Raw genomic sequence first — 72,089 nt, 5'->3', positions numbered from 1 at the left:
ACTGGGCTACGGCAGCTGTTAAAACCAATAACAAAAGGTATACAACAGTTAATATCAACCTTGACCAGAGTAATACTGGGCTACGGCAGCTGTTAAAACCAATAACAAAAGGTATACAACAGTTAATATCAACCTTGACCAGAGTAATACTGGACTACGGCAGCTGTTAAAACCAATAACAATAGGTATACAACAGTTAATATCAACCTTGACCAGAGTAATACTGGGCTACGGCAGCTGTTAAAACCAATAACAAAAGGTATACAACAGTTAATATCAACCTTGACCAGAGTAATACTGGGCTACGGCAGCTGTTAAAACCAATAACAATAGGTATACAACAGTTAATATCAACCTTGACCAGAGTAATACTGGGCTACGGCAGCTGTTAAAACCAATAACAATAGGTATACAACAGTTAATATCAACCTTGACCAGAGTAATACTGGGCTACGGCAGCTGTTAAAACCAATAACAAAAGGTATACAACAGTTAATATCAACCTTGACCAGAGTAATACTGGGCTACGGCAGCTGTTAAAACCAATAACAAAAGGTATACAACAGTTAATAACATTACAAACCTTGACCAGAGTAATACTGGGCTACGGCAGCTGTTAAAACCAATAACAATAGGTATACAACAGTTAATAACATTACAAACCTTGACCAGAGTAATACTGGGCTACGGCAGCTGTTAAAACCAATAACAAAAGGTATACAACAGTTATTATCTTCATTGCCTGAAACAAGATTACCTTAAGTTAAAAACGTGTCGTTCAATGTTACTTAAAGATTAATTGTACTTAGTAAAGAGTGAATTATAAGACATCCTAGAGAGGAATTTTTCATTTTAAATAAGGTTTTGTTCTAGACAGAGATGGTCTTCACCGAATGTTTGGAAGATAATGTTAGTCTAATCTTTTACACATCTGTTCTGCATTTTCAGCTATATTCAACAATCACAAAAAAACAAAAACGAAATAAATGGACACCAACTAAAAACAAAACACGTATACTTTTCCCGATGTTACATATGAAAGATAACCCGAAGTACAACCGCTGATATTATAACGTATATAACGAGATGTTCCACGGGAGCTGTTGAAGATTTGCAATATAATGTTTTTTTCATTACTGCATTTTGATATCATTTACATCGGTAATATAAAGTTGAGTGCTCTTTTCATACAGATCCCTCTTAATGTACCGTTTGATGTTACACTGATGGACCGTTAATGGTGTTTGTTTGAGATATCATAATCGAGTTCGAAGATATTTTCAACAAAATTCTGACGATTTATACCTTTTGAATATTCGAAATATACGTAAATAGTATCGAAATGCATTCATCTCAATATAATAGTACGATAAATAACACCAGTTATCAATTGCTCCTTTCTGATCATAAAACATGGTATGGAGTTTATTGCAAACGTTCAAATGTAATTGTTTCAGTAATGAATTTATGAAACTTTTTTGTTTACATTTATTAACTGTAAATTTAATCCCCTTTAAATTAAGGACTGTTGATATAGCCCCTTCATTTACAATCATTTAACTTAATGCGACAGAAGACATTTCATCTTACCTTGTAAAATGTTACCATCGAAACAAAAATAAATGAATATTGTGATTTTTTTCCTATTTATATATTGTAAACATCTTACACAAGACGATGGTTTAAACTTCGAACTTCCCCCAAAAGACAAAAATGTGTTCGGTATTTGTAAACATCTTTAATTGATGCCTAATCATTTGTTTATTCCTATGTTTGATGGTAGAATTGATTAATATGTGGCTTTCATGGTTAAGGTACACTCTACACTCTGTAATTCATTTTATTTCATGATAATAAACAATAACATTGACAGGTTATTTGGGTTAAAAGTTTGTAAAGGTGCATATTTCAAAAACATATAACACCCAAAAGTTATATATAAGTTCTCTCGAACTTTAAATGCAAAATACTAGTATATGGAAGTCATGATTGAACTGCAAATTTAGAAATTGATGCTCTTCAACTTCATATTCTGTTTGACATTCCAAATGTTTTAAATTAAACGCCACTGGGGACTTTTGTAAACACACATCAGGCGTTCAAAATTATAGTCCGCATATTTTTGATGCGGTTATTTCAATACATTGTTTTATTTTGCGGGTCAATATTTAAAAAACGGAGAAGCTTAAGAAAGGAAAAAAACACTACGTGAATCACACCACATTCAAACAGATAAAAGGCTACAGTAGTTTACCGATGTTCAAATTTCATAAATTAAGTGATACTATAAAAATTCAAGGTAACAAAAACTGAGGGAACTTTACGAAATTAGAAAACAACACGACCGGGAGCAGCGTCGACAGGCTAATGAGCCTTTTCCAAGTCGAACATTTTGTAATTGGCAAAACTTTTCGGAACTTTTGACCCTCAATGCTCTTCAACTTCGTACTTTATTTGGCCTTTTATAACATTTTTGATTCGAGCGTCACTGATGTGTCTTTTGTAGACAAAACGCGCGTCTGGCGTATATATATTAAATTTTATTCCTGATATCCATGATGAGTTTATTTTTAAGTTGTGTCTATGCGTTTTCATTTAAATAAATTGTTCTAATATGAAACAAAAAAATATGGTGTCACACTTAGTAATTATATTAATATGTGTTGTAAACTAGCAGATCTGGGATACTATGTATCAATGTTAAATTAAGAACATACAAATCAAGGTGACAAACAAAATATATGTGTATAGCAAGCAAACCAAAAGGAGCGAAACTGGGGGAGGGGGTCGAAAAAATACGCGTTTCCTGTTATACATAAATTACTATGATACTTGTACACTCATTCAAATTATGACATAATCAGAAAAGATCTTATACAGCGAAAACATAGATTGAATCATAGAAACATTGTATCGGTCAACCAATTTGCGATGGAGACATAAACACCGAACTCCTAAGTAAATAAAAAAAAGTCGGAAGTGCATATAAGATGAAGTTCATAAATTTCCAAATGCTCGACTATATCAACGAACAGTATGTTCAAAGTTATAGAATTTAACAGATGACACATTTTCAATAAATGAATGAGAAATCATTGACAGATACAAATAACACAGACAATGAAGACATGAAATATCGAAAAACTTAAACAAAATCGTAGGATACAATCTCACTGCACTTATACTGTCATCTGATGAATTCATTATGAATAGTCAAACCAACCAAAAATTTATCTACAATAGTTAACCGATGTTCAAATCTCGTAATGGGATAGTGGATAGTTAAATAGGCAGACATATGGTTATTTGTGATACAAAATTTCCGAAACAATCAACACATTATCCTGGTTTTAAACAAAATCTGTCGAATAATAACTTTAATTCTTTTTCATTTGCTCCATATACTTTCGTTTTGAACTTATCTGGTAAATAATTTGCCACACATACGTGTCTTGCGAACAGAAATATACTTTTGTTACAAATTAAGGATACAACGCTTTAAAAGACATAAACTGTTTCCTGAAAAGAGAAAGAAAATGTCCTTTTTTTATACATTTGTAAAAGAGGGACGAAAGATACCAGAGGGACATTCAAACTCAAAGATCGAAAATAGATTAACAGTTTGAGCATTCAGTCAAAGTGTGGTATTTGTGGTATGATTTACATTGTATTCATAATTATTGACTATTAGTCTTAAATATTCACTACTTGGGTTTCGTCATATACTAGTAATATGTAAATATTTCCACAACAATGTCATATCACATTTTTTTTATTAATTTCGATGTGTGACCATGAATATAGGGTCGCTTTATTGTCAACCACCTTTATAGGTAATCAGTGCATATTTGTTTGTATGATGACTTAAATGAACTAAGGTTGAGAAGAATGACTGACAGTATACATATACACTTTATACTGAGGACATCGTGTAAAAACACACAACGGATAGGTTATATAGGAGATTGTTACCCCTCATAACACATAGTAAACTAAGGTTACTATGTGTTATTCAATTTAGTAAACTACATTGTCTGTTATTATTGTCTTTTAAATTATCAATTGAAAGTTATAAACTATGACGTCATTTACATACCACCAAGCTGTATTCAATAAAGCGCATACATTATAAAAGGTGTCCGTGATGGGTAATAGAATATAATCTATGGGATTAACTAGAATTTCTCTCTTGTTTTAATCAATGATAATCTGAAATTTTTAAAACATCAAGTATAAGGAAATAAGCTGATTGATTATTACATTGAAACATTCGACTTCCTTCCCTGAACATATGTAGTCCTCATTGCAAACTAAAAGACAACATAAAGAGAGAAGTCCTGCTTTGTCATAAAAAGCATGTGCAACGTATCTACAAGCATATTGTCCTACGAAGGGATAAAAAAAAACACACACTGATAAAAAAAAAATCTCTGAGTTTGACATTATCAAGAAGCTTGATTTCCTGAATGACAATATATTCGTTACGTTTGGAGGACGTGTTTCTCGTCACGCAATCGTAATTCGCATGGAACGATATTTTCTTCTTTCTGCATGTTTTTTTTTTCTTAAAAAGGGAAACTCAAACAGGAGCCTCTTACGAAGAATGAAAAGAACCCAGAATTATCCTTTAACTTTGCATTCCGCTGTAAAGATGATGCCCGCTCACGAAATAATTCAAAGTTTGGCGACTATGCTTAATGAATCGATTGCTTTGGTCTCTAAATGACAGATACAACCAAAAGTGTTTAAGTCTGTCTTGTATCTTATATCTGGAAATAGATAATAAGATTCAGAACCAAATTTACAGGAACAAAGGATGATTTCAAATTCTCCATGTTGAATTTTCATTTCTATGTAGCAAAATTTCAGCAGCATATGTATATGGATTATGTGTAATCCAGTTGATAAGATAGCCAGAAACCTGCATTTAGTATCATAATTTTCTTGATAGAGGAAAGTTATTTCACAAAAAATACTGAACTACAAGGAAAATTCAAAACGGAAAGTCCATTTCCAAAAGGTTGCTGCTTACAAGGAAACTATTAAACTAAAAGTTGCAAGTAGTGAAGGTTAAATCATCACTTGACTTAGACAGTGGTTGTTGTCGGTTTTGTTGTTTGTCAGTTATAAGTACTTTGTATACTAAGTAGTGAAGGTTAAATCATCACTTGACTTAGACAGTGGTTGTTGTCGGTTTATCGATTGTTGTTTGTCAGTTATAAGTACTTTGTATACTAAGTAGTGAAGGTTAAATCATCACTTGAATTAGACAGTGGTTGTTGTCGGTTTATCGATTGTTGTTTGTCAGTTATAAGTACTTTGTATACTAAGTAGTGAAGGTTAAATGATCACTTGACTTAGACAGTGGTTGTTGTCGGTTTATCGATTGTTGTTTGTAGGTTAAATCATCACTTGACTTAGACAGTGGTTGTTGTCGGTTTATCGATTGTTGTTTTTCAGTTATAAGTACTTTGTATACTAGTATTGTTTTGATTTATTTCGTTTATTTAATTTTTCCAATTTTCATGTTGGCCCATTTCATAGCTGCATATGCAAGATGGAAAGCGTTAATTGAAATCCTGTTGATAGTTGTCTAATTGGTAATCATTTCTGTATACGTTTATAAATTTTATATTTGAATACATGCTATGTTCCCATATAGAATCATATCATTGCAAATCATTAAGACATTTGAACAACTTCAAAATCCTCAAAAGTATATTTTTTGTTTTAACTCACCATTTAGAGTCTCCATTTATTTTATGTTCAAAATTTACATATTGGACAATTGCTTTAATTCGAAGCATCTTTGTGTTTGAATAATTTAGATATTGAAATGGAATTTTGAAAAAAAAAATTACCGTAGACAACACAGTACATTTTCGTTTAATGTTTCACAGACATTAATGTCCTTTTTTTTTTTAATATATAACCTAGTAATAAACATATGCTATTTTTACATTTTATATATTTCTATAGGTTGTTTACTAATCAAAAGTTTGCAAACATAAGGAAGTCGATAGTTCTTTCTTGGTCTTTTTTCAATAGAGAAATAATTATGATAATAATGAAATTTATTACCCTAACAATAAGGTGTACAATCGATTTCCGTATCGGAAGATAAAAGAACGTAAATTCATGAGTTGAAACACGGAAACATCGCATCTAATAACCGATACGTAAAACGTAGTGTTAAATTCAGTGTAGTACATATTTTGCAAAACCAGAAGAGAACAAAAATGAAGGGTTCTAAGGGAAATTCCTCATACTTATTGTTTTCAATACAAGACATATTTCAATTTCGTATGGAATTTCTGTTTCAAAGATCACAACAGATATATTCCAACTGTAATGCTTCACATAACAATACCGTCCTATATTCCTCGGTTTTACCGAATGAGTTGTACCTGCCATGAAAAGAAGATATTGCTTCGCATATTTAGTTCGACTAACAGGTTCTCAAAGCGAAAATCCTGAAAAATTAAAGTTCTGATTTCCCGTTGAAATTACATCCAAAGGGCAAGAACTTGATTTCGTCTACTATACTGGATACCTAATATGATTAGACTGCCAAATTATCCACGAAACCTTTATCCAAATAATAAACATAGCAATCAAATTCAGCTTAAGTGTTTCTGTAAAACTGTTCACCCTAAAGTGTTGTGATTCAGATGCAGATACTTATACTTTTATATATATGTTAAAATATAAACAAACTTGGAAGCTTTCGTTGTACAATAGTACAACATTTGACTTATACAAACATTTAACTTTTCTGCATGCTTTATATGTTAGTAATCCTTACTGAAATACAGATTGAAAGAAATAGTATAATTTTGTGTCATAAAACTTGGACAACTGTAATACTAATATTTTTCAAAGAAGAAAAATTCATACTTTGTTCAAAAACACATACTCTATAAACAGTAAAACAGAAATTTTCTGAAATTTATATCAGCAAGTGTTTGATATTTCTATTGATAAAATCTTTGATACGTTATGAGGACGTGTTTATTCAAAAGACAATCCATATTACTATTCAAACAAACTGTGTTCTCTTCTGCCTACTTATTTTATTATTCATATGCGGCAAACTTTAGCTTTCCTTTCTGATTAATATATGACGTCCTGTCACTAGATAGTAAAGTGTTATAACTTTGAAACAGCTTTCCCATTAAACTTGCAAGAACGAATACCAAAGATCCAATCAAATCTGCCTAATATCCTGACTAATTTCGTGACTATTCGGTCGGTTAAGAATTAAATATAACAACAACAAAAAAACATGATTTCAGCTTTCCTATTGGGAAATTTCCATCTTCAAATGCACCAGTCCAGCAACGCTTACATACAGAGTATATAACTCATAGTTAATACAATATTCTACAGCTTGCGTTTCCTATCATGATTTCATGTTTGTTTTTTCGAATTCGTTGTTTTCAGATTATTAAATGTATAAGTGAGCGAGTTTTTTTGACTCATGATTATTTATTGTACTGGGGTTTTTTTTTGCTCTTCTGTCAAACATTTTGTACATGTTGCTGAATCATTGTCGCGTATATTTGTATATCTAAAGTATCAAAATAAAATTGAGAAACCAAAACATCTGTTATGAAATCATTTTAACAGTACATATATTATTCAGTAGAGGTTATAGTGTTTTAAGTTAACAAACGAATGCCATCATTTTTTTTATGTTTGTTTGACATTTAGTTTACTGGTAGTTTTAACCATGCAGCGAACAGATGATGACTAAATGTGTCTTTTCTATTTTGAAATGTATGAATATTATTCCTTAACTGATATATCTTTCAATGTTTTTCACTTTTTGAAAATTTTCAAAATTTGAAAACAAATTTTTCTCCCTTTTATCTTAATCCAGATCAAATGAAAATTCCTGCGATCACGGACTATATTCTTTAATAATACAGTTTGGCCTAAAACTTGTAAAGTAAGTACAGTATAATGTAAATCTTTTGTATAAAAACAATTTAATTATTTTTAAATCCTTGAGTCGTCAAGTAACCTATCGAAACGGGAGTAATTCAAGGGTTTAATTTTAGTTCAATTCAGATATAATGATTATCGATCATCGATATATCTAACTTTGTGAAAAATTGCTATATTTTTTCGCATTTGCTTTAAAAACATGGACAAAACGATATTCAACCATACTATATTTGAAATTGTTGGAGGAACGCATAACCTTAGATGTCGTCAACCCTTGGATTATTAGACTAGAATTCTAATCTACCTCCCCTTTGTATTATTAATTCACTTGCGAGTAGTGAGCACGATCCCATGCAACTGATATATCAGGTTCATGACTTAAAACCTATATATAACGATATAAAAATATAAACTTTTTAATGTCACCAGTTTGAAAAATAAGTAATGGCAAAGTTCAGTTTTACTAGTAATTAACCAATCCATGACCTCTTAATCATTACATAACAGATCGTAACTGTTTGATGTAAAACATTATTGTGTAGTAGCCATCCATCATTAGTTTTATTGATTCACAGATAGATATGATAACATTCCTTTCATTTGTTTTACCCCTTTTTAGTAGATATAAATATAAGGCGATGAACTCTATTTACATTTCCTAGAATGAATATAAAAGAAACCCAAATTATAATTTTAACGTATCACAATTTTATATCATATTTTATGCCAAAATTATCAGGATTATGTAATTCGTCTAAATTTTATGAATGACTAAATTAGCAGTAAACAAAGCCATTAAAATGTTTATATTGGCATTACCTTTACGTTACGCTAACGTAAAAAAAACCAGGAAAATTGATCGTCTAAATAACTAGTGTTAAACGTTTTGATGGTGACATAATTACCGAATGACATACGAACCAAATAAATTAAAACATTCGACATCAAGGTCTAGAAGCTTAAAATTTCTGATTTCAGGATATCTTGTGGTAAGTGTTTGAATATCTAATATTTTAGTTTAGTTTTAGTTTAGTTTAAACATATTCATTAATAGTGGATTGGGAACAAGTTTTGCAACTTATATTTTTCCTTTTCCTCTTTGCGGATGCAAGTGCTGCCTTGTAGCGGCATTAGCCTTGCTCTTTTTTCGAAGTTTTTAAGGGTGTCGTTTACGTGCAAGATATATGGCTCTCTCTCAAGACGGGTCAGCCACTTATCGCCCCCTTCCGACGGACAAACATCGTTTCCTCAAGACCATACTCGCAAATGGTGTCAGGAGAGAGCCGAAAATTTTTATGATCACTGAAGAAACATTCAACGATTTGACATATAATTTGAAATTTTTTTAGCTAAGGTGAAAGATTGAAAGTATTAATTACAAATTATATTTTATATTGGGTTTCATATAACATAGAAGAATACGTTTTGAAATATTATCAACAGGTGATAGCGGATATGTTCCAAATGTTGTAACTACAATCCCGTCCCCTTTTCCCCAAATATGACCGACCGAATAAGACGTATTACTGAGTTTGTTCTATTATTACGAGTAACACGACGAGTATCATATATGGAGCAGGATCTCCCTACCCTTCAGGAGTACATGAGAGCATCCAAGTTTTTGATTGAATCGTATAGCTCAGTCTTTAGATTTCCATGGTGTGTTTTGTGTACAATTGTTTGTCTGTTGAACTTTTTTTTATTTTAGACATGGGAATATTAGTTTATTTTCGACTTATGAGTTTGAATGTCCCTTTGGTACCTTTCGCCCATCTTTAATCAACTGCCATCAGATACCTTGCGCTTGAGTATTGTGTCAGATTATGCCAGCAATGGAAAAAAAACCGGATTCGTTTCAATTTAGTTTTTTAGAAGTACTCATTTTTAGTTGTTAATTCATTCCGTGCATGGGAGTTAAAAGCCCCATCAAGATCTAATTCATTAGGTTTTATAAATAATATTACGAAAGGGAAAATTTGTTTAGCAGGTGCAACAGTTAGTAACAATCAGACAACGAAACATGGATTTTTTATTGAGTTTGGAATGACAGAAAACAAAACCAAATATCTTGCATACTGTTCAGTTATGCATATTTGATCAGATGATAAATTAAACACAAAAAGAAATTAAGAAATGTTTTCATGTTGACTTCAAAAGAAATCAATTTGTCAATGAAGCGACCGTTCCTCCATATACATTACAGTACACAGTTATGATATAATCAATGAAATCGGGAACTTAAAAAGCAAATATATATCTACAATAAAATCCAAATATTTTTACAGAATGACGATTCATTTCAAAGTTAACATTTGTATGTTATTTACTTATGTGAACTAAAATGAATTATTCAAAACGGAACATGTTATTTTACCAGGTCAGGAATATGGCAGTTGTTATCATAGTTCGTTTCTTAGTATATTAAAGTTTGTTTTTGTAGCACTTCAATGTTTCTGTTGTGCCATTGTTTTCCTCTTATAGTTGATGTGCTTCTTTAGATTTTTTCAAAGTTTTCTCTTATCGATTTATGCCATTTTGATCAGTGGTATTCTACTGATGCCTTTGTTGATTAAAAAACAGACCCTGAATTAATCAATCCATCGGAAGGTACCTTGTTTAAAAATATTCCGTATCTACTTCACAAATAATACACGATGGTCTTTAAGTATTGATTCTGGGTACTGTTGTTGTTTATCATCTTAATAACGTGTTATAGACTTTTTTATTTGTCTTTGTGGATACAGCTTTTGCTGTTTGGTCTGTTTTTTGCATTTCCATTTCACATGGCTTTGTGCTTGTACATTCCATCATTGTGTTATTGTTTTATGATTTTGTTTGTATTTTTGTCTTTCATTTTTAATGGTGTGCTTTGTCTGTGTGCCTTTTTGTGTTTCTTTAATACACATGACGTGGCTCTGTAATAACACAACCCGTCCTTGTGTTATTGTTTCTATGATAACTTTTGTATTGTCTTTCATTTTTGCTTATGTGCTTTGCCAATATGCCTTTTTGTGTTTCTTTGATACATCTGACGTGGCTCTGTACTTGCAACCTGCCATTGTGCTGTTGTGCTATTGTAATTTTTTGTAATCTTGTCTTTCAGTTTTGCTAATGTGGTTTGTCTATTTGCATATATCAAAGGTACCAGGATTATAATTAAGTACGCCAGACGCGCGTTTCGTCTACATAAGACTCATCAGTGACGCTCATATCAAAATATTTATAAAGCCAAACAAGTACAAAGTTGAAGAGCATTGTGGATCTGAAATTCCCAAAAATTGTGCCAAATACGACTAAGGTAATCTATGCCTGGGATAAGAAAATCCTTAGTTTTTCGAAAAATTCAAAGTTTTGTAAACAGGAAATTTATAAAAATGACCACATTATTGATATTCATGCCAACACCGAAGTGTTGACTACTGAGCTTTGTGCTTCTTTGTTACATATTTGTTTTATATAGGGATGGAGATCATAACGCAATGTTGACTGCTGTTCCTTTATTTTTTACATTTTTACCTATTATGTCTGTTTGTTTTGTTCACACATTGTTGTCAAAATAATAGAATTTGATGCGAATGTTATACAAGTAAGAGGTTCAGCGCTATAAAACCAGGTTCAATCCACCATTTTGTACTTTATAAAATGCCTGTACCAAGTCAGGAATATGACAGTTGTTGTCCATTCGTTTGATGTGTTTTGTGTTTTTGATTTGTCATTTGATAAGGGACTTTCCGTTTTGAATTTTCCTAGGAGTTTAGTATTTTTGAGATTTAACTTTTTACCTATTCAAATATCTAAAATAATAAATTATTATGATCAAAGAGTACTGAGTATAATTTTGTAAAGCCATTTGATAAGTTTTCCATAGTTGTGTTTCTTTGGTTTAAATAAAGTGTACCGAAACAATAAGGTTGATAGCAGTTCAGAAACAAACATGACTTAAGAGGAAACAGTTATAACTTCCCTTTGCATTACCTACACTTGACGGAATATTGTGCCTAAAAAAAGAGCAAAGGTATCACCAAGCAAAACAACGACGGCTTAACTATTTATATTTATTCCTTATTCTATCAGTGAAGTTCTTTCTGTTCTTATGATTAAACATGTATTAATTATCACCTGTTACATCAACTCTTAGTTGCCCAAAGAAGCAAATAAGAAGCCCCGACTTTTACATTGGTCGGTGAGAACAAATGTAGAAATATCACACCATAAACAATGATTTGAATAAAGTATTCTCTTTTTTTATTTTATGTAAAAGAAAATGTGATGCTTATTCTTTTTTTTTCATTTGCAGTTCACCATGAAGTTCCTACTAGTTATAGCTTTGATCATTGTGATATTTCAAAGTTGTGTGAGGAGTTTCCAAAGTGCTAACTACTTCTACCGCCAAAGTAAGTCACTTTAATTTATTTCCATTGAATTATTGGTTAGCATATTATATTCATGGTTTCTTTTCTTGTATCATTTGTTATTCACATGCAAACTTAAATTACGCTTTTACAGGTTTCGGTCATGGAAAGGCTGTGACGTATTTTGTTTATAAAAAAAAACCAATGTATTTGCCAAACACATCCAAGGTGAATTCAATAAACGGGAACACCATAAAATCAGACCAAATCAAAAGGAACACCATTAAACCAGACCAAATCAAAAGGAACACCATTAAACCAGACCAAATCAAAAGGAACACCATTAAACTAGACCAGATCAAAAGGAACCCCATTAAACCAGACCAAATCAAAAGGAACACTATTAAACCAGACCAAATCAAAAGGAACACCATTAAACTAGACCAAATCAAAAGCTCGACTATATCAACCAACGGAATGAATGAAAAACAACTCTTATTACTGAGTTGGTGTAAGAACATTAAGTGTATATCATTCCTTTAAACCAATTGTCCCTTCATCTACTTCGTATGATAATGACACAATATCTGTTTCGGTTGGGTTGAAATACAAATGACCATTGGCGGATTTGTTAAGATCATTCACCAGATACCAGGCTTAACGTTTTGTACGCAAGACGTGCGTGTCGACTTCAGATGACTCACCAGTGATGATCGAACTAAAACAGTTGGAATGTCAAAATAAATACGATGTTGAAGATCAATTAAAATACCGAACTCCAACGAAACTTCAGAACGGAACAATTTCAAAAGCTCAAATACATCAAAAGAATGGAAAACATATTCGTGACATTTGTTTGCATTTCATTGTGTAAAATATTGTTAATTTAATCTGGTTTTATAGCTAGCTAAACCTCTCTCGTGTATGACTTTTTTCTAAAAATATGATGGGCTACGGCAATCTTATAGTAACATACATAAGGATTACTTGTTAACTCAAAAAGAAGATATCGGTTTATTTCTTGTTTCAGGAAATATGATGGGCGGATTGACAAACTTTGGCTTTGCTAATCGGGGAGGTGGACAGAACAGCATGATGAGACATTACTACCGGGGATGATCACTAAGCAGTAGAAGGAATGTATGCTTCGTTTATCCGGAATAAAAAAATAAGTGAATGAAACATTTTTGTCTAATGATTGTTTTAATTAACATTAAAAAAAAACTTGTATGAAGTATCATTCAAGTATTTATGGTTATAAACAGGAAGACTGTAAAATAAATATTGTCAAATCAAGATTACTTCAATGCAGTTATTCTTGCAAGAAATTATTTGTTGGTGTTCCTTTTCTTGTAATAATGCTTGTAAATAATCTTGAAAGTTTATGTGGGAGAAATATAAGATTTATATGTTTGTAGAAAAATATGACAGAGAAAATGAGTGATATTGTATAATAAAACAACAAAAGAAAATGCTTGTATTAGTCACTCAATCTACAAAATAAACAAGAAAAATACGTTATGAATATTTCAGAAAAGTTTCGATCAATTTCTGTCGTACAAATAGCAGTGAAAAGAGCTTCAGATCCTTTTCCTGCAGTTATACTATGAGTCCCATATAATACCATCTATCTATTTACACAGTTCAATTTTAACGATTCATGTGTCTGGCTTATTAGGTATATCCACTAATATAAAATCTTTTTTGTTTTACCTTCCAAACATTTGTCGTTTTGTTTATCCGTTGGTCATTAGTTTTAACACATTTGCTTAGGCAATAGTAGCAGTCACGAACCTAGTCAATGGTATTAGTTTATTGAAGATATTCTTTTTTGCACTGTAAAGAATTCATCGCTTGAATCCGTTAGGATTCTTAGATGAATGGTAGGAAGTTTGTACTTGGTGTATGTTGATGAAAATCCTATATTGACATAAATATTCATTATTTCTCTTGTCTGTCCTTTATACGAGAAGCAGAATAATGTTGATGTTAGTTGCTGTATAATTGACATGTATCCACAAAATATCTTATTCATATAGATAAAGTATAGAATATTTTATCTGGATGATATTCATGAGAATAAATTCCCGATACATATATATTACACTGAATGTGTGCCTGCTTTCTTATTGTTCTAACTTCTGGGAACGGTATATCTATTGTCAATATAATCATCCCTGGTAATTCAAACCAATATATTTATAAAAAATTGTCATTTTATTATCTAGGGAACCAATGTTACAAAATAACACGAATCAATATAGGATTAAACTAGTCTGAGATTAAACATGAGGCAAATTCACGAAAAATATATAATTAGTATCGAGGTTAATTAATACAAAGAGAGTTATTGTTTACACCAATGCAAGTATGGCGTAAAATACAACCAATAACGTCTCAATATTATAATTTCGTAAGTTTTTTAAAAATTTTTAAAATATCGTTATTGCAACGATGTGCATATCGAACCGGTTACAAAGTTTGGTAGTTTTTCGGAAATATAGTAACGACAACACAACAAATATATGTAGAGAATAAGTTTTTCCATAATATATAGGCCGAAAGGTGGCGACATATAGGGCAACATTCTTTATGAGAATATGATGTATATATTTGTTGACAAAACGTAACACAAACATTAATTACTTCTCATTCGTCATTTTTTATTGATGAGTTGAACAAAGCAGAGGTAAGATCATTATTTAACCTTACAGTACAACTCTACTTTTAAAGCGTCACACTTTAAAGGGGCACTAGCTGTCAAATTCATTGTAACCAATTTGACTCAAATTCTCATATTTGGTTTATAACAATGTAAAACATTTATCCAAACTATCAAAAGTATAAAATAAACAGTTTACAGAGCATGGGGTAGATAATATATAGGTTCGTTTCGTGTGTATCTTAGTCCAGACGCCATCTAATTAACTATCGATTTGACCTCAGATGACCATATAAGCGATGTAAACAAAAATAAAGATACGAATAGATTAAACCAACACGTGCAATTGCATTTTTATAGGTCTGTTTGATTTTATTTTATAGATTAAAAATAGATGTTTCTCATTGTTTTTAACCATATAAGAATGATTTTATGTGCATCGAATTAGTAATCAAATGATTTACCGTAGTTTCACTTTCATTGTTGACATTCTTTTTCTTTAAATAACCAGTACACGTACAATGCATGCGTTGTCAATCTCTAGCTAGGGGTTAACTTGAAGTTCACATGAATACCGGTTAGAATGATGATGACGTTTTCACTTGCAAGTGAATCAGTCAAAAATTATGTTTAATCGCTTATTTCAACAAAATTAAAGGAAATTGATTGCTAAAAGCAAATTATTATTTCATTATTCCAATTTGATTAAAGATTGATCTAAAAAAAAATCATACTTTATTTTTTTATATATATCGTAGCTAGTGCCCCTTTAAGAATTTGTCAAACCATTTCTAAAAATATGTATTTTTGTATGTTATTATGTATATATTAGTATAAATTTGGCCTTGTTTTTAAAGATTTATAACTCAGTTCTACTTATAAACATTTCTGCTTAATAGGACGTATGTCTTATTTATGTCACAAATGAACCTTTGAACAAAATAGTATTCATATTAGTTGTGGTAACAAATAGGTAAAACATTAACTGAAATCAGAAGAAAATAAATACATTTTCCTTTTTTTCCTTTTATATCAATTTAAAATCATGTGGTTATTTAGTCAAAAAAGGAGGAATGGGAAAACAAACGAACTATAATCCCAAATTAAAGAAATTCTAACAACATGATGGCAATCAATCAAAAACGACGAAAACACATTATACAAATTAAACCCACAAACAAACGTTGGTGGTCTCAGGTGCTTAGTTAAGCAGGTCCTTCTCTACACGTGACATACTTAATGGTGCCAATGTCAAGACAATTCGGTGATTAATCTCATTTAGTTATGTTACAATAAAAAAAAATAGGCAACCACAATTGGAAAATATTCGTTTTCATCTGTGTTGACACAGATATTCCATAACGGTCAAACAGATTCTGATTACTTATATATGACTGGCTATTTTGTTATGTACTTTTTGGTCATAAAGTACCTTTTTTTACTTTTTTTGGCTTTGACATATTTCTGTGCGTTCCTGCTTAAAGCATATCTAGAAAAACGCATCGGATGCACGAAATTAACAAAGTGGTAATTTTATTGGCACTAAATTTATTTACTGTATGTCTAAATAAACCGCAGTACTAGACACCTTATTGTACATATATTTGCTAACGAATCTTACTAGACACCTTATTGTACATATATTTGCTAACGAATCTTACTAGACACCTTATTGTACATATATTTGCTAACGAATCTTACTAGACACCTTATTGTACATATATTTGCTAACGAATCTTACTAGACACCTTATTGTACATATATTTGCTAACGAATCTTACTAGACACCTTATTGTACATATATTTGCTAACGAATCTTCGGATTACTAGACACCTTATTGTACATATATTTGCTAACGAATCTTCGGATTACTAGACACCTTATTGTACATATATTTGCTAACGAATCTTCGAATTACTAGACACCTTATTGTACATATATTTGGTAACGTATCTTCGGATTACTAGACACCTTATTGTACATATATTTGCTAACGAATCTTACTAGACACCTTATTGTACATATATTTGCTAACGAATCTTACTAGACACCTTATTGTACATATATTTGCTAACGAATCTTACTAGACACCTTATTGTACATATATTTGCTAACGAATCTTACTAGACACCTTATTGTACATATATTTGCTAACGAATCTTACTAGACACCTTATTGTACATATATTTGCTGACGAATCTTCGGATTACTAGACACCTTATTGTACATATATTTGCTAACGAATCTTCGGATTACTAGACACCTTATTGTACATAGATTTGCTAACGAATCTTCGGATTACTAGACACCTTATTGTACATATATTTGGTAACGTATCTTCGGATTACTAGACACCTTATTGTACATATATTTGCTAACGAATCTTCGGATTACTAGACACCTTATTGTACATATATTTGGTACCGTATCTTCGGATTACTAGACACCTTATTGTACATATATTTGCTAACGAATCTTACTAGACACCTTATTGTACATATATTTGCTAACGAATCTTCCTAGACACCTTATTGTACATATATTTGCTAACGAATCTTACTAGACACCTTATTGTACATATATTTGCTAACGAATCTTACTAGACACCTTATTGTACATATATTTGCTAACGAATCTTACTAGACACCTTATTGTACATATATTTGCTAACTAATCTTACTAGACACCTTATTGTACATATATTTGCTAACGAATCTTACTAGACACCTTATTGTACATATATTTGCTAACGAATCTTCGGATTACTAGACACCTTATTGTACATATATTTGCTAACGAATCTTCGGATTACTAGACACCTTATTGTACATAAATTTGCTAACGAATCTTCGGATTACTAGACACCTTATTGTACATATATTTGCTAACGAATCTTCGAATTACTAGACACCTTATTGTACATATATTTGGTAACGTATCTTCGGATTACTAGACACCTTATTGTACATATATTTGCTAACGAATCTTACTAGACACCTTATTGTACATATATTTGCTAACGAATCTTACTAGACACCTTATTGTACATATATTTGCTAACGAATCTTACTAGACACCTTATTGTACATATATTTGCTAACGAATCTTACTAGACACCTTATTGTACATATATTTGCTAACGAATCTTCGGATTACTAGACACCTTATTGTACATATATTTGCTAACGAATCTTCGGATTACTAGACACCTTATTGTACATAGATTTGCTAACGAATCTTCGGATTACTAGACACCTTATTGTACATATATTTGGTAACGTATCTTCGGATTACTAGACACCTTATTGTACATATATTTGCTAACGAATCTTACTAGACACCTTATTGTACATATATTTGCTAACGAATCTTCCTAGACACCTTATTGTACATATATTTGCTAACGAATCTTACTAGACACCTTATTGTACATATATTTGCTAACGAATCTTACTAGACACCTTATTGTACATATATTTGCTAACTAATCTTACTAGACACCTTATTGTACATATATTTGCTAACGAATCTTACTAGACACCTTATTGTACATATATTTGCTAACGAATCTTCGGATTACTAGACACCTTATTGTACATATATTTGCTAACGAATCTTCGGATTACTAGACACCTTATTGTACATATATTTGCTAACGAATCTTCGGATAACTAGACACCTTATTGTACATATATTTGCTAACGAATCTTCGGATTACTAGACACCTTATTGTACATATATTTGGTAACGTATCTTCGGATTACTAGACACCTTATTGTACATATATTTGCTAACGAATCTTCGGATTACTAGACACCTTATTGTACATATATTTGCTAACGTATCTTCGGATTACTAGACACCTTATTGTACATATATTTGCTAACGAATCTTCGGATTACTAGACACCTCATTGTACATATATTTGCTAACGAGTCCTCGGATTAAAGTATCAATTGCGCATATCCCACGTTTCATTTTATCTTCACGGTCACGAGTAAAAATTATTTTAAAATTGACCTGGTTTTGAAGTCTTTTAAACATCCATCACAAAAATACTGAACTCCGAGGAAAATTCAAAACGAAAAGTTCCTAATCAAATGGAAAAATGAAAAGCTCAAACACATCAAAAAGATGGATAACAACAGTCATATTCCTGAATAGGTGCAGACATTTTCTTATGTTTAAAATGCTGGATTTAACCTGGTTTTACAGCTAGCTAAACCTTTCAATCGACTCCAGGTTGGTAAACCAAGTAAGATGACGGTTCGGTTGTTTGAGAAATAGAGGACAAACAGATTTTAAAAAATAATGATTGAACATCGAAAAAACTGGAAAGAAGCAACTATTCTTTGTAGGTATAAAAAGGTCACTATTTTTGAAAAATTAGAAAGATTATTATGTAACATTATTTCATGAATATTGATGAATTTTGTCTAAAGTAAATGTTTAAATTGTACACATTAGCGAGTGCAGTAAAGTATTTATTCTACGAGAAATAAAATTCACCAGTACTTATGACATAACCATTTTATTGCACCGCAGAGATGAGCGTTTCTATCTTCCAGTGGTTTTTTTTCAAATCATAATCTATAAATAGAAACGTGTTGATGTTTTTTTCTCTTTATAGGACTATGAAAGCTATTTTGGTAATAACGTTATTACTGATTTGTCCTGTTTTCGTGGAAATGTACTCATTTGACCCTAATGGCTATATGGTCAGCGTAAGTATATCTTAATATGTTTCATGTATATAGATATAAAAGACCATTCTTATCATTTTAATCTAAATGCATAATAGTAATAATTAAAAAGCAATAAAAACAAACAATTAAAAAAATTTTAAATAAAATAAAGTATTTCTTTTCTAAATTATTTAAAATTATTCATGGAATGGTAGCTAAGTATGAGAACATTTTATCGATTTATTTTTGCCTTATAGTATGATGAAAATGGTTCAGAAAATAAAATGTACTCTTGTTTTTTTAGGGAACTTAAGGGGGCATTTCCGAAACCAACCATATTACCACTCAGTACATTCACCTGTTCGTGTATGGACAAAGACAGGAAAGTCTATGATGAAAAAATATTATCAAGGTTAATCTTCATCATATTGTTTACATACAATATTTTCCATTACAAAAATGGATATAATTGTCAAATAATTTATATTTCGTCATAGCAGATTGATGTCTTTTTTTAAGATAATTGCCGCATAGTACCATACAGATGTTTAATCCCGAAAATGTTGGTTGTTGTGAAGCTATTTAATTGATTTAGTCAACAAATTATTTAACAACTATAAACAATAAACTCATCATAGATACCAGGATTGAATTTTAATATTCATGCCAGACGCGCGTTTCGTCTACTCATCCGTGACGCTGGAATAAAAAAATGTTAAAAAGGTCAATTAAAGTACGAAATTAAAGAGCATTGAGGACCACAAATTCTTAAAAGTTTTTTACCAAATACAGCTAATCTGCTTACCCTTCCGGAGCACCTGACATCACCTCCAGTTTTTGGTGGGGTTCGTGTTGCTTAATCTTTAGTTTTCTATGTTGTGTCATGTGTACTATTATTTGTCTGTTTTTTTCTTTTTCAATTTTAGCCATGGCATTGTCAGTTGATTTTCAATCTATGAGTTTGACAGTACCTCTGGTATCTTTCGCCCCCTTTTTTTTAATGTAATCTATTCCTGAGGTAGAAAAGCCTTAGTATTTCAAAAATTCTAAATTTTTCTTAACAGTTAATTTATAATTATGAACATATCAATGATAACTCAAGTCAACACAAAAGTGAGTACAGGATCACTGCTTGTTTTCTTCTAACCATGACATCAATAAACAAAACCGCATTTCTAGTTTTTGGATAATATAAAAAAAAAAAGATGTCGTAGATTGCCGATGAGACAATTCTCCACACGAGACAAAAATGACACAGAAATCAACAACTATAGGTCACCGTACGGCCTTCAACAATGAGCAAAGCCCATACCGCATAGTCAGCTATAAAAGGCCCCGACATGACAATGGAAAACAATTCAAACGAGAAAACTAACGGCCTTATTTATGAGAGTCTCCTACCATACAAGCGAAAGACTTTTCTCAATTATAAACAATCATTAATTGATGCGAATTATAGACTATAGAAAAAGATGATCTGATATGATTGGCCTTGAGAAATAATTCACCCAAAGCACAAAGGACTACGTACGGTCCAAAACAAACTTCTAGTGACCAAACAGCTTTGAACAAAAAAAGCAAAATACGTATAGTATATATGCTAAGCAATACAAAGTGATCAATGACTATATATAACCCTTGGTCGATCGTTGGAACAATTTTTTCAAATTCTCGTTGTAATTGTCAGTTCATTTATCATGTTATCTTAAACTACGATTACAACTCCCTCAGACGAAGTTGTCCTGAAATGGGCATTATGATGCTCCGCTAAGGCCCTTTCGTTACTGATGTTGTTTCATGAATTGCCAAAAACTATTTGCTAACAAATGGACCCAATGAAAATTGATTTAATAATATGTGTTATTTGCACTGTTATATTATCTTTATAAATGTTCAACAGAAAAACAACAGTTTATTACTTACTTGTTACATAAATAGATTTGATTTATAGTTAGATGTTCATACAAAAAAAACTCATCAAATATACTACATAATGCCGATCAGAGGTGAACTCTGTCTACATAAACTCGTCATGCAAACGTGTTAAAAACAGTTTTGAAAGCCAAATCAAATATTTTCCGTAATAAAAACAAAACTCCTTTATTAAAACTAGATAGTTACACAGTTAGCTATATAACTTATCTTTCCTAATGCTTCCATTGTAGAAAAAGTAGGGAAAAAATTAAATCACATACATGGCATACATTAGTATAAAATTCAAGTACAAATAAAATGTATAATGATAATCTTCGGTACAACTGCATAAAATGTTATGACAAAATAAATAAATAAGAGGAAATACTAATAATTAATCTGCAATTTTTCTTTCAACCGGTGGATTTCTATAAATGATCTGCTATTTTATATTTGAAAGAATTAACATTTGTAATATTCCGTATTGGCAAATTTTTCCACAATAATGGTCAGGAATACATAAAAGATTTATTGAAAAAAATATTTTTGGTTGAGGGCCCATGAGGTTTCATGGAACATAAAAGAGGGACGAAAGATACCAGAGGGACAGTCAAATCCGATAAATAGTCTTATTCGGCAGGTCACATTCATGAATTTAGGGGTATAGATTTTTGTCTGAAAAATTAATAAAACTTGCTAAGATATCATGGGGCATAATTTTTGATGCGCTTAAATTTTATCACAAACTTGTGATATTTTATTCAAACTTTATTTCGTTCAACTGTCATCCAGTATAAGTGCTGAATAAGAGCTCAGAATGAGTGAAAGGGTCTGTTTCTAGTATTATTCCAGCAGCTCTCTTTAGTAATTTTAATATTCGATTTAAACCCTCACTGCTTCAACTGCTCATATTTAGTTTGTTTACATTTCTGAAATGTTTAAGTCATTAAATGACTTCAAAAGTGATCCTTCTTTGATTTTGAACTCCTTGAATAATTTGACATTATTTTTATTCTTAAAGGGTTAAATAATGGCAAAAGTGCTTTAACCTATCGTCAAAAATAGTGCAACCAAAGTCACATGTGCTTTATTGTAATATTCTATCAAAATGTTTGAATATGTATGATGTAATCGACCACATATAAAACAATAAGTAAATTTATCAATATCAACTTTTACTGCACCAGATGAACATTTCGAAAATAAATGTCATTGATGCAAGATACCGAAGTATTTGGAAAAGGGGAAAAAAGGAAAAGGTTGAAGAGCTATTGAAACCAAAACGTACTTTATGTGTATCTAAATTTGGTCAAGGAATCAGAAAATTGCACGAGGGAGATAAATTTTATCTAGAATGAGCTCAAAATTTTCATAACAGCCAATGTTTATCAAGTTATATCTGCTACTGGGGTAATATGCAGATTCAGATTACTGTCGCAAATCAGTTCCGATGCGAGAAAGAATGATAATACTCATTATAAATATGGAGCAAAAACGGCAAGTTTCAAAACTTCTCTGATGATACTCGAGGAAAATACAATAGTTTCCGAAGTTGGATTTAGATTGACCTATAAAAAGATAAATTTTACAGACAAAAATGTACCTAGAAACATATGTCAAACTATTTTTTGCAAACTGCAATAAGTCTCAAAATTGAGAGACACTAACAATTTGGAATCCAACAGTATTCATATTTTACATTTGGATCCGTTGTGTAACACCATGGTACACTGTAACTATCCCCGGGATTGCGACAGTAATTGGTATTCTGGTCCGTTGGGTCATCCGGTACAGTTGTATGTACATGAGGTGTTTGACTATTCCAGTTCTGACAGGTCCTTCCGGTCACGGTACACGTCATCATCCCTATGTAGGCAGAACCTGGATCGTGACAATCAACATCTAAAAAGTAAAATCACAAAAATACTGAACTCAGAGGACAATTCAAAAAGGAATGTCCCTAATTAATGCCCGCGTCACACTGTCCCGATTTTTACGCCGATGGCAACATGATAATGGAAATTTTCTAAATCGGTACTGATCGTATCCAGATCGGGCTATTCTTAGTGCCATCTTTAACCATCGTAGATCCATCGGCCACTTTTTCTAGCCTTCGGGGAAAACTTCGGGAAGGGTTCTAAATTTTTTAACATGTTAAAAAATCCCCGAAGGTGCGTCCGATGTTGAGGGTTCGTATTGAGTTCGTATCACGATCCTGACAATCGTAATGTCATCGGGAATGCATCTTTTCACATCGTATTGCATTCGTATTTCCATCGTTTCCATCGGGCAGTTTTGACATTACGATGTTTACACGAATGAATCACGAAGATACCCGAAGGTCTTACGATGGCAACACGACTTCGTGAAGACCTCGTAATCCCGTCGTGTTGCCATCGAATAAAAGTACGAAGGCGACAAGATGGAACTACGACGGCAATAAATCCAGCTAAATGTAAGTTAATTTTCGCGCTAAAATACATTTAAAGTGCTATACGCGATATGCACTGGTCAGTCTAATACGACAGTTAAGGAAGACGTTCACAAAACATGGAGCTCATATCATATGATTCTATGAGAACAAGAAAGGCGACAGCTTTGTTTCTATAAATTCAAATGGAACAAGAGCAGCTATTACAGGCTCAGGATTTACTTTTACAAGTAAAATATTATTTTTTGTCAATTTTTCATATCAAGTAACATAATGAAAATCATAAACGCGCCTCGTACACCAACACTGCAGGTACACGTATATAGGGAAACCAACTTTTTCTTCATTATTCTGATTTTTTATGTATCGTCTGAGTTGTTGTCACACGAATGTTTATTCCATAACCATTTTGTTTTCTATATGTCATATTTTGCCGCATTTGTTGCTTTCCCCACATCCTTCCTTTTATCTATATTATTATGATATTCTCCTGGAAAGAGCTCTTTTTGAACGAACCCATTACCTTACCTTAAGATAGATCAGTAAACATGGGCATAATTATGTGTGATTATTCAGACTAGTGCACACATTTTACAGTTCAAACAAGGCAATGCCGAGCGTGGCATCCCCTCGTATGTAACATATTGTATATCACACATGCAGAAAATGGTAAATTGAATATGCAAATTTGATACATAAACTATTTTTTTAGAAATCAACCAAAACATTCAGTAACTGGAAATACCTTTAATATTGTCTTTAGAACCAGCAGGTAAAAAAATGAGCAACCAATATCCTGTGTATTATGCTATTTCAAGGAGAAAAAACAAGTCCATCTGCATGACCTTGACCTTTGGCCTTGAACGTAAAAAATGTCAGATCATTACAAGGAGGAACAATATACCAAATGTGGTAAAAATCTTTTGAAGCATATTGGTTTTAGAGTGTCCACAAGGGTGATATTGCCTTGTATTGCAACTGCCACTGTGACCTTGACCTTTGAACTTTAAAGTCAATAGTGCTTAAGATATTCTTAAAGAGTAACCCATACCAAGTTTTGAGCATTTTGGTTCTAGACTGTCCATAACAATTTCATCTACACGCAACTTACATGTAGTAGGTGAGGGGATAATAAACTTAAGTTTTATAAGAATTAGACAAAAAGATCGATTTCCCGCCATGCATGGCAGACTTGTACAGAAACGATATGTTGTCGACATTCTGTCCGTATCTTTGAGACATCGTATGGCCATCGCGCCATCATCGCAATCTATCGTGTAACCTTCGTAATCCATCGTGTAGCCTTCGTGATCCATCGTGTAGGCTTCGGCTGAGATATGAAGCTTAAATACCCGTCTTCGGTTAACCTTCGGATGTCCATCTTTTGCTATCGTATATAATTTCGGCACCATCGTATAGACTTCGTTATTCATCGTACTTGCTTCGGTCACTTTTTGGTATTTTAACGAGACCGGGACCAACTTCGTACGAACTTACAATTTTCGCATTCGGGTGTCCATCGTATATAAAAATCGGGACAGTGTGACGCAGGCATAAATGGCATTCACATCGAACGAATGGTTAACAACTGTCATATTCCTGACTTGGTACAGGCGTTTTAATTACCATGTTTCAACTAAATATTTCTTTTGTTCTATAACATGTTTGAGTTAGGTTTTATTTAATTAAAGTAATGAAAAATTCTCTTTGTTCTAAAAATTATATCATCAATACATTGCTTATCAACTTATATACCATATGGCTCATATTTGCATAAGTCATTTAAAAACGAAATACAAATTTTATCAAAGCAAAAATTTTACAATGTTATATTACAAAATATGATATTCTGTGTTTACATAACTATTATATAAGTTTTCTACGTCCAGTGATATCAGATATAGTTAAGGATGCATTAAAGCTGTTGCGTCGCTTTTTAGCAATTTCAATCAAAAACAATCATTGTCTCTATAATCTATTTTTCAAATATGACTATTCAGTTTCCTTCTTCCTTGTAGGAGATTTGATAACAAAAAATATGATAAGTGGTTCTTATCGTCGAATAATATTTTCATTAATCTAACACAGTATACACTCATGTTTTGAAAATCTTCAAACAACCAAAGACCAAGCAAGTTTAAAAAAAAAAGGAAATCAGAAAAGTACTGAACTCCGTGGAAAACTCAAAACGGAAAGTCCCTAATCTAATGGCAAAACCGAAAGCTCAAACACATCAAACGAATGGATAGCTACTGTCAAATTCCTGACTTGGAACAGGCATTTCCTTATGTAGACATGGTGGATTGAACCTGGTTTTATAGATATCTTAACCTCTCACTTGTATGACAGTTGCATCAAATATATCGATATAGAATTGTATTAGAAAATAAGCGTTGTGGTAAACACATATAATTACTTGAACTTCTATCGTCCGAACTTAAGAGTTAGCTAAGTTGGATAGAGTGATGGATCAACATTCAGTCGCCAATATCACATATATTTCAGGACGCGAACATGTTTATGTTATATGAATAAGAAATCTGCTTTGCTTCTGTGCTGACATGAATTACCACTAATATGGTCATATTTATAAATTAACTGTTTACAAAACTTTTGAATTATGAAATATTAAGGGATTTTCTACATCAGGAATAGATCACCTTCTCTGTATTTTGCAAAACTTTTAGAAATGTTGGTCCTAAATGCTCTTCAACTTCGTAGCCTATTTAACTTTTTTGGATTCCAGCGGCACTGATGAGCCTTTGTAGACAAAACGCGCCTCTGGCGTCAATACAAAATTTAATCCTGGTATCTATGATGAGTTTACTTTGTACTTGACCGACACCAATAAGCCGGATTTTTAACTATCTATTTTACAATGAAATCGCCCAGAGGAAGACAATAGGTATGAAAGGTACCAGGAGTATAATTTGACACGCCAGACACGCGTTTCGGCTACATAAGACTCACCGGTAAGGCTCACATAAAAAAAGAATGTTCCACTCTAGCCATTTTTTTTTCTAACGTCGAGCCGGTTAGTTTTTGCTCTTTCTTGTAAACTCTGCGTTCTTCAAAGAGAACCAGAATGTATAACTTTTAGACTTTGGTTTGACCGGACAAGTGTTCTATCAGGTTTCGCACTCACAAACTCAGACCTTGGTTGGCCCTACCAGGGATTGAACTCACGAACTCACACTTTAGTTTGACCAGACCAGGGATTGCATTCATTTTGTTCACGCATAGCTGTAAATATAATGGAATGTGATGTGACTGTCATACACGTGAGAGGTTTAGCAGGTTCAATCGACCATTTTCTACATTTGAAAATGCCTGTACCAAGTCAGGAGTGTGACAATTGTTGTCAATTCGTTTGATGTGTTTTGTCATTTGATTAGGGACATTCCGTTTTGAATTTTCCTCGGAGTTTATTATTTTTTGTAATTTTACTTTTTTCACAATTTCAGACTTTAATTTGACCCGACAGGGGATTGCACTCACAAACTCAGACCTTGGTTGACCCTACCATTGATAGCATTCAAACAAACTCAGACTTTAGTTTTTCCCGGTTTTGAATTGCGGGTTGTATAGATAGACAGTCATGTTCGATAGGGACTTTAAACCTAGACATTGACTCCATTTTCGCACGTCAAAAAGCCTTGGAACATCTTATGGAAGAGTAAGAGTAAGCGGTGGCATGTTCTTCCTATTTCCAATGTTCCCTCCTTGTATCTTAGCAGTCGGAATATACCCTTACTCCATGACAGGTGACACAGCTTTTAGAACCTAATTTAATTACTTGTTTTGAAAGAGAAAAGTATGAAATATACCGAACTCCGAGGTAACCCCAGCTCTACAAGATTATAAAAATGGAAACAGTAGGGTAAGCGTGTACGACAATGTATGGTCATAACCAGTAAATTAAGAGGATGTTATTTCCTACCTGAGCATGATAAATTGACTGATGACCATTTCCTGTTTTCATACCGAGACACGGGACAATGTTCCAGAATGGCGGTACTGTTAGTTTCGTAGCACTTAAATCGGGTGATCGGTACGTCTGCAAAATGTTGAGTGTATGAATGAATGGGGTCCGGTAGCTGTTGGTAATGATTATTTGGATCTGAAAAAAAGAAATAAAGTTTATTCTAAAGGCGTTACAGGCTATTTACATCGTCATGTACTCTTAGTTGTGTCTGTCTGTCCTGTGTATTTATGTTGATATTGTTTTTCATTGGGTTTCATTTTTTCATTGTAGTAATGACTTCAATTCAAGTCAAGAAAAAGTCTTATTCCCCATTTCCATTCTCAATTTTATTAATTGCAAAATCACAAAAAAATACAAAAAAAGTACAAAACGAATACAATAAACATCCTTTCCACGCTTGCTGTGACACAAGGATAAAGAAGCGAAGTAATCTGAACTTTTCGTAAATTATTAAAGTTTTGCCATCGTATAGAATCTGAAATTGAGTCTACGTAAAATGAACACAATTCTCTGCACTGTAACACTTTTTCTGTGTAAGCTTAGATATTAAAAAGAAAATGTGGTATGATTGACATTGAGACAAGTCTTCACAAGAGACCAAATGACACAGAAAATTAACAACTTAATGCCACCGTACGACTTTTAACAATGGACAAAGCCAATTAGAGTATGAATAAATAAAAGTCAGTATTGTTCTATTTATAACAAAAAATATCTATAATCATTAAGCAAATTTGAAAGGAAATATAGTCAATTGTATTTTGAGTTTTAATAATAAGTCAAACCTTCAGTATAACATAGTGGAACGGAACATACATCAAAATTCATTTTCGGGTCTCCAGTCATGCACCAAAAATACGGCCGATCAAGGTCACTTCCTGTTACTGGAGAGCGGCAGTAATTATCTGCGGCTGAGATAGTATCGTCTGGAAACATTGCAGGTGTAAGTTTGGAAGATTGAGCCTGTGAAGTTTTGTCCCATCTTTGGCAATGTTGACCGGTCAATGTTGTGGAAGTGTTAACCTTTGAACCACTAAGGCTTTCGAAGCATTCTAAAAAATAACTATAAGTGTGTATTTCTGAATTATAAAATATAATATTCGATGTAAAAGAGGGACGAAAGATACCAGAGGAAGAGTCAAACTCATAGATAGAAAATAAACTGACAACGCTATGGATAGAAAACAAACAAACAAATACTGTGAAAGTACTTTAATTCCTGGGTATAAATTTTTGTGGTTTGAGCAATATTTACATGTTCGTGGGTTTTTTAATTCGTGGATTTTAGTTTTCTAAAAAAAGTAATTGAAAAATTAAAGCCTTTAGAAACGAAGGTTACAAATAGTCTGGATTGAAGGAAATTGCAGAGTAAACATTGACCGTGTAAATCGTAGTGAAAGCACTAATTAATCCATGATAAAGTGAATTAATTCATGAATGTGACCTACCGAATAAGACTATTCATTGGATTTGTTATCACATAAGCAATACGATGGGTGCCACATGTAGAGCAGGATCTGCTTACCCTTCCGGAGCACCTGAGATCACGCCTAGTTTTTGGTGGGGTTCGTGTTGCTTATTCTTTAGTTTTCTGTGTTGTGTCATGTGTACTATTGTTAGTCTGTTTGTTTTTTTTTCGTTTTTAGTCATGCCGTTGTCAGTTTATTTTCGATTTATGAGTTTGACTGTCCCTCTGGTGTATTTCGTCCCTCTTTTCTTGAAAGAACCATTGCAACAACTCTCTGAGGAGTCAATATATAGCCTGATTTCATCAACATAGCATTATCTTTTAGTGGGTGGCAGTACAGGTTTCTCGCAGTTCAGCACAGTCTACCTAAATAAGTTTTGCAAAAGATGATGAAGGGTTACACATTTTGTTGAGTTAGGCATTGGTTGAAAAACTGTGGAAAATCCGTCTCCACTTTGTTGTAATGCTAGCTAGTTCAATTTTCAAAAGGGTGATTTCTAAAAATTTCAAACATAGATTGTTGTTGCAATGACATCTCGTTCGTTCTCAATCAATTCCTTTCCAAAGGATAAAGTTTTCGTCTCCGTCTCATCTAGATATGTGATGAGGTCGATCTAAAAACCCTCATTATTCCGGGAGTATAAAACACGCCCATGTTTTTCATATTTGACACGAGAGGTATGTTGTCGTGCTCACAATGGTTGAATTATTTTTCTATTTAATCTCGGGTGATTACCTTTTGTCTGCATCAGATATTGTGTTTTGTTAAAAAAATAGTGTCGAAAGATACCAGAGAGACAGTCAAACTCATAGATTGAAAATAAACTGACAACGCCATGGCTAAAAAATAAAAATACAAACAGACAAATAATAGTACACAAGACACACTACCCTTAGGTTAACGAGGGAAGTATGTTCTATCTCTCAGGAGAAACTGATCATATATTCAAATTCAAATTTATTGCTTTTTAAAACACCAAATTAAAAATTTATAAAACAACTAGAACACACCCGTGATATCGCGAGTTCGTGACTGAGTTAAAGTATATAACTATGCATAAGCCTCATTTTAGTATTGGTATTGTCATGACTCAAATGCCGATTATAAGATAGTTTTCTATGCTTTCAAATCTTTCTGTTTAAACCCGTCGACCTGGAACTTATCAACTATTGGTAATATTTGGAAAACAAAAGGTCCTGGAATGGAGTATTGTTTAATCAACAGCATTGTCCTATATTAGTTATAAATAAAGTTGAATTTCTTGATTCGCTGTTTCACGTCATGCACGCTAACAAATTGAAAACTGTGCCTTATTTGATTTTTTGTATTCGTATTGTATCTTAGAAAGTCTTACTGATTAAAATACTGCAATAGGGAACAATTTGACAATGATTGAATTTAAAAGTGTCAACCCTGTGATTATGACCCGTGTATAAAGAAAAATCCTAAATACACCGTTCGGTGGTGCGCCTGTCAGATGCGAAACGTACAGATAAGGTAATAGGTAACAGGTGGATAGAGTTTTGGTATCGGTATCGGATTCGACCCGGAACTTGTTAATTATTGGCAATATTAATTATGTGGAAAACAAAAGGGACTGGAGTGGTGTAATTGTTAATCTACACCATTGTTCTATATTAGCTATATATAAAGTTGAATTCTTTGATTTGTCGTTTTTACCCCATGACGGCTGACAAATTGGACCTCGTTATTTTAGATTCATTTTAGTATTAAAGATAGTCTGACAAAATAATTACCACCGATTCTAAATTCAAGGTATAACAAATATATTGAACTCCAAAGAAAATTCAAAACGGGTGAAATGCATTAAAACTGACATTATCAAACGTTATCAATCAACGAATCATTGGGACAACTGCTACATTCCTGACTTTGTATAGGCATAACCTGGTTTTATAGGTAGCTTAACCTCATACGTCCACGTGCATGTCAACCATTGAATTTAATTATAACTTATAGGATAGTTGACTTAGGCAAGAGGCAAATTTTCCTCTCACCCTAAGTTCTTAAAATGTGTGATCCTTACCATTCTTTAATTAGGAAAATAAATGTTATAAAGAAGAAGATTGTTGGTCTTTTTTAATAATCCTGAATACGGCGTTATTTAATGTCCAACTTTTAGTCTTTACTAAAGTTCTCCGTTAGCTTACTTTTGTAACTTTTTTTCTATACATATAAAAAAGAAGATGTGGTATGATTGCCAATGAGACAACTGTCCACAAGAGACCAAAATGACGCAGATATACCACTATTTTCATTACCCTTCAACATATTTTGTTGAAAGTGCTCTTGGTTAACCATAAGATAAAAAAAAAAAGTAGATAATGTTCTAAGTACCCTTTTTTATATCTTTAATAATATTCAATAAAGATGTTTTATGAATGATGAATTTAAAATATAATATTTTTATTTTTACCTATGCAGGAAAAACTAGCTGTTTCCCATTTTCCATTTGGCTGACATTCAACTTCTGTGATAACATTCCAAGATGCAGTTGAATTTACACAAATTTTTCTGTTGCATTTTTCTGGTAAAGGAACTGTTTTATTTTCACATGTGTAAAACGTTTCGTTTCCCATCAACGAACCTCCGTTCAACCAAGATGCATTTGGAACTTCTTCAATTTCGCTTTCACATTCTATGTCTGAAATGAACGTGTCTGTCAGATACTCAAAGGGTTTATACTCTGACATAAGAATTTTACAGGCAAGATTTCACACCAAACGTAATAGCTACTCTTGTTTATTGCATGACTGTTAAAAACATTGTTCAGTATCATGATATAGGCTCTTTTATATTAGAAATGCCAGTTTACTTTAAAACTTTTGATATTTTGTCCGCTTAAGCGTCGTCTATTGTTTCCCGTAATTTCACGGTGTTTTAACGACGTCATAACAGCCGTCTGGAAAGGGCGGTTTCTCAAAGTAAAGGGCACGGCGGGAATCGGCAAAAAACTCATACAAAATAAACTGAGCGGGAGTATGCTGTGATCTACCTAAGCGGGAGTTTGCTGTGATCTACCTGAGCGGGAGCGTTCTGTGATCTACCTGAGCGGGAGTGTGCGGTGACCTACCTGTGCGGGTGTTTAATGAAATCTACCGGTGCAGGAGTTTGATGTAATCTACCTGAGCGGGAGTTTGCTGTGATCTACCTGGGCGGGGTTTGCTGTGATCTACCTGAGCGGGAGTTTGCTGTTATCTACCGGGGCGGGAGTTTGCTGTGATCTACCTGGGCGGGAATTTGCTGAGATCTACCTGAGCGGGAGTTCGCTATGATATACTTGAGCGGGAGTTTGCTGTAATCTACCTGGGCGGGAGTTTGGTGTAATCTACCTAAGTGGGAGTGTGCTGTGATCTACCTGGGCGGGAGTTTGCTGTGATCTACCTGAGCGGGAGTTTTCTGTAATTTACCTGGGCGGGAGTTTGCTGTGATCTACCTGGGCGGGAGTTTGCTGAGATCTACCTGAGCGGGAGTTTGCTATGATATACATGAGCGGGAGTTTGCTAAGATCTATCTGGGCGGGAGTTTACTGTGATCTACCTGGACAGGAGTTTGCTGTGATCTATCTGTGCGGGAGTTTGGTGTAATCTACCTGAGCGGGAGTTTGCTGTGATCTACCTGAGCGAGAGTTTGCTGTGATCTACCTGCGCGGGAGTTTGCTGTGATCTATATGAGCGGGAGTTTGCTATGATCTACCTGAGCGGGAGTTTGCTAAGACCTATATGGGCGGGAGTTTGCTATGATCTACTTGAGAGAGTGTTTATTGTGACCTACCTGGGCCGCGTTCAATATCGTAGCAGCTACGTAGTGTTACGTAGATTTTGACTATTGAACGTGTATCTATAGACTAGTTGTTACATAGATATTGATAGCAGCTACGTAGCCGCTACGTAGCTGCTACGATATTGAACTCAACCCTGGGCAGGTGTTTGCTGTGATCTACCTGAGTGGGAGTTTGGTGGGATCTATTTGAGCGGGAGTTAGTTGTGACCTACCTGAGCGGGAGTTTGTTGTGATCTACCTGAGCGGGAGTTTGGTGTGATTTACATGAGCGGGATTTTGCTGTGATCTACCTGTGCGGTAGTTTGTGCGGTAGTTTGCTTTGACCTACCTTTGCGGTAGTTTGCTGTGACTTACCTGAGCGGGAGTTTGCTGTGACCTACCTGAGGGGGAGATTTCTGTTGCCTACATGAGCGTGAATTTGCTGTTGCGTTTTTGATTTCAATAATTTAGTATTTTTGTACTCATCAAAGGTATAAAAAAAAAAACAGGTTTTGATTTGTGCGTTTTGATCAGTTGTATTCGAATCACTACAGTTAAAAAAAAAACCTTGCTAATCTCTTTTATGAGGTTAAAGAGCAGTGATTGTTTTTTAATCCAACCTATGCCTGAGTTATATTTTAATTGATATTAACATTCTATAAAACGAAAATATACAAAAGAATTGTGAAATCATATCACGTGGACTACTGAACTAGTCCAACCATCTCGTCGAAAGTTTTCATTTTATTAATTGACAAAATCAATTGTATAACTTCGAAGCTAACATGCGGGATTATTCTACATCTAGTATTCAACATTTTTGAAATTTCATTAAAACAATTCACAAATTTTAACAAATGCACAGAAAAACATTTAAATTATTTAGAATTGATAAAATGTAAATACGTTTGGTAGTCGGTCAAATATTCTACATATATATAGTTTTAAAATACCTTTGTACAAGATAGAAAATATCATTCAGATTGTCCCACTACTGGTGCCTTTGCATCATAACACGAGTGGGTCAAATTAAAGGATGCGTACTTGATTTGCCGCATCAAAATTATATGCGTTTCAAAAACTAAAATATGTCCCCAGTACTGCGCCCTCTCCAGTAGTGCTCGAACCCAAATATTAAGAACAAAAAATACCAAAAGGTTAATCGCAAAAAAAATATATAAATTAATAGAAGAGGCTGAGATTATAAAAAATCATATATTTGTGTGTCAACGTAAAGTAAATATCTGAATGCAGTGTCTGGTAAGATTATTTGAATTAATATGTTTTCATGTTTGTTAATATGGACAATTATAAAGAGGAAACATACATTTGTGGTAATTTAATTCGACAAGGCAAACTTCTGTAATATTGATACACAAAATAAATATTACTTAAATGAAAAGATTTGTAAAGTAAGATATTTACATACGTAACGGTAAACACAGAACTCTGAGACTTTTATCTGTAAAACATCTCTCTTCTCGTGTACAGTTATGATTTTTGCAATGCCAGGCGTATTCCTGCAAAATATCAAAAGAAACGATCATTATGCCTGTGTATATAGAAACTTTTGTTGATAAACCCTAAAGCCCTTCTTTTGTTTGCTCTTTGTTCTAGAAAATTCACACCTATAAATTTCGTAATTATTTCAGATTAAGGCACTTTTTGTATCACTCACAAATGAATAAAATAAATAAAATCATATATCATAAAAAAAATTAAAAAATGACTTATTATATCAAAATTCGTATAATGTTTAAAGAAATACAAAAATAAAAGAAATGTTTTCATATCTTTCTATGATCTGAATTCACTCACCATTGGGATGTCCAAAGCATTGACAAAAATTGCAGAAGTTTTCTCTTTGGTAGTCACATCAAAATTCAGTTCACATTTCAATTCGTCTTTATAATAATTCAAAGACTTGCAAATTTTCATCTGTAGGCAATTTTCAGCACATGTATAAAGAGATGTAGGTTGAATTCTCCTTATCAAAGATCCATATGCATATACATTATATTGTCTCTTCATACATGGTGTTGGAATTATTTCACCAAAAACTGTACTGACCAAAAACATATAACAGACTCCACACAATGCAAACTTGATCAGTTTCCCCATCTTGAATTCATATCAGTACTGATGCTGTATATAAATTCTGTGTCTATTAAATATTCTGAATCACTACATTTTGCTATCTTTGGACTTTGTATTGTATTGATATCTAAAACAATTCCTTTTTACTTAATTTTCTGCACTTTGCCTTGGATACAATCTATTGAACCAATCATTTACCACAATGATTGAGCTACTTAAGCATATCCTATGTGTTCAATGTGTTACGTATAGATCTAAAATCCTATTTGTTTTAATAAATGAATGATGTTATTTTATATTCATTTCTTTCGATCATCGATGGTTTTATACATCTATGGTTCGATGCACTATTAAGTCTCACATCATCTATGGTTCGATGCACTATTAAGTCTCACATGTACCACACTTTTGTTTATTAATAAAAGGCCTACATTTATCATTATTTTTATTGCTCAGAATATTTGTTTCATGGATGTTCCTTTAATGGACCAGAATATTTTATATCCTAATAAAAAAAAGACCACATTGTAAATTTATTCGTAATCTACTGGCATCAGTTGGTGTTAATAGAAAATATTTTTGTAATGTACCTTTGGTTTTAAGACAGTCAATTGTTTACACATGTGATTAAAAGAGAAAGACAAAAAAACAAATATCGGAAAAGTATGATTGTCAGTAGTAATGTTTATTTTGTAATTAAAATTTCCCATTTATTTATGACTTTTTTCATAAAAATGTATTATGTAAGGAAATGGTTATTTTCAGATATGTTTCTCCATTTTCTCATACTTTGTTGTGCCATAACAGGACATGACGATAAACACCAACGAGACAACAACCCATCAAAACGAATGAACTTAGCTATATAGGCCAACTTTTAACAAGTGTTTTTACAATATAAGCCAAACTTTATATAGTACATAGAATAGAAATTTTGTAAAAAAGATTTATCAAAGAGTATCCCAAATCTACCATCCACATCAAATTCCATAAATAACATAAAACTTTTTTAAATATATCAAAAAGATATAAAACACTATAGAAACCAATAATAGGGTTCACATTTATGGAAAAGTTAATATGCGGGTGAGTAAAAATAAATGCATTTTAGCGCCTGTCCCGAGCCTCTGGCTTTTGTTAATTAGTCTTGTATTTTTTTTTTTATATGTTTTGGAGTTTACTAGTATGACGTCCATGTTTTCTTAACTAGAACACATCTTTATTTTAAATAATCCAGCTGAGACCCAACTCCTGGTATGGGATTTCCTCGCTGCATTGAAGACCCATTGGGGGCCTTCTGCTGTTATCTACTCTTTGGTAGGGTTGTTGTTTCTTAGACATATTCCCTTTTTCCATTCTTAAATTTATATCTTAATAGACAAATTATTGGAACAACAAACAATATTTATCACTCGTCTTGAAATCTATAAGTATTAGAGCACAAAGGATTTATGGATTGTAAAGATAAAGTAAAGATAACTTAACATTTTGATGTGATGATTATTATTATGAATTTTTTAACGGTTTTTCCTAATGTTTGGAAAATATTCTTATTGAAGCATAGTCAAAGATATATAGGAATCCTAAATATTGTTATTCCTTCCGTTGTGTTTATTGGTTGACAATACTTGCGTTAAATTTTATGTCTTATGGAAAATCAAAATCAATGAGAACTAAATGTTCTTCCTTTGAGAGTCTCAATGGATCGGCAATTATCCGCGTTTGCACATATTTGGTCGAATATTTGAAAATCAAAAAGTAATAATAAAATGAAGAGCTTATAAACATAAAAGGAAAAAAAATTCAAAACCGAGCAAAAATTCAGAGCTTCCCATAAAGCAAATTATAAGCAGAAGCAACCTTGATGTGAAGAATTTAATTATATAGAATCCAGATCGATTAAAGCATTTCATGGATTAAAAATCTGTATGTTTCTTTGATTTGAATCACTTATGTACAATGTCATACTTTTTTCTCACAAACTTAAAATTGAGAATGGAAATAGGGAATGTGTCAAAGAGACAACAACCCGACTATAGAAAAAACAACAGCAGAAGGTCACCAACAGGTCTTCAATGCAGCGAGAAATTCCCGCACCCGGAGGCGTCCTTCAGCTGGCCCCTCAACAAATATATACTAGTTCAGTGATAATGAACGCCATACTAAACTCCAAATTGTACACAAGAAACATATACACTGTGGAAAAGTTTTTAAAATAAATAAAAGGGAAACCATGACTGTTGGAGCTAAATAATCTCCATCGAATTGAGATGTACCAATACACATGAGATGTACCACTATAAATGAGATGTACCACTACTAATGAGATGTACCAATACAAATGAGATGTGCCAATACAAATGAGATGTACCAATACAAATAAGATGTACCAATACAAATGAGATGTACCGATACAAATGAGATGTACCACTATAAATGAGATATACCAATACAAATGAGATGTACCACTACAAATGAGATGTACCACTACAAATGAGATGTACCACTACAAATGAGATGTGCCAATACAAATAAGATGTGCCAATACAAATGAGATGTGCCACTATAAATGAGATGTGCCAATACAAATGATATGTGCCAATACAAATGAGATGTGCCAATAAAAATGAAATGTACCAATACAAATGAGATGTACCAATACAAATGAGATGTGCCAATACAAATGAGATGTGACAATACAAATAAAATGTACCAATACAAATGAGATGTTCCAATACAAATGAGATGTACCACTATAAATGAGATGTGCCAATATAAATGAGATGTACCACTATAAATGAGATGTGCCAATACAAATGAGATGTGCCAATACAAATAAGATGTGCCAATACAAATGAAATGTACCAATACAAATGAGATGTGCCAATATAAATGAGATGTACCACTATAAATGAGATGTGCCAATACAAATGAAATGTACCAATACAAATGAGATGTGCCAATACAAATGAAATGTACCAATACAAATGAGATGTGCCTATACAAATGAGATGTGCCAATACAAATGAGATGTGCCAATATAAATGAGATGTACCACTATAAATGAGATGTGCCAATACAAATGAAATGTGCCAATACAAATGAGATGTGCCAATACAAATGAGATGTACCAATACAAATGAGATGTACCAATACAAATGAGATGTACCAATACAAATTAGATGTATTAATACAAATGAAATGTGCCAATACAAATGAGATGTGACAATACAAATGACATGTACCAATACAAATGAGATGTGCCAATACAAATGAGATGTATCAATACAAATGAGATGTACCAATACAAGTGAGATGTACCTATACAAATTAGATGTATTAATACAAATGAGATGTACCAATATAAATGAGATGTACCAATATAAATTAGATGTACCAATATAAATGAGATGTGCCAATACAAATGAGATGTGCCAATACAAATGAGATGTACCAATACAAATGAGATGTACCGATATAAATGAGATGTACTAATACAAATGAGATGTACCAATACAAATGAGATGTACCAATACAAATGAGATGTGACAATACAAATGACATGTACCAATACAAATGAGATGTGCCAATACAAATGAGATGTATCAATACAAATGAGATGTACCAATACAAGTGAGATGTACCTATACAAATTAGATGTATTAATACAAATGAGATGTACCTATACAAATGAGATGTACCAATACAAATGAGATGTGCCAATACAAATGAGATGTGCCAATACAAATGAGAGGTGCCAATACAAAGGAGATGTATCAATACAAATGACATGTGCCAATACAAATCAGATGTGCCAATACAAATGAAATGTACCAATACAAATGAGATGTACCAATATAAATGAGATGTACCTATACAAATTTAATGTACCAATACAAATGAGATGTGCCAATATAAATGAGATGTGCCAATACAAATGAGATGTACCAATACAAATAAGATGTGCCAATACAAATGAGATGTACCAATACAAATAAGATGTGCCAATACAAATGAGATGTACCAACACAAATGAGATTTGACAATACAAATGAGATGTACCAATACAAATGAGATGTACCAATATAAATTAGATGTATTAATACAAATGAGATGTACCAATACAAATAAGATGTGCCAATACAAATGAGATGTACCAATACAAATAAGATGTGCCAATACAAATGAGATGTACCAACACAAATGAGATTTGACAATACAAATGACATGTACCAATACAAATGAGATGTGCCAATACAAATGAGATGTACCAATACAAATGAGATGTACCAATACAAATGAGATGTACCAATACGAATTAGATGTATTAATACAAATGAGATGTGCCAATACAAATGAGATGTGCCAATACAAATGAGATGTGCCAATACAAATGAAATGTACCAATACAAATTAGATGTACCAATATAAATGAGATGTACCAATATAAATTAGATGTACCAATATAAACGAGATGTGCCAATATAAATGAGATGTGCCAATACAAATGAGATGTGCCAATACAAATGAGATGTACCAATACAAATGAGATGTACCGATATAAATGAGATGTACTAATACAAATGAGATGTACCAATACAAATGAGATGTACCAATACAAATGAGATGTGACAATACAAATGACATGTACCAATACAAATGAGATGTGCCAATACAAATGAGATGTATCAATACAAATGAGATGTACCAATACAAGTGAGATGTACCTATACAAATTAGATGTATTAATACAAATAAGATGTACCTATACAAATGAGATGTACCAATACAAATGAGATATGCCAATACAAATGAGATGTGCCAATACAAATGAGATATGCCAATACAAATGAGAGGTGCCAATACAAAGGAGATGTATCAATACAAATGACATGTACCAATACAAATGAGATGTACCTATACAAAGGAGATGTACCAATACAAGTGAGATGTACCAATACAAAGGAGATGTACCAATACAAAGGAGATGTACCAATACAAATGAGATGTACCAATACACATGAGATGTACCGATACAAAGGAGATGTACCAATATAAGTGAGATGTACCAATACAAAGGAGATGTACCAATACAAAGGAGATGTACCAATACAAATGAAATGTGCCAATACAAATGAGATGTACCAATACAAATAAGATGTGCCAATACAAATGAGATGTACCAATACGAAGTGGAAAGGTATTAATATAAGTTACAATATATTGTTTTCCAATCCACTATAAATGAATATGTTTTAACTAATACGTACGAAATGTACCAATACAAATGAGATATTTGTTATCTTTTTTGCTATCAACTTCGCCGATTTCAGCTTTCCTGCATTAAGTATTTGTTAAATGTTAAATATGTGAAGAGAAAATAGGTTAAATGAAATCCCACTACTGAGGGAATTTATGGGTTAAATCCAAGTACTAGTAGTAGTTGTAATTAGATACTGTCATCATGACCAATTAATGGCTATTTACACCCACTTGAGATCCTTAAAAACATAAAAAATAACTACTCCACCTTAAATACATGTAGATATTTATGTATAATGAAAGAGGTTTTCCTATAATATTGGATATGTATGCTGTGTGCGTTTTCTTATAACATTAGATATTTATGCTGTATACGTATCCTTATAACACAGATATATGTATGCTTAGTGCGTTTTCTTATAACATTGAATATGTATGCTCTGTGCGTTTTCTTTTTCCTATTTGCATCTTTTAATTTGACTGCTGGGTGTCCAGATTGTTTTGAAAAAATCGATACCATAATTGAAGAAACCTTACGATGTAAATCAAAACAGATTGTTGGTGTCTCAGTTGTAGTAGTAAGATCTGGAGATGTTGTTTTAGAAAAAGGATACGGCGTGAAGGATTTAGAAACGAACGATACAGTGACTGAGGATACTTTGTTTGGAGTAGCGTCCTTGTCAAAAGCGTTTGCAAGTACATTACTTGTGAAACTGATGGAAGAGAAAACAAAGTAAGTATGGGGAACGAAATGTTTCATTGTATTTGAACTGTGCTGCACCCATTGACAGTAAAATGATCTGAAAAATATTCAGACTCAATTTTTTTAATCGATTGTAAACTGTAAGTCATTTATATGAGAATAATACAAGACTTTTTATTAAATAAAATTTCTTTTTGAAAAAAAAGGTCAAATATTTATGAAAAATATAATTTGTTTTGGGATGTAACCGTAGTTTTAAGTTTGCTGGGCGTTGTAGGATATATGCGCAGCTCATTGAGACCGAAACAAACTGTATACTTCTGTGCCAATACAAATGAGATGTACCACTACAAATGAGATGTGCGAATACAAATGAGATGTACCAATACAAATGAGATGTACCACTACAAATGAGACGTACCATTACAAATGAGATGTGCCAATACAAATGAGATGTACCAATACAAATGAGATGTTCAAATACACATGAGATGTGTCAATACAAAAAAAAATGTACCAATACAAATGAAATATACCATACAAATGAGATGTGCCTATACAAAAAATATATGCCAATAAAAATGAGATGTGCCTATACAAATGAAATGTGCAAATACAAATGAGATGTACCAATACAAATGAGATGTACCAATACAAATGAGATGTGCCAATACAAATGAGCTGTACCACTACAAATGAGATGTGCCTATACAAAAAAGATGTACTAATACAAATGAGATGTACAAATACAAATGAGATGTGCCAATACAAATGAGATGTGCCAATACAAATTAGATGTACCAATACAAATGATATGTACCAATACAAATGATATGTACTAATACAAAGGAGATGTGCCAATACACATGAGATGTACCAATACAAATGAGATGTGCCAATACAAATGAGATGTGCCAATACAAATGAGATGTACCAATACACATGATATGTACCGATACAAATGAGATGTGCCAATACAATGAGATGTACCACTACAAATGATATGTGCCAATAAAAATGAGATGTACCACTACAAATGAGATTTACCACTACAAATGAGATGTGCCAATACAAATGTGATGTGGCAATACAAATGAGATGTACCAATACAATGAGATGTGCCAATACAAATTTGATGTGCCAATACAAATGAGATGTACCAATACAAATGTGATGTGGCAATACAAATGAGATGTACCAATACAATGAGATGTGCCAATACAAATTTGATGTGCCAATACAAATGAGATGTACCAATACAAATGAGATGTACCAATACAAATGAGATGTACCACTACAAATGAGATGTACCACTACAAATGAGATGTGCCAATACAAATGAGATGTACCAATACAAATGAGATGTACTGATACAAATGAGATGTACCACTACACATGAGATGTACCAATACAAACGAGATGTGCCAATACAAATGAGATGTACCACTACAAATTAGATGTACCACTACGCATGAGATGTGCCAATACAAATGAAATGTACCAATACAAATGAGATGTACCAATACAAATGAGATGTGCCAATACACATGAGATGTACCAGTACAAATGAGATGTACCACTACAAATGAGATGTGCCAGTACAAATGATACGCATGAGATGTACCACTACACATGAGATGTACCAATACAAATGAGAAGTACCAATACAAATGAGATGTACCAATACAAATGAGATGTACCACTACAAATTAGATGTACTACTTCAAATTAGATGTACCACTACACATGAGATGTGCCAATACAAATGAGATGTACCAATACAAATGAGATGTACCAATACAAATGAGATGTACCAATACAAATGAGATGTACCACTACAATTAGATGTACCACTACACATGAGATGTGTCAATACAAATGAGATGTACCAATACAAATGAGATGTACCAATACAAATGAGATGTATCAATACAAATGAGATGTACCAATACAAATGAGATGTGCCAATACACATGAGATGTACCAGTACAAATGAGATGTACCACTACAAATGAGATGTGCCAGTACAAATGATACGCATGAGATGTACCACTACACATGAGATGTACCAATACAAATGAGAAGTACCAATACAAATGAGATGTACCAATACAAATGAGATGTACCACTACAAATTAGATGTACTACTTCAAATTAGATGTACCACTACACATGAGATGTGCCAATACAAATGAGATGTACCAATACAAATGAGATGTACCAATACAAATGAGATGTACCAATACAAATGAGATGTACCACTACAAATTAGATGTACCACTACACATGAGATGTGTCAATACAAATGAGATGTACCAATACAAATGAGATGTACCAATACAAATGAGATGTATCAATACAAATGAGATGTACCACTACAAATTAGATGTACCACTACACATGAGATGTGCCAATACAAATGAGATGTACCAATACAAATGAGATGTACCAATACAAATGAGATGTGCCAATACAAATGAGATGTACCAATACAAATTAGATGTACCAATACAAATAAGATGTACCACTACAAATGAGATGTACCACTACACATGAGATGTACCAATACAAATGAGATGTGCCAATACAAATGAGATGTGCCAATACAAATGAGATGTACCGATATAAATGAGATGTACCAATACAAATGAGATGTGACAATACAAATAAGATGTGCCAATACACATGAGATGTACCACTACAAATAAGATGTACCACTACAAATGAGATGTGCCACTTCACATGAGATGTGCCAATACACATGAGATGTACCACTACAAATAAGATGTACCACTACAAATGAGATGTGCCACTACAAATAAGATGTACCAATACAAATGAGATGTGCCAATACAAATGAGATGTGCCAACACAAATGAGATGTGCCGTTACAAATGAGATTTAGATGTGCCAATACAAATGAGATGTGCCTATATATATATATTCAAATGAGATGTGCCACTACAAATAAGATGTACCAATACAAATGAGATGTGCCAATACAAATGAGATGTGCCAACACAAATGAGATGTGCCGTTACAAATCAGATTTAGATGTGCCAATACAAATGAGATGTGCCTATATATATATATTCAAATGAGATGTGCCACTACAAATAAGATGTACCAATACAAATGAGATGTGCCAATACAAATGAGATGTGCCAACACAAATGAGATGTGCCGTTACAAATGAGATTTAGATGTGCCAACACAAATGAGATGTGCCTATATATATATATTCAAATAAGATGTGCCAATACAAATGAGATGTGCCAATACAAATGAGATGTGCCAATACAAATGAGATGTACCACTACAAATGAGATGTACCAATACAAATGAGATGTGCCGATACAAATGAGATTTAGATGTGCCAATACAAATGAGATGTGCCAATACAAATGAGATGTGACAATACGAATGAGATGTGCCAATACAAACGAGATGTACCGATATAAGTGAGATGTACCACTATAAATGAGATGTGACAATACAAATAAGATGTGCCAATACAAATTAGATGTACCAATACGAAGTGGAAAGGGAATAACATAAGTTACAACAACTTGTTTTCCAATCCACTATAAATGAATATGTTTTAACTAATACGTACGAAATGTACCAAAACAAATGAGATATTTGTTATCTTTTTTGCTATCAACTTCGCCGATTTCGGTTTTCCTGTATTAAGTATTTGTTAAATGTTAAATATGTGAAGAGAAAATAGGTTTAATGAAATCCCACTACTGAGGGAATTTATGGGTTAAATCCAAGTACTACTAGTAGTTGTAATTGGATACTGTCATCATGACCAATTAATGGCTATTTACACCCACTTGAGATCCTTAAAAACATCAAAAATAACTACTCCACCTTAAATACATGTAGATATTTATGTATAATGAAAGAGGTTTTCCTATAATATTGGATATGTATGCTGTGTGCGTTTTCTTATAACATTAATTAGATATTTATGCTGTATACGTATCCTTATAACACAGATATATGTATGCTTAGTGCGTTTTCTTATAACATTGAATATGTATGCTCTGTGCGTTTTCTTTTTCCTATTTGCATCTTTTAATTTGACTGCTGGGTGTCCAGATTGTCTTGAAAAAATCGATACCATAGTTGAAGAAACCTTACGATGTAAATCAAAACAGATTGTTGGTGTCTCAGTTGCAGTAGTAAGATCTGGAGATGTTGTTTTAGAAAAAGGATACGGCGTGAAGGATTTAGAAACGAACGATACAGTGACTGAGGATACTTTGTTTGGAGTAGCGTCCTTGTCAAAAGCGTTTGCAAGTACATTACTTGTGAAACTGATGGAAGAGAAAACAAAGTAAGTATGGGGAACGAAATGTTTCATTGTATTTGAACTGTGCTGCACCCATTGACAGTAAAATGATCTGAAAAATATTCAGACTCAATTTTTTTAATCGATTGTAAACTGTAAGTCATTTATATGAGAATAATACAAGACTTTTTATTAAATAAAATTTCTTTTTGAAAAAAAAGGTCAAATATTTATGAAAAATATAATTTGTTTTGGGATGTAACCGTAGTTTTAAGTTTGCTGGGCGTTGTAGGATATATGCGCAGCTCATTGAGACAGAAACAAACTGTATACTTCTGTAAGAACGGAACTTTCTTTTAAAACCGGAAAACCATTTTTTGTTTCTACTTTGAATCATTAAATAGCATTTTATCGTTTTTTCTTAAATAGATAAAGGGAGATGTTATTAAACGATCATTGAGGCCATTAAGTAAACGTTATTAAAATGAATGAATTTTCAATTATTTTGCAACCAAATTTACGATTATTACTTTTTTGGTTCCAAATATAAACAGTCAGTGAATGTACAGGTTAAGCCAAAAAAAAAATATGGGTCTTTTTCATCGAGAAAACAGAGAATTCCTTCTAATTAAAAACTTCTGTGTCAAACCTATTTAAACATTTCTTTTGTATCAAAACTACAATTTGTTATTTATCTTTATACATAAGTATATTTTCAGATACTCTTTAAACACAAAAGTCAGTACCATCTTCGACAACGAAGGGATTTTTATCGATTCTTTGCGGTCAAAGTATGCTACCGTACGTGATCTTTTATCTCATAGACTAGGAATACCAGGCAACAACCGTATACGATTGGATAACAATTTGACACGTGCTAATGTTATACAGTAAGTAAAACATTTAATTAGTATACATGCTAATTTATTGATACACTGACGTACTAAATTATAATCCTGGTACCTTTGATAACTAATTATATCTAGACAAATCTTAAATCTATAGATTGTTATTAACAAATTCTTAATAACGTCCCGAACATGCATGCCTGAAATATTTGCCACTGGACATTAAACAACCAACACTCAATCATCTGTATATTCTGGTTCACGGAGGTGAAAAACAAGGTTTTACCAGGCGAATCAATGATAAATGTATCATCCTTCGTGGAGTTGCTTTTATTTTATTCGTGCATCGGATTCAGTCTTACTTTTTATACAGTGTCTGACTTTTTTGTAAAAGAAATGTGAAATGATTATTTTGTGCATACAGCTGTGCATGTGTATCTCGGTAATATTCAGTCCTAACCAAACTGTGCCAAAACTCCCATTTAGAATCGTGTTCATAGCTTTAACAGTGGTTATGATATAGGAATTCTATGAATTATCTAAATAGTGCATCAATCTGTATGCAATTACAATTTTATTAGCTTAGTGTATTTGTATAATTCAATTGTCAGATACATTATGCTCGTGCATGTTCACACTATACTGACTTCTGTACAAGAGTGAGCTCCTTACGCAGAAACTGATCTAACAGAGTTATGAGGAGGAAAGATTAAAAATGACACTCCTTAAATTTTATGGACACTATCAAGAATTTGGATGATGTTTACATATATACGATGTGTCTGTGTCTAAACTAACCAAATGACATTTAACAATTGTGTCATTTTTCTGCTAAGTACCGAACGTGACCTATTCCCGAATTCGACTGTTAACCCTTGAGTTAATTTACATTGCTGTACCACGTGTCTCGGTTTTTGTAAATCCAACATTCATGGATTTATTTTTGATGTTTCTGTTGTGGTTACGGTTGAATAATATGTCTTATCGTTTGTTAAATTTGAACAGCGTTATACTACTGTTATGTAGTCCAAAGAATTATAAATTGCTTTTCCATACCGTCATTGTCATGGAAAAAAAATTTGGACGAATACTGTAAAATAATTGAATTAAAGTTAGAGATTACATTTTAGTTACGTATATTATTTGTATGAGCGTTTCTCTGTTAGGAATGTTCTGGTGTGTGTTTGTGTTGTATTTCTATCAAGAAGTGTTTTAGGGCATATTTTTTAAATTTTCATAAAGTGGGAGGGTATGGCATGCCATTATACCCTTAAAATGTCCTGTACCAGAGACATATATACGTGTATATGTCTCTGCCTGTACCAAGTCGGGAATATGGCAGTTGTTATCGAATAGTTTGTTTCAATGAGTATTGGCGGGTGGTCTTTTTTGTACCACTTCGGTTTTCCTGTTATTCCTTGGTTGATGTGTTTTCTTCGGTTTTGGTCTGTAACCCGGATTTGTTTTATCTCAATCAACTTTAAAGACTTTTGAACACCGGTCTGAGACACCGGTATACTTCTGTCTTACCACCTTTAATTAGCGTGGTTGTATATCAACACCCTGACTTTAATGTCAGTTCGAATTATTTCGGACATCAGTTTTTTTTAAACATTCGTTGAAGATTATTAAATTCGTGGGCATTTGAGTCATCAAAATTGGGCAATGACGTAATTTCATATACATAAGTGTTAATAAACTATTCTTTATCGTTCACTTTGGTATTTGGCTATAAATACAAACAGTATTTTACAATTCTTGAAACAGTATGACATTTAAGGAATGACTGTAATACTTTTTCTGTCTATGAAGAAATGACATTAAAAATTTGGTGCACACTGAATAACGCGCGTAGCAGGTTATTTGACAGTGTGCATCACATTTTTTATGTTATTTCGAATAGACAGAAAAAATCTTACAGTAGTTTCCTATAATTTAATCCTAATTCCATTTTTTAAAAACCGTAGAAAACCACGAAAAAACGTTGATGACGTCACGGTCACATGACTAAATTATGTCTATGGGCTGATAACAAAATAACGTCAGCCAATCAGAAGATGCGTTACATCCAAAATTAAATTATTAGTTTATAAACCTGAAGATATATATTTTTATTATTTAGCCGATTGAAGTATTTGCAACCAAAAGGCTCATTCCGAGACAGTTTCCTCTACAACAATTTGATATACGGTGTAGTGACGAATCTTGCTGAATTGATTGGTGGAGAAAGTTGGGAGAACTTAGTAAAGACACATCTATTTGATCCAATCGGTATGAACTCTTCTTCCTTTTTGACAACAGCTGATTTTGAGAAGATTGACTTAGCTAAGGGGTATATTGATTATTATGGTGATCTGAAACCTGTTCCATTTGAATTTTCCAGGTGAGATGTAACAAGGCGCATTGCCGTTTTATTTCAAAATTGAAAAATCCATTTATTAATCATCTATCTTTTTTATTATTATTGAATACTACATGCATTTTGCTGTATTAATACTCCACCGTCTATAGACCAATTATTTTCCAGTATCATTTTTATATTTGAGTAACTTTTCAACGTAAAATATTTTTTATAACTACATTTTATAAAAAAAAAAGATGAGGTGCTTTTTGAATGTTTATCAGGACTGGTGAAAAAAAATACTTTCTGTATGTTTTAAATAATGTATATTGCTACAGTCATCACTTCAGTCAAAGGAAGTCTTTAATCATAAATTTTTAAAACAAAAAAGCATCTCTGCAGAAATTTGCTAGACTTCTACTTTCTAAATAATTATGAGCAACAAAGTAAATAGTTATCAAAGGTACAAGGATTATAATTTAGGTCGCCAGACGCGCGTTTGGTCTTCATAAGACTCATCAGTGACGCTCATATCAAAATATTTATAAAGCCAAACAAGTACAAAGTTGAAGAGCATTGAGTATCCAATATTCCCAAAAGTTGTGCCAAATACGGCTAAGGTAATCTATGCCTGGGATAAGAAAATCCTTAGTTTTTCGAAAAATTCAAAGTTTTGTAAACAGGAAATTTATAAAAATGACCACATTATTGATATTCATGTCAACACAGAAGTGTTGACTACTGGGCTGGTGATACCTTCGGGAACGAAACTTCCACCAGCAGTTGCATCGACCCAGTGGTGTAAATAGTTATCAAAGTACAAGGATTATAATTATGTACGCCAGACGCGCGTTTGGTCTTCATAAGACTCATCAGTGACGCTCATATCAAAATATTTATAAAGCCAAACAAGTAAAAAAGAAATAAAATCATTGAAAAATGTAGTATTACATATTAATACGTATCATGATAGAAACAATAAGTGTTATTAATCCTTGGTTTTCAAATGTTTGGTTTTCGGTGTCCCTGTTTACAAAAGCTTCGGACGCATGCAATTCTTATACATTGATGGAGAGTTGTCTCATTGGCTTTCATATCACATCTTCTTATAACAACATGTAGTATTGTTTTCATTTTTCAAATATTTGACAGACGATGGGCAGACTTGTGTGGTTCCGGTTGTGTATTATCTTCGGCAAGTGATATGGCAAAATGGATGAAATTCTATCTGGATGAAGGGAAACTAGCTGATGGCACAAGACTTATTTCAGAAGAGGCCTTTAAAGATTTAACAAGACCAGAAAATGTCATTACGACAACCTATACATCAACATACTTTACTAAACCAAAAGTTCCTGCAACAACAAGTAATACAGGATATGCCTTGGGGTGGAGAACTGGACACTACAGAGGTATATGCGGGTTTTTCTTCATTTATTTCGGTCAAGATTGTTCTACATATTTCCCATCCAGTGTTAGTCTGTATTTAAACCACGTGAATGTGGTTAGTGAAAATGATTACACGCAGATTCCGACGATGAAATATTGAACTGTCAAATTTTAACAGAAATAGAACATCGATTGAACGAACATTTATAACACACACAAACTTAATTATACGCATATAAATACATGCATTTAAATAAGGCAGAAAGCTCAACAGGGTTTTTTTTCTCACACTTTTTACTCTTAAATTATATTATTTTTGTAATTTTAGGTTTCTTTCTCACACCTTTTACGCTTAAATTATATTGTTTTTGTAATTTTAGGTTTCTTCTCACACCTTTTACGCTTAAATTATATTGTTTTTGTAATTTTAGGTTTTTTTCTCACACCTTTTACTCTTAAATTATATTGTTTTTGTAATTTTAGGTTTCTTCTCACACCTTTTACGCTTAAATTATATTGTTTTTGTAATTTTAAGTTTCTTCTAATTTTAGGTTTCTTTCTCACACCTTTTACTCTTATTAAATTATATTGTTTTTGAAATTTTAGGTTTCTTCTCACACCTTTTACTCTTAAATTATATTGTTTTTGTAATTTTAGGTTTCTTCTCACACCTTTTACGCTTAAATTATATTGTTTTTGTAATTTTAGGTTTTTTTCTCACACCTTTTACTCTTAAATTATATTGTTTTTGTAATTTTAGGTTTCTTTCTCACACCTTTTACTCTTAAATTATATTGTTTTTGTAATTTTAGGTTTTTTTCTCACACCTTTTACTCTCAAATTATATTGTTTTTGTAATTTTAGGTTTTTTTTCTCACACCTTTTACGCTTAAATTATATTGTTTTTGTAATTTTAGGTTTTTTTCTCACACCTTTTACTCTTAAATTATATTGTTTTTGTAATTTTAGGTTTCTTCTCACACCTTTTACGCTTAAATTATATTGTTTTTGTAATTTTAGGTTTTTTTCTCACACCTTTTACTCTTAAATTATATTGTTTTTGTAATTTTAGGTTTCTTCTCACACCTTTTACGCTTAAATTATATTGTTTTTTGTAATTTTAGCTTTTTTTTCTCACACCTTTTACTCTTAAATTATATTATTTTTGTAATTTTAGGTTTCTTTCTCACACCTTTTACTCTTAAATCATATTGTTTTTGTAATTTTAGGTTTTTTTCTCACACCTTTTTAGGTTTTTTTTCTCACACCTTTTACTCTTAAATTATATTGTTTTTGTAATTTTAGGTTTCTTCTCACACCTTTTACGCTTGAATTATATTGTTTTTGTAATTTTAGGTTTTTTTCTCACACCTTTTACTCTTAAATTATATTGTTTTTGTAATTTTAGGTTTCTTCTCACACCTTTTACTCTTAAATTATATTTTTTTTGTAATTTTAGGTTTCTCCTCACACCTTTTACGCTTAAATTATATTGTTTTTGTAATTTTAGGTTTCTTTCTCACACCTTTTACGCTTAAATTATATTGTTTTTGTAATTTTAGGTTTCTTTCTCATACCTTTTACGCTTAAATTATATTGTTTTTGTAATTTTAGGATACAAAATGCTAGAACATTCTGGAACAACGTTTGGTTACAGAGCATTGCTTTCCGTTTTCCCTGATGCTGATATAGCCATTTATACTGCTATGACCGGAAATGATCCCAGCTATTTATACAGACAAACTTTACACAATGTAATATTTGACAGAGTTATGGGTTATAAACCATGGTTAAACTCATCTACAATTTGCTCCTATCCAAGACCGTGGTTAAATGCCAAAATCAAATCTCTGAAGCCAAGGTACAGTAAGAGCAGGAAACCTTCACGTCAGATTACTGACTTCTATGGAATATACAAGAATCATGCTTATGGAAACCTTGAAGTGAAAAAACACAAGGATAGTAATAAACTTACAGTGGTTTATGGTTTTGGTAACTTCGTTTTGTATCCTAAAAACAAAACAGATGAATTTTATGGTGAGTCTATCGGGACTACGGCATACATATTCAACTTCTACTCATTTAAATTCAGTTTTGAAAATAAAACTGTAAAATTAGAGATACCCAATTTTGAATGGAAAGATCATCCCGAGTTTATTAGAGCAGATGAGACCAGTCTAACAAACAAAAGTTGTTTTTTAAATGTGTCAAACAATATTTGCCTCGTTTTACTTTATTTTGCATTTTCAGTGTTGATACTCTAATGTGTGTAAATGAACAACTTTAATGTTTTCTGAAATAAAATTTCAAAATATTAATAATGTAGTTATTCCAGATTTACTGCTTTTGTTGCGAAGTTTGAATGGCCTACGAAATGCATTATAAAGCTAGCGTTAATATCCATCAAATTCGTTATTAGCTGTATGGAAAAATATAGAAATAAGGCCACCGGGTTAGACAAATGGTTTACTTGAGGAGAATGCTAAGGAATCCTTATTATTAGCCAATGACAACATAGATGATGCTTAGTCGCTGTTTAAAAGAGGGACGACAGATACCAAAGGGACAGTGAAACTCATAAATCTAAAATAAACTGACAACGCCATGGCTAAAAATGAAAAAGACAAACAAACAAACAATAGTACACATGACACAACATAGAAAACTAAAGAATAAACAACACGAACCCCACCAAAAACTAGGGGTGATCTCAGGTGCTCCGGAAGGGTAAGCAGATCCTGCTCCACATGTGGCATCCGTCGTGTTGCTTATGTGATAACAAATCCGGTAAATAGTCTAATTCGGTAGGTCTCATTCATGAAAGGGAAGGGGATTGTAGTTACGACGTACGGAACATATCCGATATCATTTGTGAAACGGTTATTCCATAACGGTCAACCAACTCGTGATGGCGTCCGTAAAATTTACGAAGGGATGATTTCAACTTCACCATTTGGAACTCTTGGTTTAATAGCTTCCTTGTGAGCAGCAACCCTCTTTCAAGAAAATCATGATAGGAAATGCAAGCACGGGAATATCGTATCAATTGGGAGATATATACCCCGTATGCAGATGCTGCTGGAATGTTGCTACTTAGAAATGCCAAGTTCACAATTGGATAGCTGAAATCATTTCTTTTGTCGTGAAGTTTTGTTTTCAACCGACCCTAATTGTCAATTTCTAGATGTAAGTCCAGATATGAGGGCGACTTAACTGTATCTGTAGTATCCTTTATTTCTAGTTCGATGGGATAGATGCGTTCCACATAGTCACCAAATTTTGAATTATTTAGTGAAAGAACATCATTTATATAGCGGAAAGTAGAGTTAAAGGATATTGCTAACATCTAATCTCTCTTCCTAAGACGTTCCTGCATGAAGTCAGCCTCATAATAATAAAGACACAAGTTTAAGTTACTAATCCTCACATCGATGGGTTGAAAGCTACAAATGAAATTACTTTATCTTCAAATTTATAGAGTGAAAAACAATGCACAAATCAATATTTAATTTCACTTTCAAAATTTCAATCGTTCAACTTATATAAATTTTAACCGACAATATTCCCAGTGTTGACATGACTACTTGTTTTGGTGAAAACAGGTGGCGCTCTTGTCTCAAAGCTGATTACTTTTACGCTATCAATGGTACTTCTCCCATGCAAATTAGAAGAATGAAATTGAATTGAAGAAAGATCGATAATTTTGTGTACAATGTTCGTCCCTTCGCCCACAAATTTGTCATGTGTTCCTTTTGGATATAGAAGCCATGATCCTATCCCATAATTCATCTGCAACGTGTTTGCTGACGTATTCATGGTCACGTGTAGGTTGCCGTACATACTGTTATGGTAAACGCCTACATAGTAATTTAGTGACCTGGTAGGGTTTATATGCTTATTAATTGGATGGTATACGCTAGTAGACTGGTTGTACCACGGTTCTGGAAAGGAACATATTGTTGTTTTATTCAACCATGGCGTCTCCCCTAGTAGCAGGTCTCCGATGTAGTTGTGGAGTAAATAGCGGAATTTATATCCTGGATCGTCGCCAGTCATTGTTGTGAAAAATCCTAAGTTCATGTCCGGAATCAGTGTCACCAAGGAACTATAACCCCAAGTTGTACCAGTGTGTCGTAAAACTTTGTATCCTTAAAAAAAGCAGCATACTCGATTTTAAAATACACAGTCTTGTCAAATCTGTGTTTTAAGGAAAGATGTTAAAATACAAAGCACAGATTACGATCTATGCAGATACGTATATGGGCTTCGTTGGGTAAAAATCGACCTAATGCAAGTTCACATATATATGATATGTTCATGTATAGATAAAGGCAACAGTAGTATATCGCTGTTCAATAGTCATAAATCGATTAAGCCAATATAAATCTGAGATACAAACTAAAACCGAGGGAAAACATATACTATAAGAGAAACCATAGCAACACTGAACCGCAACAAAACAAACGCCAATATAAAGAAACAGACTACCAGTATTTGTTAATAACTTATTGGAACATTCAAGAGCAGGGCGTCGGAATACTCGGGGCTATTTTGCAAGAATAGACTTATATATTTCTATCCTTGCAAAATATGGACCATAAAAATGTGACGGTTAAAGCAGGATATTGGAATACTCAGGTGTCGGATTAGGCAGGTTTCACTGTATGGGCAAAATTATTTTCTTTTTCGAAAAAAACGTTTTCTTTATTTGTATGGTAATCAGACCAGCTCGCCCTTTTCATGATAAGAAAGGCAAATGTCATAGTTGATTTTGTTACACGAATAAGTGAGGTCAGGCGATGCAAAAATTCAGGATAGGAAAATTATAAATTGACAAAGATAAAGAGAAAAAAGTAAATTCACAAAAATACTGAACTCTGAGAAAATTCAAAACGGAATGACATGGAGTGATGTACATGTACAAATATAACTGTTCTATATGGTATAAATTTTTAATATTTTAATTTTAATTTATTTTGTCAAATATTTTTCGTCTTTATTTCTCACACGGATTTGGAAATCACGATTGTTCTTCACTACTCCTCAGTCTCTAAGTGTAACTATTCGTCGCGTTTTAAGTGATTTTAAATATGTTACTTCCCTATGATCTCATCACAAGTTTTTCTGTGGATTGAAGGGGTTGGTGGGTATTACTGAATGATACAGATGTATACAGATTTAAGAACCTTAGATATCTTTTTATTTTGGGTTGACCGTTTTTGATGAGGGTAAATTGTAAAATAATTTTTGGTGTACCGTATTTTACAATGTTTTTTACTAGCATTTGATCGATATCGCATCTTTTTGGACTGCTAAGAGTGTATCATCAGCTCAGGAGTCAAATGTTTGATATTGACTCTACCTTACTTAGATTATATTTTCATTAGATAAGAAATTATTCCGAAACTAAAGTTCCAACTCGCTCGAAGTTGATTAGACAGAGTTGATCTTAGGTATATTTTGTTATTCTCCCCCCCCCCCCCCCCCATTTGTTTATATAGCTCCCTTTATAATTGTACGTGTACATCAGTGCATGGCTTCCAAATGCTATGTTTATAGCTCTCCTGGTGAAGATACATTCATAAACAAAAACAACCCTTTAAAGCATACAATCATTTCTGTAATATCATGTTTATCTGAAAAATATAGTGGTCATGATATGTCATTGTTTTATATGTTAAAGCCTCCCAACAGCTTTTGATACATATCTGGCAAGCTCGGTAGAACAACTGTCGATACAAGATAATAATCTCCAAACTTAAGGAAATCAATTCAAAGCACATATTTAATGGAATAACCGTTTCACAGATAATAGCGGATATGTTTCTTATGTCGTAACTACAATCCCCTTCTCTTTTCACGAATGTGACCTACCGAATTAGACTATTTACCGGGTTTGTCATAACATGAGCAACACGACGGGTGCCACATGTGGAGCAGGATCTGCTTACCCTTCCGGAGCACATAAGATCATCCCCAGTTTCTGTGGGGTTCGTATTGCTCAGTCTCAAGTTTTTTTATGTTGCTTTTTGTGTACTATTATTTGTCTTTTTAATTTTTAGCCATTTCGATTTATGAGCTTGATTATTCCTCTTGTATCTTTCGCCCCTCTTTTTTTCAAACAACCGAAATAATCTTCAATTTATTGAACCACAAAGTTAACTATATTCCATTTGCGGTTTTGTTTTTACTATCAATGAGCTGACCGCATTAAAAAAAAAATAATACAAACCTGAAGGCATTTAAAAAGGAAAAAGAATGCCGAGAAACAATAAGTTATTTGACTGATAACGAATCAGTTGAATCCGACTATAAATAACACTTGCCTCTGTATACTCCATTTTTCCATCCCAAGGCGTAGTTTTCTTCTAACGAGGACACGGGAACTTGTGGTTGGGAGAAATATTTTTCTGATGTTGGAGCTGTGATAGTATTCCGCCTTTTGTGAAGTGTCGCCATATCATTCTCACTTAAGATTTGTTGCCCTGCTTGGTTACGTCCCTTACTCAAATGGAAAAGCATCCACTTTGAAATGTCTACCGCATTACTCATGATATTGGTAGATCCACCCATTTGTCCCCACCGCCTGTCAATCAAAATATAATAAAATGAAATTACTGCTTTCGCGGAACAATCATGCTTTAAGTATTCTAAGCGATAAACTTTTAAAAAAAAATGGCTTTGGTTTTTTTTATAGTGAATATACTTACTGATACGAAGTCTTTCGTAAGCAGTTTTTGCTCGCATTGCCGGGATTGTGTGGAATATTAGACATCAAACCAAAAAGTAAAATAACAAAAATCAAAACTCCGAGGAAAATTCAATAAAAGCAACAGTACTATATCGCTGTTCGAAAGTCATAAATCGATAGAGAGAAAACAAATCCGGGTTACAAAATAAAACCGAGGGAACACATCAACTTTAAGAGGAATGACAAATGAACAATAGGAACACTGAAGTGCAACAAAAATAAACGTCAACGTACATAGAAACGAATTATTTGATAACTATTGCCATATTCCTGTCTTGGTACAGGACATTTTAAGAAAAAGTGGTGAATTGAACCTGGCTTTATGGCTAGCCAAACCTCCAGCTTATATGGCAATGCTGACAAACATCGCTGCAATGACAGCACTTCATGATAGGAAAAAGTAAAATCACAAAAATACTGAACTGCGAAGAAAATAAAATCAGAAAGTCCCTAATCACATGGAAAAATCAAATGACAAAACACATCAAAAACGAGTCTACATGTTTAGCCATTTTAAACCCCCATAAGAAATCAAAATATGTACCTGTTTATGGCAAAATCTATTGGCACTGGACCTCCCGTAGCATCATCAGTTCCATATCCCTTCGCAACATTTCCACTCAGATCAACTTTTGTCATGAATGAAGAATCTGACATTCCTAGTGGTGTATACAATTCTTCTTCGATTAGATCTTCCCATCGTTTCTCGCCAATTCGTTCAGCTACCACACTTGCCAGTCCGTACATCATGTTGTTATATAAGTAAGACTCACGAAAAGGATGTATGCTGTGCACTTGCTGTGAGCGACTGGAAAGGTACAGTAAAAGATGTGTATATAATTTGATTAAACATAGAACGAAAAGGATGAACACTATGCACCTTCTGTGAGCGACTGGAAAAGTGCATTGAAAATAAACTCATCATAGAGACCAGGACTAAATTTAGTATATACGCCAGACGCGCGTTTCGTTTACAAAAGACTCATCAGTGACGCTCGAATCCAAAAAAAAGTTTAAAAGGCCAAATAAAGTACAAAGTTGATGAGCATTGAGGACTAAAATTCCTAAACGTTTTGCCAAATACAGCTACGGTAATCTATGCCTGAGGTAGAAAAGCCTTAGTATTTCAAAAAAATCAAAATTTTGTAAACAGTAAAATATGCATATTATTTGATTAAAAATAGAATGAAATATTTGATAGTGGTCAAGTTTAAATCTAATTCACATATATCTCCGAAGGATAGTGATGTCATTTTCATTTAAAACATAAGATAAGATAAGATAATTTTATTAACCAATCATGGTGCCCAAAATTTGAGCTATACAATCAAATGAATTACAAAATAAAGCACAGAAAATGATTAGAATGATTAAAGTACATTTAAACAAAAAACCATATGAAGCACTACATATAAAAAAACCAGATGTGGTATGATTGCCAATGAGACAACTGTCTACAAGAGACCAAAATGACATAAACATTAACAACTGTAGGTCACCGTACGGCCTTTAACAATGAGCAAAGCCCATACCGCATAGTCAGCTATAAAAGGCCCGATATTATGTAAAACAATTCAAACGAGTCGGAAACTAATGAAAACTACAAGCTATTTGTTTTAGTAACCTTGAGTATTCTGTCGGTGTTTGTGTTGTGTAATTGCGATTTTTTTGTAGAACTATCCTATCGTTGTCAGTTTAGTGCTTTTCTTGATTGATTTTCATGGTGCATTTTCTTTATATTACTTGTTTGTGGTTAACTATTGTAATAACAAACATGAGGGTATGGTTGGAGCATATATCCGCTAAACGTTGTAATTTTATAGGATTTTTTTCTAGAATTATTTTCATGGTTTCTTTTTTCGATATTCCACTTACCTACAGCAAGCATAGTTTGATACAGTTGACGGGAAAATTCACTTAGTTGAAACATTGTGATTTAAAAACTACCAAAAGTTCCAATCGTCTAGATGTAACTTTGCATACAAACTAGCTTTACAAAACACACCAATACATACAAAGGTATCATTTACTTTAAATGTAATAAGATTTGGTAAATATTGCACATTTTACCTTTTTTTTCCGTTATATTGAGGAGAGAGTTAAAAATAACACACATACACAGTAAATCCAAATAAAAAAGATTTACCTTGCTATATCATCTCGTGTGAATTTAGGATCCAATCTCATCAGATTATGAGATGGGAATCCCATAGTATGAGATAGTAGGTCCCGTATGTTTGCATTGTCAGTACGAATATGTGTTGTAAACTTGAAATTTGGTAAAATCTTTGCAATATCAGTATATATACTCATACTGAAAAAGAAGATAACTGAAAACTCGTAGTCATCATCAGTCACAAAGGTTAAATGCTATCTTAGAATGATGATTCCTGCAAAGAAATTTATGATAGCGATCGATGAGGTGTTTGATTAGTGAGTTGAAAATAAACGTTTTTCTTTCTATTGACCTTACTTGTTACATGTTTTATGAGTTATTTATTAAAAATATAAAAATTGAAATAATTCACGTCTTGATAATGCTGACAGTAATGTCCTCTCTTCCTTGGATAAACGCCATAGCAGATTAACGCTGTTCAAAGTCATAAAACGATTTTGACAAACTTAAACCGAGGGAAACATATCATCTGTAAGAGGAAAACAACGGAACAACAGAAACACTAAAGTGCAACAAAAGGAAACGCCAATATACATAGAAACGACAACACTACGTGACATGAATACAGAACAAACAAACGAAAATCACTTTAATGAATAATAAACTAGGTTAACCACAGAATAACAACGGAAATCTTCATCATTAATAATATTTCACTCAAAATATATAAAGGTATAAATCATGGTCTGTTCAGTGTTCCACGAAAGTCTCCCTAATCAGTGGTAACAAAATCTCAACAAATTGGGTTGTTCCAGTAAGATATGAAATTTCAATATTTGTAAAACAAAAATTAAATTGCGGTTGAATAAGGAAATTGAATGAAGCATCCAGTAATCAACACCCATTTGAAATAGATTGGTAACAAACTTAATTCATTTTTGACACTGTGAGAAAAAAAGATGACCATATGAAACTATGACAAGTTTCAAATGTGTAACAAACATGTTTTAGTATAGTTTTTTGTGTCCTGTATTATGATGGTTCGTATTTTGCAGGTTAAATAGTTATCAAAAGTACCAGGATTATAATTGTATACGCCAGATGCGCGTTTCGTCTACTTAAGACTCATCAGTGACGCTCAGATCAAAATAGTTCAAAAAGCCAAATAAATACAAAGTTGAAGAGCATTGAGGACCCAAAATTCCAAAAAGTTGTGCCAAATACTGCTAAGGTAATCTACTCCTGGGGTAAGAAAATCCTTAGTTTTTCGAAAAATTTAAAGTTTTGTAAACAGAAAATTTATAAAAATGACCATATAATTGATATTCATGTCAACACAGAAGTGCTGACTACTAAAATACTATGTTATTCATTTTTCATATACATTTACATAACATCATTTTCGAAATTTTGTGTTTATCTTAACGTAAATGGTGCTACATTCTTTTTGACATACTAGTACATCATCAACATAGAAGGTAGGTTTTATTCATATAAATGTTTGACGTGAGCTATTTGCTTTCCTAACATTATAGTGTGTGTCTTTATTTTGTTAAACGTGTCATACATGTGTATCCCAGGCGACTATTTTAAAAAGTTTTATATCGTATTTCATATTTCTCCAAGAATACTTCATATAACATATACATAGGTACTTACTTCGAATGTTTGGCCAACAATTTCACCAGAAGAGTAGAAGCAAATGCTTTGGACATTGACGCAATACCAAATATTGTACGATCAGTAACTGGCGAGTTTGTAGATAAATCTCGAACGCCATAGCCCTTTGTCAATATAACCTTCCCGTCTTTTACAATTGCTAGAGCCAGTCCTGGATTTTTTGTATGACATTTCAGTCCCTAAATGGAGAAAACGCAGATATATCTGTTGTCAATGTATGAACTATAAGGGGTTTTTCTTTTTCTTTAGTTACAGTACAATATTAACTTGCTCTTTTATAAACTTACAGTAGAAAAAAACATGCGACCGCGGCTTGAATACTACTTGAAATGTTTATTGTGTGAACAGCTTGGGTTCGCGTTTCTGAAACTGTGTTATGCACTGATGCATTATGATGATAGATTTTATTAGTTTGTAATTTCTTCTTCCATATGAGTTTGAATGTCCAAGTAATATCTTATGTCTCGGTGTTACACAGTTGCTCCTAGAACAGAGGAAATAACTCGAAGAAGAAGCAGACAACCTAGAATAGTGATGATTTCTCAGTTGTGCTAGTTTGTGGCATGTCTTTTTTTTTCTCTCGAAAGGTGCGATATTATTAAGACAATACATAAGAAAAGTGCGACCACAGTATGTGGGCGTGGACTGAATTAAAAACACTTTCTACAAAAAAGTTACTTTTAAATGATTTTAAACGTTAAACAAAACAAGAAAATTGTAATGCCCTCATACGTTAGAAAATTTAAATCAATCTTTGAAATTCCTATGTCAACTTTGCCTAGAACCTTAATTTGTAATATAATGTTAAAGACACTCGTATGTTAGCGTTCTTATACTATGTACATCAAAAGAGAAATGCCTTATGTCTGTTCGATGAAGTGGTGTGTATGTTCTATTTCCGTAGCCAACTGGGGGAATTGTCCCAAACTCCCCGAATTAGCTTGTTGAGCTTTAATCTGAATCTTGACTTTGATAGTCTTCATTATGTCAAGGAGTAAAAAATACTGATGAAGATTATCAAAGTCAAGACTCAGATTAAAGAATTCAGATCGTCATGACCTCAAATCAACCTCTGTCGAAGCGTCCTAGATAGGGACCTGTGTTCGTCTTACTATCAATGGTACCGCTTTTACCGGCTGAATTATTGTTAATATAAATGCATATTCCGATATAATTATGCACGGAAAGGAATGACCGTTATCAGTTATCTTACGGTCAAGTCAACATCAAAAACTTCAGTCTATATTAAAATTGCTGTCGAATTGACAACCCTTGCAATTAATTATATGAAAATCATCAAAGTTATCACTGAAAAATAGTCTGAAAAGGCAATGAAAGATCATGAAATCTGAGAAAATGTGTTTGGTGTATCAAATTATAAGCCTGGTACCTATAACTATTTGATCTCTGTACGTTGTTTCCATGTTAAATCTTTTGTCCTTTTTATATTTTTTTTTAAATTTCTTTTGTTATTTAAACGACGTGTCATGGAGATTCTCATGCATTCAATTAAAAATGAAAACCTTAAAGACTTAGAGCCACGCTTAGAGCATGCATTTTTGCACGAGAGAGAAAGTAGTAGTTTCCGTTCATGGAAGAATATTGTCAGCGGCGAGTGACATCATAAAAAATATAGTGGTAAACAGCCTTATTCTGTTTACATATTCATCAGTGATTCTAGTACAACTTACAGCATTAATATACTCATCCAAACTGGCCTCTAAATTGGCGGTACTGATACTGTCTATTGTGTAGGCATTATATATCAATATGACTATAACGGTAAATAATACGTTAGTACCGGCCATACTGCTAGTCACCTGTTCCTAATATGACTGTGAAACACCATAGATAAGGTTATTATGTTTATCTTTATACGATTTGAAACATGTCGGCTTGTTTAATCCAGTCCAATCCAATATATTAACCTCAAGTCATTTTAACAAATAAAACAGATAATTCATCAAATTCAAGAGGATGTTTTACTTGAATCATTAGTGTTATTAGTATTATAGTGACGACATCCAGACTGGACATTTTTTGAAATGAAACAAATTTTATGCCTCAGATATCCAGGTGTATTTTCAAAACCTATAACTTTAGCAGTTAAATATGTGACAGTGTATTGCAGGAGTCTGTGCGTGTGATGTAGGAGATTTTGTAGTTATGGTCAGATGTGACACCTGAATATATGTCAAATGTACATATAAATAACTTGTTACTTTTTTGTTCGGAATTTTTATTAATGTCAGTGACAGTATTCAACTGTTCTTCAAATCTCGTAAATCGTATAGACAAATTACCAGCAAACATTTGGTTGAGTATATGACCTCCAAAAGAAGCTATACCGGTTGCTCCGAAAAGGTTATCTCTTAAATACTAAAAAGTAAAATCACAAAAATACTGAACTCCGAGGAAAATTCAATCGAAAAGTCCCTAATCACATGGTAAAATCAAATGACAAAACACATCAAACTAATGGACAACAACTGTCACATTCCTGACTTAGTACAGGTATTTTCAAATGTAGAATTTCAAAATTCCAACACTGGTATCTTTGAGTTTATCTGCAACTATGCATGCATCACCAGTAATTTGTATAAATGTCACAATCGGGGAAATTACAGATCAGACCATTCTCCTGGTATCTAAGGCAGCAACCATTTGAATTTCGGGGGGGGGGGGGTGGGGGGGCTATGTTTTTTTTTGGAAAAAAAAGTTTGTTTCCAGTTTTTGGAGAAAAAATTAATTTGTTTTTGATTCTGAGAAAAAAAAATTGTTTGTTTCACCCTCAGCTGCCACTATATGTAATGCTAAAATTGAAAGAAAAAAATTGTTTTCGACTTGTCGCGAAAAAAATAGATTGTTTTTCGCCGCAGGCGAAAAAAAAATGTTTGTACAGAAAAAAAAACCATAGCCCCCCCAGAAAATCAAATGGTTGCTGCCTAAAGATCTGAGACCGCAAAAACATTACTCTAGTGAGTATAGACATACATGCATCGTATCGGCCCACTTATTAAGAGAAATATTTTGAAATATATATTCACTTTTTGTTACATATATTTATATTAAAGTTTAGGAAATTTTACATTATACTTAAGAATTGTCTAATTTTAATCATGCAAAGGATATATTTCTTGACACCATGAAGCCACTCAAGTGCCAAACCACTTTGACATTTTGTTTTTTCAACAATTAATTGATCATCTTTGATATTTTTTTGATAATTTTCAAAGAAAATATCTGAAAAACGAATTGTGACTTTTTGTCCGTGGATTTTTGCCCTCTGACTTTCTGTCCTACATTCATAACAAAATACCTAACTCCAAGTCAAATTCAGGAAAAGGGGAAGTAAAACAAATGACAAAATCAAACGCTATCAATTAAAGAACCAAATGAAAACAACTGCCATATTCCTGAAAAATGGTGGGTTAATAGTTATAAAAGGTATACCAGGCTTATAATTTAGTACGCCAGACGCCCGTTTCGTCTACATAAGACTCATCAGTGACACTCATATCAAAATATTTATAAAGCCAACAAGTACAAAGTTGAAGAGCATTGAGGATCCAAAATTCTAAAAAGTTGTGCCAAATACGGCTAAGGTAATCTATGCCTGGGATAAGAAAATCCTTAGTTTTTCGTAAAATTCAATGTTTTGTAAGGTTATCTTTAGCTAGGATATGAAAATCCTTTAAATGGCTTAGTATTCCGAATAATTCTTCCATTTGCAAACAGTAAATTTGTAAAAACCATCATGTACTAGTAAATTATATTATGTCAAAACCGATGTGCTGCTGTGTTTCTGTTGTTTTGTTGTTTTGTTGTTTTCCTCCTATAGTTCATGTGTTTCCCAATGTTTTAGTTTTTAACCCAGATTTGTTTTCTCTCAATTGAATTATAACTTTTGAACAGCGGTATACTACTGTTGCCTTTATTTGGGAATGTTCAATCCTAAAATTTTGAAAGTAACTGTGATGTACAACTACTTAAAAAGCTATGACAATGTGACCATATTAACCTAAGATCGACTTTGCCAGGAGGAGTTGGTTCTTAGTTTCTTAATCATTTCTAAATTAATCAACAGAGAATGTATGGTATAATGTCAGTATATAAATATACTATTGAACTGATAAGTTGGCAATTCTAGCCATTTGACAACTTCAATTTATTATCATTATGACATATACCTTAAGAAATAAAGCAGCAATACAAACAACTCTGTGTAAAAAAGGAATTTTAATTAAAAAAGTGACATGATATTATATGTACAATGATCCATCAGACGGCCCAATATATCCAATAGCTATTAAAATAACATCTACTAAAGTCCAGACACCTAGTCCTCCAAAACTGAACAGTTTACCGATTCCTTCCTTCCATAGTCCGAGATAGAATCTGTCAACACCAAATCCACCAAGTGTAATGCTGAAAATAAGAAGAATTGATTACATACCTCATATCTGTGATATGTACAATAAACATTGATAGGCAGAGGAAAACAAAACTAAATATTATTCATTTTTTGTTTAGGTTTAAACCAGATATACAAGATATACTAAAGGTACAAACAATGTACTATATTTCAATTGGAGTGGCAAGGGTCATCATTTTAGGAATAATAACTCAATATCATTTAATTGGAGAAATTGAAAGCAAGTACTGTGAACTCAGAAATTATAGGGTTGATTTATTATTTTGATACTGTGGATTCATTATTATTTGTGGATACCAATTTTCGTGGATTTTGTGGGCACAGATGAACCAGGAAAATAAATGTTAAACAATTTACAAATTTCATATTGGCTTGTATGAACATGTAAGTTTTCCTTAATCCACGAAAATTGGTACCGACGAATATAAATGAACCCACAGTAGTTGAACAATGCACACAAATGTGAGGCCTAAAATGTAGTACACTGAGCATACAGATGTGAAGCAAGTGTCTTCAGATCAGATGGACTGAGAAGTTAAGTCTTGGAAAGAAATATTCTATTTTTCATACTTATATGAAATCAACATTTTATTTAATCCTAAATCAAAGAGGGACGAAAGATACCAAAGGGACAGTCAAACTCATAAATCTAAAACAAACTGACAACGCCATGGCTAAATATGAAAAAGACAAACAAACAACAGCACACATGACACAACATAGAAAACTAAAGAATAAACAACACGAAACCCACCAAATTAACATATAGGTGATGTCTTTGAGAATAAATAAATGGAGATACAACAATGAAGCAGCAATCCAACAACACAAACACTAAAACCTCTTTGTGTTCCTATAAAAATATTTACACATTTGTTTTTTATTATTTTAAGGGCTAACTTCTCTTACCTTAAAATGAGTGCTGTTGACCATTTATATCCACTGGTCCAGTTACATGGCAAGTTCTTTAGGAATGTTCTTTGTCCTAAGGAAATAGATTTCAAAGTAGATTTAATTAACTTTTAAAGTAATTTCTTTTATTGATCAAATGAATTATAATAGAATGTATAACAGCCATGATCTTATATTTTTTGGAAAACCAGGGCTATGTTAATTTCTATGTGCATTTATAAAATTCTGAAGACAACTGATATGAGTTGAGTGTTGTACCATTAATTTACATATATAATAATACAAATGTATAAGCTTTTCAGAAAGTTCAATATCACAATTGATTTTAGATCGTTTAACATTTCAAACCCAAAATAGATCAAGCTCAATTCCAGTTACCTCTCTTGCACCACTGTGCTTCTCTTGCACCACTGTGACCTATATTTGCTTACATCTACATCATTTGACCTCTGCTGGATAGTTGTCTCATTGGCATTTGGCAATCATACCAAATCACAGTTTTTTTCAAATTATGTACATGTACTCAAGTATAGATTATAAGGTTTCTTTTCTTGTTCTAGGTTTGGCTAGCCACAAAACCAGGTTCAACCCACCATTTTTTCTTAAATGTCCTGTACCAAGTCACTGTCAGGAATAAGACATTTTTTAACTTATAATTCGTTTCTATGTATGTTGCATTGTTGTTTGTTTATTGTTGCACTCCAGTGTTCTGTTGTTAATTTTTTCCCCTCTGTTTTAGTTTGTAACCCTGGATTTGTTTTCTCTCAAACTATTTATGACTTTTGAACAGGGGTATACTACTGTTGCCTTTATTTACTTACCTAGACATAAAACATTGTCTTTTACTGTACATTGTGCTATATATTTTTGTATCTGTCCATTTATAACTTGGCATGAGGCATTTGTTGTATCACATGAGTAATTAGACTTGTCTAACTGGTAACAGTATTTACATTCATGAGTCCTGTTAAATTTTCTCTGACCCTACAATAGAAAATATTTATATAGTATATAAACATTGTATGTATATTTCTGTAGTTAGAGTTTGTTGACTATTAAACATGGCTTTAAACAAGATTATTTAAATATTAATTCATCAAACATTTTTCAAACACTGATAGATTTTCTACTGAACACAATAAATATAGAATCATATAAGTAACACTTGGATGTAACTTATAAGTTGAGACTGTTGAAGTCTTTCTCTTTTGTGATAATGATAATTCTGCAATGTAGGTGTCTACATTATGTGTTATCCACTCCAAATATTTATATTCCATAGTGAACCAATAATCAACATCAGAACTGATTAACAACTTACTCAATTTGATAGCACTTTACTTACTATACAACGTATCTCATCTTTAACTTGACATTCTGATGTTTCATTAGGTTTCCCGTAGAAACAATGTTTATTGTATTTACAGTTGATACATTCTCCTCCTAGTTTGTAACATTGTACATTATCAGGACATCTGGCATTAAACTCTGGCGCTAATGTTGTTGTTGTAGAAATTGTTGTACTGTTGACATCATAAGAAGGGGAAGTAACTTCTTTACCAACAGTTGGTGTTGACCCTTGACCTACAACGCATATTTTGAAAATGTAAACCACTATCTTTAGATTTTAGTTGACTTAAACATCTTTTGATTGGTCACTACATTAATGTTTTATTTTACTTGTTATGAACTATTCCTTGCTGCAAATTTGGTAGACTTGAATTGGTACATATACATTTTATACAGTCATTTATTGTATTTGATTTGTAAAATGTCCTCATGTAACACATTTTTGTGTCTGAGAGTAAATAAAGAATTGAAATTAAATTGGTAATGAAAATAATCATGATAATAAATATAGTTAAAAAATTGCACACTTTATCATTGAATTCCTTTTGCTTAATTTCAACTACTGATTTATAATAAACATGTTCTTTTAACATACAAGAACATACATTTTGTACCATCACATTTCTATATTTTAGGGGAAATTAACACTGAACAGTGATGTAAGGAGTAACTTCAGAGAGCAATGAAAGAAATTTTATAGAGAATGTCTGTCATAAAGTTGTCACATATATCATTGTATATAGATGTATACATACAATGACATATGCATGGAATATCAAGGATAAATGAAAAAAATTAGATTTCATATTAACAAATATTTCTATACAGCATATTGCCTTCATCAGCATGATCAGTGTGAATCCTTTTTCAAAATGTAATAAAACAAAAATGTATGAGTTATTTGTGTGTACATATAATATATATTTATACATTTTATACATGTATATGTTAGTGTAATCATAAAATAGTCACAGGTGATATCAATAAAAGAAATCTGGCCAAGAAATCAATCATTTAAGTTTTATGTACATGTAATGAGGGTTATCTTACCTCCTATACATTTCTACGAATATGATTGGTTAAAAGTGTCCTCGTGGAAACCGTGTATATTTAATATTAGGTTAGTATTTCATACACGGTTAGTAGTGGAGTTACGTCCCCTTATATTCCATATAAGGAAATAAAGAGGCGGGGCTAATTTCATACACCGTTAGTTTTCTACATTTGAAAATGCCTGTACCAAGTCAGGAATATGACAGTTCTTGTCAATTCGTTTTTGATGCGTTTTGCTGTTTGATTTTGCCATGTGATTATGGACTTTCCGAATTGATTTTCCTCTGAGTTCAGTATTTTTGTGATTTTACTTTTTAGTAGTGGTGTTACGTCCCTTTAGAAAAACAACAGTACTGAAAAAAAATCTTAACGGTTTCAACAGACGAAAAAGGTGACGATCAAGTGAAATAAATTCACAAAACACATTTAAATCTAACAAGTTGTCATTGTTGGCATCTGTTTTTGTAGGATCAAAGGAAGAATTTTCTTAAGCATGTTAATGCTAACTGTATTGAAGACTTGCACATTTTGATAGGTCACAAGTCTAATTTTTACACGTTAAGATAGTCGGTAAGATAAATTTGTTACATAGAGTGCTATTGACAGTGACCTCATACGGTATATACATGTATGGGGTCAGTAAATTCCATATATACCGTATAAGGTCACTAGCACACTATGCGACTAATAATATTCATCTTTTTGAAAAGTTGTAGCATTTTTTTCTTGTTGTCATTTAAAGTATTAAATGTGGATCTAGGAAGAGTACTTGTGAAATATTATAAATATAACTTATTTCATGAATTATTTCCAATTTGTTGATATTGCATGTACAATGCTAAACTGTATAATAAAAGACAATTTGTGTGGGGGAAGGACTTCACTATAAATATGTACAAATCATATATCAAATGCTGGGGGGAGTAACAGCACCCAGGGACGGCCAAATCAGAAAATCACTCCACACTCAGAGCCCATAAAAAGGATTACTCTGTGTAAAGAGAGCAATGAGCTACACATGCCCGGCCCATGGTGATGAACTTGCCAATAATATGGTTAGATGTCCAATGGTGGAGTACCAGTTCTACAAAGGTGGTTTAACAATAAGTTAGATATTTTTTTAAGATCAGATAATGAGGAGATACCCAATCTGTTCAAATAGAACATGTAGAATAGTTAAATCAATAAATCATATAAATTTCACAATTATTGAATAACAGGCAATATCTCAATCTCATATGACTACTGAAAATATGTAAATTCAAGATTTACATACCATTTACATTATCGTTTGAAGAAATGACGCATGACGAATGAATCAAGAGTATAATAACTAAATAAATAGAAAACATGAAGTTGTTCATTTGTCTTTCATTGTTTACTTCCTGTTTGGAATGACTAGAAGTCGGAACGATGTCGGAGAATGAAACGTCTTTTTTGCGGACTTATAAGACTATTCATTTTTCACCAAAAATACGTGATTTTCCTCTTTATAAGCACCCCTATCAGCTCACGAAATTCTGAGAAAAACGTGTCTTGTGATATACTTCATATTTAATCAAAGTGATCAAATTACTAATGGAAAGATTGGGAAAAAGAGTGTGAACAAAAACAACTTGATATAATAGCCTCACTGGACACAATTACGAACGATTTTTGAACTGTGATTAATATTTTTTTTATGTAGACTACTTTGCTTGAATTGTTTATACCATAGAATTTGAGATGTATGAAGGCTATCCATTTTGCATCATATTCCACATAAATTTTTATTCATGTTAGGATACTTTAATAAGATTTGAGTGACCTCGTTTTACGGGTCAAGAGAGCCACATATGGACACAATTCCGAACAGCACTATATTGATATATCTTGCAGAATAAATCAATGACAACAGTCTAGATTGATAAAGCATACATTAATCTTTATCTCAAACACATTTTCATAGGAAAATAAGATGCACAAGTTTGTTTTTTACTTCAATTACTTCAGCAGTGGTTGCAGAAGAAATGTCTGTCATGTGTAAAGGAAAGATTTCTGTTTTTTTTTTTTTATGTAAGTTCCTCTTTTAACATGTTTAAAGGAGCACTAAATTCAAGTTTATCCATTTCGGTGGTGTACTTATCATTCATCTATGATTTTTTTTTTATATAGGTCAACATTTCTTTCGGAGTTCTCTGCACATTAATTAAATTAGCATATTTTCTTTTGACCATAAATATGGTCACAAGAGTCTAAAAAACGTCAATTGTGGGATTACTAGGGCAAGATAAAAGGCATCACGCATATGAACAGAATCAGGAGATATTTTTCTTTCTATATATTAACAATAGAAGGCAATATGCACTTACCTTTATTTATTTTTCATATAACTTGCAGGCCAGATTGCCGTTCTTATAATATTTTCAGAATGATTTTGTCATCGTCATCAACATTCACCAAGTGCACATAAATTGTATTATCATGAAAACAAGGGAATTTTAATAGGGTTTTTATTTATAAAAACATTTATTGATAAATATAAATAAATATGATCTCAGAGGGCAAACATTGGAAATCGTTCGTAATTGTGTCCAGTCGTGATTGCGTCCTGTGGGGCTATGTATTTCATAATTGCATAACTTTTAGAAAGGTAATAACTTTTTAAAGGTGACAAATCAAACTGGTCTTCCAGAAAATATATGATAAATAGTTGCTTTTGAGAGAATTTCTTTCACTGGTAAATTCTCTGCTAATAATATCATTATTATTTGACGTAAATTTGACATTGAGGTTCTGTAAAAGGAGACCCGAATTCATCAACATTCCAACTGACTACATTTCCGAAAACGACATCTGTAACAAACATAAACTTTTAGCTACTTCTTTACAAGCAGACCCAAATACAATGAAAGTCCCAACCAGAGACATATATACACATAATATGTCTCTGTCCCAACTATGTACTGACTTCCGAAGCTACACAACTGAAACACCTTACAAATATAGATTTATTTCGTCTTCAAGCCATTGTTCCACTACTAAATTGTCTTTTCTACTTACTAGTACACTTTGTACAATCAAAAACTAGATAATAAATTGTTCTAATAAGGTCTTTGAAAAGAGTGAAATTAATTACTTTTGGAGTGTCAAAAACTCGTTGGAACCGGTACTTGATAAATTGCATGCATGAGGGTTTGGATGGGGTTAAATGATTAGAGAATAATGCCCTTAAAAAATGAAGATTAGAGAATAACGGGCAAAAAAAATAAAGATTAGAGAAATGCGTGGTCTAAAAATATAATGAATATTGAATAATTAATAAAAGAAAACGCTAAAAATTAAGTGTTTACAGAATTTTCCCTTCTTAAAATTTAAAGAAAATTATTAAAATTATCATTGTAAAAATATAATTTTAAGTGAAAACAAACTTGGTAAACCTTTTTTGGTTTCGTGATAACAGACTAGGATTCAGTCAATGCAGCTGGTCAATGTGAACTGGTTTACGATACTTCTACTCGGATTTCGGATCTTTTCGGTTCATACTTCTACTCTGGTTATTTCGAATGTTATCGTCTATCTTTAAAGATGTCAGAGGTCATAGCAGACGAATTTGATGAAAATTCTGTTGTTCCATGTGT

General features: G+C 32.5%; 4 protein-coding genes across 4 annotated transcripts; 1 reads left to right on the top strand and 3 right to left on the bottom strand.

Annotated features, from left to right (window-relative positions):
• Positions 1–21,510: 21,510 nt before the first annotated feature.
• Positions 21,511–40,700, bottom strand: LOC139521216 (plasminogen-like). The gene is made up of 7 exons (XM_071314628.1): positions 40,600–40,700; positions 35,051–35,834; positions 34,662–34,752; positions 31,887–32,114; positions 28,766–29,032; positions 27,936–28,115; positions 21,511–23,466 (listed from the first exon to the last, which is right to left on the bottom strand). The coding sequence occupies exons 2-7, from the start codon at positions 35,351–35,353 to the stop codon at positions 23,228–23,230; spliced, it is 1,308 nt and encodes a 435-aa protein (XP_071170729.1). The 5' UTR covers positions 35,354–35,834; positions 40,600–40,700; the 3' UTR covers positions 21,511–23,227.
• Positions 40,701–45,131: 4,431 nt separating this feature from the next.
• LOC139521215 (uncharacterized) lies at positions 45,132–52,490 on the top strand. The gene is made up of 5 exons (XM_071314627.1): positions 45,132–45,639; positions 46,314–46,484; positions 48,565–48,825; positions 49,936–50,195; positions 51,787–52,490. Exons 1-5 carry the CDS (start codon positions 45,338–45,340, stop codon positions 52,434–52,436), a joined length of 1,644 nt encoding a protein of 547 aa, XP_071170728.1. The 5' UTR covers positions 45,132–45,337; the 3' UTR covers positions 52,437–52,490.
• A 1,174-nt stretch (positions 52,491–53,664) lies between these two features.
• LOC139521232 (gigasin-6-like) lies at positions 53,665–62,558 on the bottom strand. The gene is made up of 6 exons (XM_071314688.1): positions 62,411–62,558; positions 60,699–60,898; positions 59,070–59,237; positions 57,468–57,731; positions 56,499–56,758; positions 53,665–54,320 (listed from the first exon to the last, which is right to left on the bottom strand). Exons 1-6 carry the CDS (start codon positions 62,525–62,527, stop codon positions 53,722–53,724), a joined length of 1,608 nt encoding a protein of 535 aa, XP_071170789.1. The 5' UTR covers positions 62,528–62,558; the 3' UTR covers positions 53,665–53,721.
• A 2,385-nt stretch (positions 62,559–64,943) lies between these two features.
• LOC139521233 (TM2 domain-containing protein 3-like) lies at positions 64,944–69,891 on the bottom strand. Its single transcript, XM_071314689.1, has 5 exons — positions 69,746–69,891; positions 67,412–67,650; positions 66,888–67,050; positions 66,064–66,139; positions 64,944–65,147 (listed from the first exon to the last, which is right to left on the bottom strand). The coding sequence occupies exons 1-5, from the start codon at positions 69,831–69,833 to the stop codon at positions 64,982–64,984; spliced, it is 732 nt and encodes a 243-aa protein (XP_071170790.1). The 5' UTR covers positions 69,834–69,891; the 3' UTR covers positions 64,944–64,981.
• Positions 69,892–72,089: the final 2,198 nt, after the last annotated feature.

Source organism: Mytilus edulis, chromosome 4, assembly GCF_963676685.1.
Source record: "Mytilus edulis chromosome 4, xbMytEdul2.2, whole genome shotgun sequence".
Lineage (NCBI taxonomy): Eukaryota > Metazoa > Mollusca > Bivalvia > Mytilida > Mytilidae > Mytilus > Mytilus edulis.
This window is presented reverse-complemented; position numbering and strand designations above follow the sequence as displayed.

Coding starts and splice junctions, on each gene's coding strand:
- LOC139521232 (XM_071314688.1), bottom strand. CDS start 62,527: ATGGCCGGTACTAACGTATTATTTACCGTTATAGTCATATTGATATAT. Junction 59,238..60,698: donor TTGTTGGCCAAACATTCGAA/GTAAGTACCTAT, acceptor CTTCTTTTTCAG/TATGAGTATATATACTGATA. Junction 57,732..59,069: donor ACACGAGATGATATAGCAAG/GTAAATCTTTTT, acceptor GTACCTTTCCAG/TCGCTCACAGCAAGTGCACA.
- LOC139521215 (XM_071314627.1), top strand. CDS start 45,338: ATGTATGCTCTGTGCGTTTTCTTTTTCCTATTTGCATCTTTTAATTTG. Junction 45,640..46,313: donor CTGATGGAAGAGAAAACAAA/GTAAGTATGGGG, acceptor GTATATTTTCAG/ATACTCTTTAAACACAAAAG. Junction 48,826..49,935: donor GTTCCATTTGAATTTTCCAG/GTGAGATGTAAC, acceptor AATATTTGACAG/ACGATGGGCAGACTTGTGTG.
- LOC139521216 (XM_071314628.1), bottom strand. CDS start 35,353: ATGGGGAAACTGATCAAGTTTGCATTGTGTGGAGTCTGTTATATGTTT. Junction 34,753..35,050: donor ATGCTTTGGACATCCCAATG/GTGAGTGAATTC, acceptor GATATTTTGCAG/GAATACGCCTGGCATTGCAA. Junction 23,467..27,935: donor AGTCAATTTATCATGCTCAG/GTAGGAAATAAC, acceptor TTTACTTTTTAG/ATGTTGATTGTCACGATCCA.
- LOC139521233 (XM_071314689.1), bottom strand. CDS start 69,833: ATGAACAACTTCATGTTTTCTATTTATTTAGTTATTATACTCTTGATT. Junction 67,651..69,745: donor TTCAAACGATAATGTAAATG/GTATGTAAATCT, acceptor TATGCGTTGTAG/GTCAAGGGTCAACACCAACT. Junction 67,051..67,411: donor AAGATGAGATACGTTGTATA/GTAAGTAAAGTG, acceptor TTTCTATTGTAG/GGTCAGAGAAAATTTAACAG.